This window comes from Nothobranchius furzeri, chromosome 9, assembly GCF_043380555.1.
Source record: "Nothobranchius furzeri strain GRZ-AD chromosome 9, NfurGRZ-RIMD1, whole genome shotgun sequence".
Taxonomy (NCBI): Eukaryota; Metazoa; Chordata; class Actinopteri; order Cyprinodontiformes; family Nothobranchiidae; genus Nothobranchius; species Nothobranchius furzeri.
This window is the reverse complement of record NC_091749.1, coordinates 13,007,264-13,079,352: the sequence shown is the minus strand read 5'-3', so window position 1 is coordinate 13,079,352 and position 72,089 is coordinate 13,007,264. Positions and strand designations below refer to the sequence as shown.

Here is a 72,089-nt window from a genome sequence, read left to right as displayed (position 1 = left end):
GTCTTGCCACATGTCAACACTGGGTCTGACAAAGGGCATCCAGGAGAGAGGCCCAAGCAATACGCGCCCCGAGGAGCGTCTTGCCACATGTCAACAATCGGTCTGACTGAGGGCCTCCAGGAGAGAAGCCCAAGCAAGACGCGCCCCGAGGAGCTTCTTTCCACATGTCAACAATGGGTCTTACTGAGGGCCTCCATGAGAGAAGCCCAAGCAAGACGCGCCCCGAGGAGTGTCTTGCCACATGTCAACACTGTGTCTGACTGAGCGCCTCCAGGAGAGAGGCCCAAGCAAGACGGGCCCCGAGGAGCGTCTTGCCACGTGTCAACACTGGGTCTGACGTAGCGCCTCCAGGAGAGAGGCCCAAGCAAGATGCGCCCCGAGGAGCGTCTTGCCACGTGTCACCACTGGGTCTGACTGAGCTCCTCCAGGAGAGAGGCCCAAGCAAGACGCGCCCAGAGGAGCGTCTTGCCACGTGTCACCACTGGGTCTGATTGAGCACCTCCAGGAGAGAGGCCCCAGCAAGACGCGCCCCGAGGAGCGTCTTGCCTTATGTCAGCACTCGGTCTGACTGAGCGTCTCCAGGAGAGAGACCCAAGCAAGACGCACCCCGAGGAGCGTCTTGCCACATGTCACTACTCGGTCTAACTGAGCGCCTCCAGGAGAGAGGTCCAAGCAAGACACGCCCCGAGGAGCGTCTTGCCAAATTTCACTACTCGGTCTGACTGAGCGCCTCCAGGAGGGAGGTCCAAGCAAGACGCACCCCGAGGAGCGTCTTGCCACATGTCACTGCTCGGTCTGACTGAGCGCCTCCAGAAGAGAGGCCCAAGCAAGACGTGCCCCGAGGAGCGTCTTGCCACATGTCAACAATGGGTCTGACTGAGGGCCTCCAGGAGAGAAGCCCAAGCAAGACGCGCCCAGAGGAGCGTCTTGCCACATGTCAGCACTGGGTCTGACTGAGCGCCTCCAGGAGAGAGGCCCCAGCAAGACGCGCCCCGAGGAGCGTCTTGCCTTATGTCAGCACTCGGTCTGACTGAGCACCTCCAGGAGAGAGGCCCAAGCAACACGCGCCCCGAGGAGCGTCTTGCCACATGTCAACAATGGGTCTGACTGAGGGCCTGCAGGAGAGAGGCCCAAGCAAGATGCGCCCGGAGGAGCGTCTTGCCACATGTCAACACTGGGTCTGACAGAGGGCCTCCAGGAGAGAGGCCCAAGCAAGACGCGCCCCAAGGAGCGTCTTGCCACATGCCACCTCTGGTTCTGACTGAGAGCCTCCAAGAGAGAGGCCCAAGCAAGACGTGCCCCGAGGAGCGTCTTGCCACATGTCACTACTCGGTCTAACTGAGCGCCTCCAGGAGAGAGGTCCAAGCAAGACGCGCCCCGAGGAGCGTCTTGCCAAATTTCACTACTCGTTCTGACTGAGCGCCTCCAGGAGGGAGGTCCAAGCAAGACGCGCCCCGAGGAGCGTCTTGCCACATGTCACTACTCGGTCTGACTGAGCGCCTCCAGAAGAGAGGCCCAAGCAAGACGTGCCCCGAGGAGCGTCTTGCCACATGTCAACACTGTGTCTGACTGAGCGCCTCCAGGAGAGAGGCCGAAGCAAGACGCGCCCCGAGGAGCGTCTTGCCACGTGTCAACACTGGGTCTGACGTAGCGCCTCCAGGAGAGAGGCCCAAGCAAGATGCGCCCCGAGGAGCGTCTTGCCACGTGTCACCACTGGGTCTGACTGAGCTCCTCCAGGAGAGAAGCCCAAGCAAGACGCGCCCAGAGGAGCGTCTTGCCACGTGTCACCACTGGGTCTGATTGAGCACCTCCAGGAGAGAGGCCCCAGCAAGACGCGCCCCGAGGAGCGTCTTGCCTTATGTCAGCACTCGGTCTGACTGAGCGCCTCCAGGAGAGAGGTCCAAGCAAGACGCGCCCCGAGGAGCGTCTTGCCACATGTCACTACTCGGTCTGACTGAGCGCCTCCAGAAGAGAGGCCCAAGCAAGACGTGCCCCGAGGAGCGTCTTGCCACATGTCAACAATGGGTCTGACTGAGGGCCTCCAGGAGAGAAGCCCAAGCAAGACGCGCCCAGAGGAGCGTCTTGCCACATGTCAGCACTGGGTCTGACTGAGCACCTCCAGGAGAGAGGCCCAAGCAACACGCGCCCCGAGGAGCGTCTTGCCACATGTCAACACTGGGTCTGACTGAGGGCCTCCAGGAGAGAGGCCCAAGCAAGATGCGCCCGGAGGAGCGTCTTGCCACATGTCAACACTGGGTCTGACAGAGGGCCTCCAGGAGAGAGGCCCAAGCAAGACGCGCCCCGAGGAGCGTCTTGCCACATGTCACCTCTGGTTCTGACTGAGAGCCTCCAAGAGAGAGGCCCAAGCAAGACGTGCCCCGAGGAGCGTCTTGTCACATGTCAACACTGGGTCTTTCTGAGCGCCTCCAGGAGAGAAGCCCAAGCAAGACGCGCCCAGAGGAGCGTCTTGCCACATGTCAACACTGGGTCTGACTGAGCGCCTCCAGGAGAGAGGCCAAAGCAAGACGCTCCCCGAGGAGCGTCTTGACACATGTCAACACTGGGTCTGACAGAGGGCCTCCATGAGAGAGGCCCAAGCACGACGCGCCCCGAGGAGTGTCTTGCCACATGTCAACACTGGGTCTGACAGAGGGCCTCCAGGAGAGAGGTCCAAGCAAGACGCGCCCCGAGAAGTGTCTTGCCACATGTCACCACTTGGTCTGACTGAGCGTCTCCAAGAGAGAGGCCCAAGCAACACGCGCCCCGAGGAGCGTCAGGCCACATGTCACTACTCAGTCTGACTGAGCGCCTCCAGGAGAGAGGGCCAAGCAAGACGCGCCCCGAGGAGCGTCTTGCCACGTGTCAACACCGGGTCTGATTGAGGGCCTTCTGGAGAGAGGCCCAAGCAAGACGCGCCCCGAGGAGCGTCTTGCCACATGTCACCACTTGGTCTGACTGAGCGCCTCCAGGAGAGAGGCCCAAGCAACACGCGCCCCGAGGAGCGTCAGGCAACATGTCACTACTCAGTCTGACTGAGCGCCTCCAGGAGAGAGGCCCAAGCAAGACACGCCCCGAGGAGCGTCTTGCCACGTGTCAACACTGGGTCTGATTGAGGGCCTTCTGGAGAGAGGCCCAAGCAAGACGCGCCCCAAGGAGCGTCTTGCCACATGTCAACAATGGTTCTTACTGAGGGCCTCCAGGAGAGAAGCCCAAGCAAGACGCGCCCCGAGGAGCTTCTTGCCACATGTCAGCACTCGGTCTGACTGAGCGCCTCCAGGAGAGAGGCCAAAGCAAGACACCCCCCGAGGAGCGTCTTGACACATGTCAACACTGGGTCTGACAGAGGGCCTCCATGAGAGAGGCCCAAGCAAGACGCGCCCCGAGGATTGTCTTGCCAAATGTCAACACTGGGTCTGACTGAGCGCCTCCAGGAGAGAGGCCCAAGCAACACGCGCCCCGAGGAGCGTCAGGCCACATGTCACTACTCAGTCTGACTGAGCGCCTCCAGGAGAGAGGCCCAAGTAAGACGCGCCACGAGGAGCGTCTTGCCACGTGTCAACACTGGGTCTGATTAAGGGCCTTCTGGAGAGAGGTCAAAGCAAGACGCGTCCCGAGGAGCGTCTTGCCACATGTCACTACTCGGTCTGACTGAGCGCCTCCAGGAGAGAGGCCCAAGCAAGACGTGCCCCGAGGAGCGTCTTGCCACATGTCAACAATGGGTCTGACTGAGGGCCTCCAGGAGAGAAGCCCAAGCAAGACGCGCCCCGAGGAGCGTCTTGACACATGTCAACACTGGGTCTGACTGAGCGCCTCCAGGAGAGAGGCCCAAATAAGACGCGCCCGGAGGAGCGTCTTGCAACATGACAGCACTCGGTCTGACTGAGCGCCTCCAGGAGAGAGGCCCAAGCAAGACGTGCCCCGAGGAGGGTCTTGACACATGTCTCCTCTGGGTCTGACTGAGCGCCTCCAGGAGAGAGGCCCAAGCAAGACGTGCCCCGACGAGCATCTTGCCACATGTCAACACTGGGTCTGTCTGAGTGCCTCCATGAGAGAAGCCCCAGCAAGACGCGCCCCGAGGAGCGTCTTGCCACATGTCAACACTGGGTCTGACTGAGCGCCTCCAGGAGAGAGGCCCGAGGAGCGTCTTGCCACATGTCACCTCTGGGTCTGACTGAGCGCCTCCAGGAGAGAAGCGCAAGCAAGAAACGCCCGGGGAGCGTCTTGACACATGTCAACACTGGGTTTGACTGAGCGCCTCCAGGAGAGAGGCCCAAGCAAGAAGCGCCCCGAGGAGCTTCTTGCCACATGTCAACAATGGGTCTGACTGAGGGCCTCCAGGAGAGAAACCCAAGCAAGACGCGCCCCGAGGAGTGTCTTGCCACATGTCACCACTTGGTCTGACTGAGCGACTCCAGGAGAGAGGCCCAAGCAACACGCGCCCCGAGGAGCGTCAGGCCACATGCCACTACTCAGTCTGACTGAGCGCCTCCAGGAGAGAGGCCCAAGTAAGACACGCCCCGACGAGCATCTTGCCACATGTCAACACTGGGTCTGACTGAGTGCCTCCATGAGAGAAGCCCCAGCAAGACGCGCCCCGAGGAGCGTCTTGCCACATGTCAACACTGGGTCTGACTGAGCACCTCCAGGAGAGAGGCCCAAGCAAGACGCGCCCCGAGGAGCGTCTTGCCACATGTCAACACTGGGTCTGACTGAGCGCCTCCAGGAGAGAGGCCCGAGGAGCGTCTTGCCACATGTCACCTCTGGGTTTGACTGAGCGCCTCCAGGAGAGAAGCCCAAGCAAGATGCGCCCCGAGGAGCCTCTTGCCACATGTCAACACTGGGTCTAATTGAGCGCCTCCAGGAGAGAGGCCCAAGCAAGACGCGCCCCGAGGAGCGTCTTGCCACATGTCACTACTCGGTCTGACTGAGCGCCTCCAGGAGTGAGGTCCAAGCAACACGCGCCCCGAGGAGCGACTTGCCACATGTCAACACTGGGTCTGACTGAGTGCCTCCATGAGAGAAGCCCCAGCAAGTCGCACCCAGAGGAGCGTCTTGCCACATGTCACTACTCGGTCTGACTGAGCGCCTCCAGGAGAGAGGCCCAAGCAGGACGTGCCCCGAGGAGCGTCTTGCTACATGTCAACACTGGGACTGACTGAGCGCCTCCAGGAGAGAGGCCCAAGCAAGACACGCCCCGAGGAGCGTCTTGACACATGTCAACACTGGATCTGACTGAGGGCCTCCATGAGAGAAGCCCAAGCAAGACGCGCCCCGAGGAGAGTCTTGCCACATGTCAACACTGGGTCTGACAAAGGGCATCCAGGAGAGAGGCCCAAGCAATACGCGCCCCGAGGAGCGTCTTGCCACATGTCAACAATCGGTCTGACTGAGGGCCTCCAGGAGAGAAGCCCAAGCAAGACGCGCCCCGAGGAGCTTCTTTCCACATGTCAACAATGGGTCTTACTGAGGGCCTCCATGAGAGAAGCCCAAGCAAGACGCGCCCCGAGGAGTGTCTTGCCACATGTCAACACTGTGTCTGACTGAGCGCCTCCAGGAGAGAGGCCCAAGCAAGACGGGCCCCGAGGAGCGTCTTGCCACGTGTCAACACTGGGTCTGACGTAGCGCCTCCAGGAGAGAGGCCCAAGCAAGATGCGCCCCGAGGAGCGTCTTGCCACGTGTCACCACTGGGTCTGACTGAGCTCCTCCAGGAGAGAGGCCCAAGCAAGACGCGCCCAGAGGAGCGTCTTGCCACGTGTCACCACTGGGTCTGATTGAGCACCTCCAGGAGAGAGGCCCCAGCAAGACGCGCCCCGAGGAGCGTCTTGCCTTATGTCAGCACTCGGTCTGACTGAGCGTCTCCAGGAGAGAGACCCAAGCAAGACGCACCCCGAGGAGCGTCTTGCCACATGTCACTACTCGGTCTAACTGAGCGCCTCCAGGAGAGAGGTCCAAGCAAGACGCGCCCCGAGGAGCGTCTTGCCAAATTTCACTACTCGGTCTGACTGAGCGCCTCCAGGAGGGAGGTCCAAGCAAGACGCACCCCGAGGAGCGTCTTGCCACATGTCACTGCTCGGTCTGACTGAGCGCCTCCAGAAGAGAGGCCCAAGCAAGACGTGCCCCGAGGAGCGTCTTGCCACATGTCAACAATGGGTCTGACTGAGGGCCTCCAGGAGAGAAGCCCAAGCAAGACGCGCCCAGAGGAGCGTCTTGCCACATGTCAGCACTGGGTCTGACTGAGCGCCTCCAGGAGAGAGGCCCCAGCAAGACGCGCCCCGAGGAGCGTCTTGCCTTATGTCAGCACTCGGTCTGACTGAGCACCTCCAGGAGAGAGGCCCAAGCAACACGCGCCCCGAGGAGCGTCTTGCCACATGTCAACAATGGGTCTGACTGAGGGCCTGCAGGAGAGAGGCCCAAGCAAGATGCGCCCGGAGGAGCGTCTTGCCACATGTCAACACTGGGTCTGACAGAGGGCCTCCAGGAGAGAGGCCCAAGCAAGACGCGCCCCAAGGAGCGTCTTGCCACATGCCACCTCTGGTTCTGACTGAGAGCCTCCAAGAGAGAGGCCCAAGCAAGACGTGCCCCGAGGAGCGTCTTGCCACATGTCACTACTCGGTCTAACTGAGCGCCTCCAGGAGAGAGGTCCAAGCAAGACGCGCCCCGAGGAGCGTCTTGCCAAATTTCACTACTCGTTCTGACTGAGCGCCTCCAGGAGGGAGGTCCAAGCAAGACGCGCCCCGAGGAGCGTCTTGCCACATGTCACTACTCGGTCTGACTGAGCGCCTCCAGAAGAGAGGCCCAAGCAAGACGTGCCCCGAGGAGCGTCTTGCCACATGTCAACACTGTGTCTGACTGAGCGCCTCCAGGAGAGAGGCCGAAGCAAGACGCGCCCCGAGGAGCGTCTTGCCACGTGTCAACACTGGGTCTGACGTAGCGCCTCCAGGAGAGAGGCCCAAGCAAGATGCGCCCCGAGGAGCGTCTTGCCACGTGTCACCACTGGGTCTGACTGAGCTCCTCCAGGAGAGAAGCCCAAGCAAGACGCGCCCAGAGGAGCGTCTTGCCACGTGTCACCACTGGGTCTGATTGAGCACCTCCAGGAGAGAGGCCCCAGCAAGACGCGCCCCGAGGAGCGTCTTGCCTTATGTCAGCACTCGGTCTGACTGAGCGCCTCCAGGAGAGAGGTCCAAGCAAGACGCGCCCCGAGGAGCGTCTTGCCACATGTCACTACTCGGTCTGACTGAGCGCCTCCAGAAGAGAGGCCCAAGCAAGACGTGCCCCGAGGAGCGTCTTGCCACATGTCAACAATGGGTCTGACTGAGGGCCTCCAGGAGAGAAGCCCAAGCAAGACGCGCCCAGAGGAGCGTCTTGCCACATGTCAGCACTGGGTCTGACTGAGCACCTCCAGGAGAGAGGCCCAAGCAACACGCGCCCCGAGGAGCGTCTTGCCACATGTCAACACTGGGTCTGACTGAGGGCCTCCAGGAGAGAGGCCCAAGCAAGATGCGCCCGGAGGAGCGTCTTGCCACATGTCAACACTGGGTCTGACAGAGGGCCTCCAGGAGAGAGGCCCAAGCAAGACGCGCCCCGAGGAGCGTCTTGCCACATGTCACCTCTGGTTCTGACTGAGAGCCTCCAAGAGAGAGGCCCAAGCAAGACGTGCCCCGAGGAGCGTCTTGTCACATGTCAACACTGGGTCTTTCTGAGCGCCTCCAGGAGAGAAGCCCAAGCAAGACGCGCCCCGAGGAGCGTCTTGCCACATGTCAGCACTCGGTCTGACTGAGCGCCTCCAGGAGAGAGGCCAAAGCAAGACGCTCCCCGAGGAGCGTCTTGACACATGTCAACACTGGGTCTGACAGAGGGCCTCCATGAGAGAGGCCCAAGCACGACGCGCCCCGAGGAGTGTCTTGCCACATGTCAACACTGGGTCTGACAGAGGGCCTCCAGGAGAGAGGTCCAAGCAAGACGCGCCCCGAGAAGTGTCTTGCCACATGTCACCACTTGGTCTGACTGAGCGTCTCCAAGAGAGAGGCCCAAGCAACACGCGCCCCGAGGAGCGTCAGGCCACATGTCACTACTCAGTCTGACTGAGCGCCTCCAGGAGAGAGGGCCAAGCAAGACGCGCCCCGAGGAGCGTCTTGCCACGTGTCAACACCGGGTCTGATTGAGGGCCTTCTGGAGAGAGGCCCAAGCAAGACGCGCCCCGAGGAGCGTCTTGCCACATGTCACCACTTGGTCTGACTGAGCGCCTCCAGGAGAGAGGCCCAAGCAACACGCGCCCCGAGGAGCGTCAGGCAACATGTCACTACTCAGTCTGACTGAGCGCCTCCAGGAGAGAGGCCCAAGCAAGACACGCCCCGAGGAGCGTCTTGCCACGTGTCAACACTGGGTCTGATTGAGGGCCTTCTGGAGAGAGGCCCAAGCAAGACGCGCCCCAAGGAGCGTCTTGCCACATGTCAACAATGGTTCTTACTGAGGGCCTCCAGGAGAGAAGCCCAAGCAAGACGCGCCCCGAGGAGCTTCTTGCCACATGTCAGCACTCGGTCTGACTGAGCGCCTCCAGGAGAGAGGCCAAAGCAAGACACCCCCCGAGGAGCGTCTTGACACATGTCAACACTGGGTCTGACAGAGGGCCTCCATGAGAGAGGCCCAAGCAAGACGCGCCCCGAGGATTGTCTTGCCAAATGTCAACACTGGGTCTGACTGAGCGCCTCAGGGAGAGAGGTCCAAGCAAGACGTGCCCCGAGGAGCGTCTTGACACATGTCAACACTGGGTCTGACTGAGGGCCTCCATGAGAGAAGCCCAAGCAAGACGCGCCCCGAGGAGAGTCTTGCCACATGTCAACACTCGGTCTGACAGAGGGCATCCAGGAGAGAGGCCCAAGCAATACGCGCCCCGAGGAGCGTCTTGCCACATGTCACCACTGGGTCTGACTGAGCGCCTCCAGGAGAGAGGCCCAACCAAGACGCGCCCTGAGGAGCGTCTTGCCACATGCCAACACTGGGTCTGACAGAGGGCCTCCAGGAGAGAGGCCCAAGCAAGACGCGCCCCTAGGAGTGTCTTGCCACATGTCACCACTGGGTCTGACTGAGCGCCTCCAGGAGAGAGGCCCAAGCAAGACGCGCCCCGAGGAGCGTCTTGTCACATGTCAACACTGGGTCTTTCTGAGCGCCTCCAGGAGAGAAGCCCAAGCAAGACACGCCCCGAGGAGCGTCTTGCCACATGTCAACAATGGGTCTGACTGAGGGCCTCCAGGAGAGAAGCCCAAGCAAGACGCGCCCAGAGGAGCGTCTTGCCACATGTCAGCACTGGGTCTGACTGAGCGCCTCCAGGAGAGAGGCCCCAGCAAGACGCGCCCCGAGGAGCGTCTTGCCTTATGTCAGCACTCGGTCTGACTGAGCACCTCCAGGAGAGAGGCCCAACCAACACGCGCCCCGAGGAGCGTCTTGCCACATGTCAACAATGGGTCTGACTGAGGGCCTCCAGGAGAGAAGCCCAAGCAAGACGCGCCCAGAGGAGCGTCTTGCCACATGTCAGCACTGGGTCTGACTGAGCGCCTCCAGGAGAGAGGCCCCAGCAAGACGCGCCCCGAGGAGCGTCTTGCCTTATGTCAGCACTCGGTCTGACTGAGCACCTCCAGGAGAGAGGCCCAAGGAACACGCGCCCCGAGGAGCGTCTTGCCACATGTCAACACTGGGTCTGACTGAGGGCCTCCAGGAGAGAGGCCCAAGCAAGATGCGCCCGGAGGAGCGTCTTGCCACATGTCAACACTGGGTCTGACAGAGGGCCTCCAGGAGAGAGGCCCAAGCAAGATGTGCCCCGAGGAGCGTCTTGCCACATGTCACCTCTGGTTCTGACTGAGAGCCTCCAAGAGAGAGGCCCAAGCAAGACGTGCCCCGAGGAGCGTCTTGTCACATGTCAACACTGGGTCTTTCTGAGCGCCTCCAGGAGAGAAGCCCAAGCAAGACGCGCCCCGAGGAGCGTCATGCCACATGTCAGCACTCGGTCTGACTGAGCGCCTCCAGGAGAGAGGCCCAAGCAAGACGCGCCCCGAGGAGCGTCTTGACACATGTCAACACTGGGTCTGACAGAGGGCCTCCATGAGAGAGGCCCAAGCAAGACGCGCCCCGAGGAGTGTCTTGCCACATGTCAACACTGGGTCTGACAGAGGGCCTCCAGGAGAGAGGCCCAAGCAAGACGCGCCCCGAGGAGCGTCTTGCCACGTGTCAACACTGGGTCTGATTGAGGGCCTTCTGGACAGAGGCCCAAGCAAGACGCGCCACGAGGAGCGTCTTGCCACATGTCACCACTTGGTCTGACTGAGCGCCTCCAGGAGAGAGGCCCAAGCAACACGCGCCCCGAGGAGCGTCAGGCAACATGTCACTACTCAGTCTGACTGAGCGCCTCCAGGAGAGAGGCCCAAGCAAGACGCGCCCCGAGGAGCGTCTTGCCACGTGTCAACACTGGGTCTGATTGAGGGCCTTCTGGAGAGAGGCCCAAGCAAGACGCGCCCCAAGGAGCGTCTTGCCACATGTCAACAATGGTTCTTACTGAGGGCCTCAAGGAGAGAAGCCCAAGCAAAATGCGCCCCGAGGAGCTTCTTGCCACATGTCAGCACTCGGTCTGACTGAGCGCCTCCAGGAGAGAGGCCCAAGCAAGACGCCCCCCGAGGAGCGTCTTGACACATGTCAACACTGGGTCTGACAGAGGGCCTCCATGAGAGAGGCCCAAGCAATACGCGCCCCGAGGAGTGTCTTGCCAAATGTCAACACTGGGTCTGACTGAGCGCCTCAGGGAGAGAGGTCCAAGCAAGACGTGCCCCGAGGAGCGTCTTGACACATGTCAACACTGGGTCTGACTGAGGGCCTCCATGAGAGAAGCCCAAGCAAGACGCGCCCCGAGGAGAGTCTTGCCACATGTCAACACTCGGTCTGACAGAGGGCATCCAGGAGAGAGGCCCAAGCAATACGCGCCCCGAGGAGCGTCTTGCCACATGTCACCACTGGGTCTGACTGAGCGCCTCCAGGAGAGAGGCCCAACCAAGACGCGCCCTGAGGAGCGTCTTGCCACATGCCAACACTGGGTCTGACAGAGGGCCTCCAGGAGAGAGGCCCAAGCAAGACGCGCCCCGAGGAGTGTCTTGCCACATGTCACCACTGGGTCTGACTGAGCGCCTCCAGGAGAGAGGCCCAAGCAAGACGCGCCCCGAGGAGCGTCTTGTCACATGTCAACACTGGGTCTTTCTGAGCGCCTCCAGGAGAGAAGCCCAAGCAAGACACGCCCCGAGGAGCGTCTTGCCACATGTCAACAATGGGTCTGACTGAGGGCCTCCAGGAGAGAAGCCCAAGCAAGACGCGCCCAGAGGAGCGTCTTGCCACATGTCAGCACTGGGTCTGACTGAGCGCCTCCAGGAGAGAGGCCCCAGCAAGACGCGCCCCGAGGAGCGTCTTGCCTTATGTCAGCACTCGGTCTGACTGAGCACCTCCAGGAGAGAGGCCCAAGCAACACGCGCCCCGAGGAGCGTCTTGCCACATGTCAACAATGGGTCTGACTGAGGGCCTCCAGGAGAGAAGCCCAAGCAAGACGCGCCCAGAGGAGCGTCTTGTAACATGTCAGCACTGGGTCTGACTGAGCGCCTCCAGGAGAGAGGCCCCAGCAAGACGCGCCCCGAGGAGCGTCTTGCCTTATGTCAGCACTCGGTCTGACTGAGCACCTCCAGGAGAGAGGCCCAAGGAACACGCGCCCCGAGGAGCGTCTTGCCACATGTCAACACTGGGTCTGACTGAGGGCCTCCAGGAGAGAGGCCCAAGCAAGATGCGCCCGGAGGAGCGTCTTGCCACATGTCAACACTGGGTCTGACAGAGGGCCTCCAGGAGAGAGGCCCAAGCAAGACGTGCCCCGAGGAGCGTCTTGCCACATGTCACCTCTGGTTCTGACTGAGAGCCTCCAAGAGAGAGGCCCAAGCAAGACGTGCCCCGAGGAGCGTCTTGTCACATGTCAACACTGGGTCTTTCTGAGCGCCTCCAGGAGAGAAGCCCAAGCAAGACGCGCCCCGAGGAGCGTCATGCCACATGTCAGCACTCGGTCTGACTGAGCGCCTCCAGGAGAGAGGCCCAAGCAAGACGCGCCCCGAGGAGCGTCTTGACACATGTCAACACTGGGTCTGACAGAGGGCCTCCATGAGAGAGGCCCAAGCAAGACGCGCCCCGAGGAGTGTCTTGCCACATGTCAACACTGGGTCTGACAGAGGGCCTCCAGGAGAGAGGCCCAAGCAAGACGCGCCCCGAGAAGTGTCTTGCCTCATGTCACCTCCCTGTCTGACTGAGCGTCTCCAAGAGAGAGGCCCAAGCAACACGCGCCCCGAGGAGCGTCAGGCCACATGTCACTACTCAGTCTGACTGAGCGCCTCCAGGAGAGAGGCCCAAGCAAGACGCGCCCCGAGGAGCGTCTTGCCACGTGTCAACACTGGGTCTGATTGAGGGCCTTCTGGACAGAGGCCCAAGCAAGACGCGCCCCGAGGAGCGTCTTGCCACATGTCACCACTTGGTCTGACTGAGCGCCTCCAGGAGAGAGGCCCAAGCAACACGCGCCCCGAGGAGCGTCAGGCAACATGTCACTACTCAGTCTGACTGAGCGCCTCCAGGAGAGAGGCCCAAGCAAGACGCGCCCCGAGGAGCGTCTTGCCACGTGTCAACACTGGGTCTGATTGAGGGCCTTCTGGAGAGAGGCCCAAGCAAGACGCGCCCCAAGGAGCGTCTTGCCACATGTCAACAATGGTTCTTACTGAGGGCCTCCAGGAGAGAAGCCCAAGCAAAACGCGCCCCGAGGAGCTTCTTGCCACATGTCAGCACTCGGTCTGACTGAGCGCCTCCAGGAGAGAGGCCCAAGCAAGACGCCCCCCGAGGAGCGTCTTGACACATGTCAACACTGGGTCTGACAGAGGGCCTCCATGAGAGAGGCCCAAGCAAGACGCGCCCCGAGGAGTGTCTTGCCAAATGTCAACACTGGGTCTGACTGAGCGCCTCAGGGAGAGAGGTCCAAGCAAGACGTGCCCCGAGGAGCGTCTTGACACATGTCAACACTGGGTCTGACTGAGGGCCTCCATGAGAGAAGCCCAAGCAAGACGCGCCCCGAGGAGAGTCTTGCCACATGTCAACACTCGGTCTGACAGAGGGCATCCAGGAGAGAGGCCCAAGCAATACGCGCCCCGAGGAGCGTCTTGCCACATGTCACCACTGGGTCTGACTGAGCGCCTCCAGGAGAGAGGCCCAACCAAGACGCGCCCTGAGGAGCGTCTTGCCACATGCCAACACTGGGTCTGACAGAGGGCCTCCAGGAGAGAGGCCCAAGCAAGACGCGCCCCGAGGAGTGTCTTGCCACATGTCACCACTGGGTCTGACTGAGCGCCTCCAGGAGAGAGGCCCAAGCAAGACGCACCCCGAGGAGCGTCTTGTCACATGTCAACACTGGGTCTTTCTGAGCGCCTCCAGGAGAGAAGCCCAAGCAAGACACGCCCCGAGGAGCGTCTTGCCACATGTCAACAATGGGTCTGACTGAGGGCCTCCAGGAGAGAAGCCCAAGCAAGACACGCCCAGAGGAGCGTCTTGCCACATGTCAGCACTGGGTCTGACTGAGCGCCTCCAGGAGAGAGGCCCCAGCAAGACGCGCCCCGAGGAGCGTCTTGCCTTATGTCAGCACTCGGTCTGACTGAGCACCTCCAGGAGAGAGGCCCAAGCAACACGCGCCCCGAGGAGCGTCTTGCCACATGTCAACAATGGGTCTGACTGAGGGCCTCCAGGAGAGAAGCCCAAGCAAGACGCGCCCAGAGGAGCGTCTTGCCACATGTCAGCACTGGGTCTGACTGAGCGCCTCCAGGAGAGAGGCCCCAGCAAGACGCGCCCCGAGGAGCGTCTTGCCTTATGTCAGCACTCGGTCTGACTGAGCACCTCCAGGAGAGAGGCCCAAGGAACACGCGCCCCGAGGAGCGTCTTGCCACATGTTAACACTGGGTCTGACTGAGGGCCTCCAGGAGAGAGGCCCAAGCAAGATGCGCCCGGAGGAGCGTCTTGCCACATGTCAACACTGGGTCTGACAGAGGGCCTCCAGGAGAGAGGCCCAAGCAAGACGTGCCCCGAGGAGCGTCTTGCCACATGTCACCTCTGGTTCTGACTGAGAGCCTCCAAGAGAGAGGCCCAAGCAAGACGTGCCCCGAGGAGCGTCTTGTCACATGTCAACACTGGGTCTTTCTGAGCGCCTCCAGGAGAGAAGCCCAAGCAAGACGCGCCCCGAGGAGCGTCATGCCACATGTCAGCACTCGGTCTGACTGAGCGCCTCCAGGAGAGAGGCCCAAGCAAGAAGCGCCCCGAGGAGCGTCTTGACACATGTCAACACTGGGTCTGACAGAGGGCCTCCATGAGAGAGGCCCAAGCAAGACGCGCCCCGAGGAGTGTCTTGCCACATGTCAACACTGGGTCTGACAGAGGGCCTCCAGGAGAGAGGCCCAAGCAAGACGCGCCCCGAGAAGTGTCTTGCCACATGTCACCTCCCTGTCTGACTGAGCGTCTCCAAGAGAGAGGCCCAAGCAACACGCGCCCCGAGGAGCGTCAGGCCACATGTCACTACTCAGTCTGACTGAGCGCCTCCAGGAGAGAGGCCCAAGCAAGACGCGCCCCGAGGAGCGTCTTGCCACGTGTCAACACTGGGTCTGATTGAGGGCCTTCTGGACAGAGGCCCAAGCAAGACGCGCCCCGAGGAGCGTCTTGCTACATGTCACCACTTGGTCTGACTGAGCGCCTCCAGGAGAGAGGCCCAAGCAACACGCGCCCCGAGGAGCGTCAGGCAACATGTCACTACTCAGTCTGACTGAGCGCCTCCAGGAGAGAGGCCCAAGCAAGACGCGCCCCGAGGAGCGTCTTGCCACGTGTCAACACTGGGTCTGATTGAGGGCCTTCTGGAGAGAGGCCCAAGCAAGACGCGCCCCAAGGAGCGTCATGCCACATGTCAACAATGGTTCTTACTGAGGGCCTCCAGGAGAGAAGCCCAAGCAAGACGCGCCCCGAGGAGCTTCTTGCCACATGTCAGCACTCGGTCTGACTGAGCGCCTCCAGGAGAGAGGCCCAAGCAAGACGCCCCCCGAGGAGCGTCTTGACACATGTCAACACTGGGTCTGACAGAGGGCCTCCATGAGAGAGGCCCAAGCAAGACGCGCCCCGAGGAGTGTCTTGCCAAATGTCAACACTGGGTCTGACTGAGCGCCTCAGGGAGAGAGGTCCAAGCAAGACGTGCCCCGAGGAGCGTCTTGACACATGTCAACACTGGGTCTGACTGAGGGCCTCCATGAGAGAAGCCCAAGCAAGACGCGCCCCGAGGAGAGTCTTGCCACATGTCAACACTCGGTCTGACAGAGGGCATCCAGGAGAGAGGCCCAAGCAATACGCGCCCCGAGGAGCGTCTTGCCACATGTCACCACTGGGTCTGACTGAGCGCCTCCAGGAGAGAGGCCCAACCAAGACGCGCCCTGAGGAGCGTCTTGCCACATGCCAACACTGGGTCTGACAGAGGGCCTCCAGGAGAGAGGCCCAAGCAAGACGCGCCCCGAGGAGTGTCTTGCCACATGTCACCACTGGGTCTGACTGAGCGCCTCCAGGAGAGAGGCCCAAGCAAGACGCGCCCCGAGGAGCGTCTTGTCACATGTCAACACTGGGTCTTTCTGAAGCCTCCAGGAGAGAAGCCCAAGCAAGACACGCCCCGAGGAGCGTCTTGCCACATGTCAACACTGGGTCTGATTGAGGGCCTTCTGGAGAGAGGCCCAAGCAAGACGCGCCCCGAGGAGCGTCTTGCCACAGGTCACCACTTGGTCTGACTGAGCGCCTCCAGGAGAGAGGCCCAAGCAACACGCGCCCCGAGGAGCGTCAGGCCACATGTCACTACTCAGTCTGACTGAGCGCCTCCAGGAGAGAGGCCCAAGCAAGACGCGCCCCGAGGAGCGTCTTGCCACATGTCAACACTGGGTCTGACAGAGGGCCTCCATGAGAGAGGCCCAAGCAAGACGCGCCCCGAGGAGTGTCTTGCCACATATCAACAATGGTTCTTACTGAGGGCCTCCAGGAGAGAAGCCCAAGCAAGACGCGCCCCGAGGAGCTTCTTGCCACATGTCAGCACTCGGTCTGACTGAGCGCCTCCAGGAGAGAGGCCAAAGCATGACGCCCCCCGAGGAGCGTCTTGACACATGTCAACACTGGGTCTGACAGAGGGCCTCCATGAGAGAGGCCCAAGCAAGACGCGCCCCGAGGAGTGTCTTGCCAAATGTCAACACTGGGTCTGACTGAGCGCCTCAGGGAGAGAGGTCCAAGCAAGACGCGCCCCGAGGAGCGTCTTGCCACATGTCACTACTCGGTCTGACTGAGCGCCTCAGGGAGAGAGGTCCAAGCAAGATGCGCCCCGAGGAGCGTCTTGCCACATGTCAACACTAGGTCTGACTGAGTGCCTCCAGGAGAGAGGCCCAAGCAAGACGCGCCCGGAGGAGTGTCTTGCCACATGTCACCACTTGGTCTGACTGAGCGCCTCCAGGAGAGAGCCCCAAGCAACACGCGCCCCGAGGAGCGTCAGGCCACATGTCACTACTCAGTCTGACTGAGCGCCTCCAGGAGAGAGGCCCAAGCAAGACGCGCCCCGAGGAGCGTCTTGCCACGTGTCAACACTGGGTCTGATTGAGGGCCTTCTGGAGAGAGGCCCAAGCAAGACGCGCCCCGAGGAGCGTCTTTTCACATGTCAACAATGGGTCTTACTGAGGGCCTCCAGGAGAGAGGCCAAAGCAAGACGCGCCCCGAGGAGCGTCTTGACACATGTCAACACTGGGTCTGACAGAGGGCCTCCATGAGAGAGGCCCAAGCAAGACGTGCCCCGAGGAGTGTCTTGCCACATGTCAACACTGGGTCTGACTGAGCGCCTCCAGGAGAGAGGCCAAATCAAGACGCGCCCCGAGGAGCGTCTTGCCACATGTCAACAATGGGTATGACTGAGGGCCTCCAGGAGAGAAGCCCAAGCAAGACACGCCCCGAGGAGCGTCTTGACACATGTCAACACTGGGTCTGACAGAGGGCCTCCAGGAGAGAGGCCCAAGCAAGACGCGCCCCGAGGAGTGTCTTGCCACATGTCACCACTTGGTCTGACTGAGCGCCTCCAGGAGAGAGGCCCAAGTAAGACGCGCCCCGAGGAGCGTCTTGCCACGTGTCAACACTGGGTCTGACTGAGCGCCTCCAGGAGAGAAGCCCAAGCAAGACGCGCCCCGAGGAGTGTCTTGCCACATGTCAACACTGGGTCTGACTGAGCGCCTCCAGGAGAGAGGCCCAAGCAAGACGCGCCCCGAGGAGCGTCTTGCCACGTGTCAACACTGTGTCTGACTGAGCGCCTCCAGGAGAGAGGCCCAAGCAACACGCGCCCCGAGGAGCGTCAGGCCACATGTCACTACTCAGTCTGACTGAGCGCCTCCAGGAGAGAGGCCCAAGCAAGACGCGCCCCGAGGAGCGTCTTGCCACGTGTCAACACTTGGTCTGACTGAGCGCCTCCAGGAGAGAGGCCCAAGCAACACGCGCCCCGAGGTGCGTCAGGCCACATGTCACTACTCAGTCTGACTGAGCGCCTCCAGGAGAGAGGCCAAAGCAAGACGCGCCCCGAGGAGCGTCTTGCCACATGTCAACACTGGGTCTGACAGAGGGCCTCCATGAGAGAGGCCCAAGCAAGACGCGCCCCGAGGAGTGTCTTGCTACATATCAACAATGGTTCTTACTGAGGGCCTCCAGGAGAGAAGCCCAAGCAAGAAGCGCCCCGAGGAGCTTCTTGCCACATGTCAGCACTCGGTCTGACTGAGCGCCTCCAGGAGAGAGGCCAAAGCATGACGCCCCCCGAGGAGCGTCTTGACACATGTCAACACTGGGTCTGACAGAGGGCCTCCATGAGAGAGGCCCAAGCAAGACGCGCCCCGAGGAGTGTCTTGCCAAATGTCAACACTGGGTCTGACTGAGCGCCTCAGGGAGAGAGGTCCAAGCAAGACGCGCCCCGAGGAGCGTCTTGCCACATGTCACTACTCGGTCTGACTGAGCGCCTCAGGGAGAGAGGTCCAAGCAAGACGCGCCCCGAGGAGCGTCTTGCCACATGTCAACACTAGGTCTGACTGAGGGCCTCCAGGAGAGAGGCCCAAGCAAGACGCGCCCCGAGGAGTGTCTTGCCACATGTCACCACTTGGTCTGACTGAGCGCCTCCAGGAGAGAGCCCCAAGCAACACGCGCCCCGAGGAGCGTCAGGCCACATGTCACTACTCAGTCTGACTGAGCGCCTCCAGGAGAGAGGCCCAAGCAAGACGCGCCCCGAGGAGCGTCTTGCCACGTGTCAACACTGGGTCTGATTGAGGGCCTTCTGGAGAGAGGCCCAAGCAAGACGCGCCCCGAGGAGCGTCTTCTCACATGTCAACAATGGGTCTTACTGAGGGCCTCCAGGAGAGAAGCCCAAGCAAGACGCGCCCCGAGGAGCTTCTTGCCACATGTCAGCACTCGGTCTGACTGAGCGCCTCCAGGAGAGAGGCCAAAGCAAGACGCGCCCCGAGGAGCGTCTTGACACATGTCAACACTGGGTCTGACAGAGGGCCTCCATGAGAGAGGCCCAAGCAAGACGCGCCCCGAGGAGTGTCTTGCCACATGTCAACAAAGGGTATGACTGAGGGCCTCCATGAGAGAGGCCCAAGCAAGACGCGCCCCGAGGAGTGTCTTGCCACATGTCAACACTGGGTCTGACTGAGCGCCTCCAGGAGAGAGGCCCAAGCAAGATGCGCCCCGAGGAGGGTCTTGCCACGTGTCACCACTGGGTCTGACTAAGAGCCTCCAGGAGAGAGGCCCAAGCAAGACGCGCCCCGAGGAGCGTCTTGCCACGTGTCACCACTGGGTCTGATTGAGCGCCTCCAGGAGAGAGGCCCCAGCAAGACCGGTCAGGCCTGCAGTGTACACATCAGAGACATGATGTTCTTTCACAGAACTGAGGTTGTTCATTACTAAATGACTTTTACAGGAATATTGTTATTATACTATTCAACAGGTTGATCATAATAATGTGTATTAAACCCACAACCTAGCACTGAGGACAGAGGGACTTTATTTAAATTAGTACTTAATGGAAACGATACATAATGATACATAAGAGCCATGTCATACATTCAGCCTAGGAATAGTAGCATTGTGCACTATTAAAAATATTCACATCAATTGCTCGAATCCCATTGTTGCAAAGTAAAACTCTAATAAAACTCTAGTCTGACATCAACAGAGAAGACTTAGTGTATGCACTACAAATACAGCATTAGGATTTCGAGTGGACCGTGCACCTTGTGAACCATCAGAGGCTTATGACGCAACATATCTTCCAGTTGCTATTAGACAAGTTATAATTCTCGACCATTTTTCGGAACTGGTTTCTTGGGTCCGTGAGTAAATGCCAAATGAGATGATAGTCCTTAAGTAAGTTCCTGGCGATCCCATGTCACGCTCTTGCCCATCAGCCGGTGAACGCTGAGACGGAACTCGATGAGAGCGATGTATTTTTTAAGTGCTCCGAATGTACTTCTAACAAGCGTGCGATTCACTTCGCGAGTAAACCGCAGCTGCAGCTGATTCAAACAGTCGAGCCAACTTTCTACATCACAATATTTGTTTTGTAGTTAGTCGAGTTACCTTTTGTGTGGCGCATGCACGGGTCGTTAGCATCCAGCTCCCAGCTTAGAGAGTCCTGTATTGACACAGACGTCAATACATCTCGATGTCATGCAACACACAAAGTCTGTCGCATACAGGTGGGTTAACACATGTACGATACCTTTTGTGTGGCGCATGCACGGGTCGTTAGCGTCCAGCTCCCGGCTTATAGAGAGTCCTGTATTGACACAGACGTCAATACATCTCGATGTCATGCAACACACAAAGTCTGTCGCATACAGGTGGGTTAACACACATGTACGATGTGTGCGATGGCGCGCCCGTTTACAATGGGACACGACGATGATCATTGTTAACCAAACTCTTGTTTCTCACGACAGGTGGTAGCGTTGTCTCCTGCACCTGGTCTTCGTGCACAGAGGGTGTTGTAATGTGCTCGTCATAGTCGCGATCGTTGTCACTCGAATCCGTTGTTCTCACGACAGGTGGTAGCGTTGTCTCCTGCATGTTGTCTTTGCGTGCGGCAAGCGTTGTGCTGTGCTCGTCATAATGGTTGTCTTCGTACAAAGGGGGTGTTGAATACTCCTTCGCGAGTAGTCTAGGAGGTGGTGTGATGGGACGTATCTCAGAGGCGTTATGTGAGCGTACCACCATGGCCTGAGCAACTGCGACTACTGAGAGTACACCCAGTACAGACAGCGAGATCATTTTTTACTTGGGTGTTGTACGTGTGGGTACAGCCGCTTTAATGGCAGTGAGAGCAAGTGGTCACATGTATTTATAGGTCACTAGCAGAAAGTAAGGCACGTGGTCAGAGTGTAATCGTAACCACCGTAGCTCTTGTAATAATTTAATATACATAGAAATCAGAAACGGGCATGTCAGGATAGACATCGCGAGTGATAATGCGGCCAGTATCTGTGTGCGCTTGAGAGCACCTTGTTGTTCTACTGTGGTGCCCATGCCGCCGGGTCTGTAAATGTCATCGACCTTCTTTATATACGCATACGATAAAGACCGTATATTCTCTATGGATTTGAACACGTCCTTTGTTTTGCGTAACACTTGAGCTGTCTCGAGCGTGATGTTGTGAGTGTACGCCAGTGTTTCGCATGCACCGAGGTCCGAAAGGGCGTGCGCTACAACTATTAACCTTGGTTTGGGAGTGTGGCGAAACGCTCGCTCCGCTGTAATGGGCAGATGCAATGTTATCACCTGGTACGTTTCGTTAGTCGGGTCGTAACACAACGGTCCGTGACACGGACCGTCACATTGTATGGGGCACAGTAAGGACAACACGCCGCCGACCGTGACTTCGCACTCGACCACGGTGGTGTTGTCGATTTGCAAAGGATCACATACGCCTCTCCAGTCGCAATGAGGCACATTGTAGTCGACACGACCGTCGGTCACCATAGCTTTCGTCAGCCAACACACTCGATTGCCCTTCGAAACATCGGCGATCAACGTGAGCGTAGAGGTCGCTGTCGCTTTACTGTACGCCAGGATATCCGTGTGTGAGTGCACGCTTGACGTCGATTGACAACCGGTCATGTCAGACCTGATCAGACCTTCCGAACACATGACCATTAGTTGTTGTGCGGCCGAGAGTATCGCGATCATACCGTTGAGATGTGTAGAAAGCGCGTACACGCCAGCCTTCCACGTTTCCAAAGTTTCCAGCAGTCTAGAGGGACTTGTCTTAGCGCGCACAGCTGTGCTGAATTTGCGTTGGGTAGACACAACGGCTTCGACCTCGCTTAGGATCTTGTGGGCTCATGTACTCGTGGTAGGCCAAGATGTGTATAGTCGAGCGCGGTGACGCCCCGACCACTTGACCCGGTTTTGTTGTGGCGATATGCGTGTCCAGTAACGCGGCAAAGTCTACGTGTCTAGCGTGTATTGATTTTACAGCTCGCTCATACCCCAACAGTACGGTCCGTAGAAGTTCGTTCACTTGTTTCCATGCGCTCGTGGAACACAGGACATCGCAACCTCTGTGATACTCAAATAAAGCGTCACACACCAGCTGCTTGCACGTTGGAAATACAATCGGTAGTAACTTCTTACTCCACTCTATGTTGAACTCGTATAGTATGTATATGGGCGGTTGAGGCGGTTTGCGCATTTTCTATCTACCCTCCGCTAATATAACTCTGTGGTCTGTCTCCTGAGATGGTGCGGTTGGAACTTGCGAGAGTGCACTATGGACGTTCGGCGTTTCCATTTCATCAACTGTGCCATTTTCAGCCACTGGCAAACGGCCGTCGACGGTCGATGCGAGACACCAACATAACGTTAGACCGCGACCCTCATGCCAGTTTTCTGTAGTACTGGTTGTAGTTTCTGGTGCACACTTGATACGCCATTACGATCACAATTACGTTGATTAATAAATCCAGTGTTGTAGCGACTGCAGCCAGCGCCGTCGCGCAACTCATGTCGGTGTTATCCCTCGATACTTTCGTTGGTATTCAAGCGTATGCAGAATCTACGGATCTGGTGAAGTTGCTTGTCACTAGCTTGCGCACGTTTGATATGGCACTTTGCGCGAGACTCACACAACCTGCAGTGGCGACCGTCGCGTCAGTGCAAAGTTTTTCCGATATATCGCTCGCAACATCGTTTGTCATTTGCTGTACACTGCGCACACTGGCCGCGAGGTCGCGGAGAGGGTCTTCGTTACGAGCTTCTCTGGTAGCGCCTTGGTTGATGAGGACGATCATCTTTAGCAATAGTTCATCTCGAAGCGCAACGATGGTGAGGGCGACGGGTTGGCCGGTTCCGCCTTATGGCCACTCGGTTGCCGCTAGATTGCCCAATGCCACACACGCAGACGAACCCTGTACACACTCAATGACCCGTGTACAATCGTTGATTTCTGCTAGTACGTTTGCTAGGTCTACGTGCTTCCACGGATCGGGCGTGGGCACGCGCTTGTTTTTAGAGGCGTTTTCGCGCAGCCTCTACCCTGCACGACCGCTCGTGGCCGCACTAGCTATATTTATCTTTATTTGTTTCACACACACACACACACACACACACACACACACACACACACACACACACACACACACACACACACACACATTCTGGTTTTTGCCCCTTATGAGGCCCACCGGTTTTTCTATGCTTTATGGGATCCACCCTTTCCAGTGGTCCTACATCGCTTTTAAAAACAAGGTTAGATGTAAAAAAAAATCTAAATCATTAATATCACTTCAATTTAACACATTTCTAAAGTTTTGACCAAAAAGGTATTTGGCCACTTGTGGGGACCGTTTCTAGCATTGCATACTTGTGAGGTCCATTCACATACACACGTACATATCAAGTTTTTATATGTTAATGGGGCCCACGGTCACTATCTGCAGCTGCTGATACCAGTCTTTATTATTACTCCCAGTTTCCTCATGTTGGACTAAAATATTTTTTTGTAATAAGTGATTATGTATATGTGTGAACATTTCTATCTGCGATGACAGATTACAAGACATTCAGCTTCAAAGACAGTTTAATAACAAAATTGAAATGACCAATTTAATTACATTTTATGCCATATGCTTGTGATTTTTTTAATTATTAAATCATTAATCTAATCTCCACTGAATGTTTTAACAATATCAGTTTGAAGTTCTATGCAAACCCAACATTTTTTGTTACATTGGCATTGAAATTATGCGTTTCATTGGACTGCATTCAAAATGCCTTGTTATTACAGGTGTAAAAAATATACAAAAAAAAAACTGTGAAATGTTTTTATTTGTACACAACGGAACAGCCATAAAACCTAAGCAAACCCTTACAAAAACAACAAAAAGTAACAACAAACACAACAAAGGACAAAACATTTTGACATCCAATGTTTTGCTTTTACCTCCGTTCAATTAGGTGCTTTCATACTACTTTTCTTCTCAGGGCTGTAATGCGATTTTTAACATAATATTTACCAGCTTTCCAGTCTCTGTTTCTGAGAGCTTCAGGTGCAGCAGTAATACAGCGCTGACACTCTTCTTTACCAGGAACTTGACTCCTCACGATAAATCTCCTCAAATGTTTGTCCACTGCAGCACACTCTTCTGGGGTCCAGCTTCTCTTGACAGCTGTTTGTTTTTCTGTGTGGACAAAAACAAAACAATGTAGGTTTTCTATTATAAAGAAGTTTTAATCTTGATTAACACTGTAAGACCCACTGTTTTAGAATTACAACAATTTTGGTTATTGTCCAAAATTATTCCACAAATTCAGTCTCATAAATCCCCAAGGCCCTCTGATGGTGGTCAGCACAAAACTTACTGCATGTAAACAAATCAGGTAACAGAATTCCATTTGTACCATTTCCATGTACTTGAAGAGAGGTCCAGAGTCTGGGGGCTACAGCAGCAGATGATCTGTCACCTTTGGTCTTTTGCCTTGAGCTGGACTAACAGTAGGCTTTGGTCACTGGACCTCAGGGACCTGCTGGGGTGTAGGGTCTGAGAAGAGCACCAAAGTATGGTGGTGCTTGTCCATGTAAGGCCCTATAAACCAGAACCATGATCTTGAAATGAACCCTGAAGTTGACTGGCAGCCACTGAAACTGGAGGAGAAGCGGGGTGATGTGGGTGTGTTTGGAGGTCCTGGTTAGAAGCTGAGCTGACAGGCATTCTGAACCACCTGTAGACGGTTCAGGGAGGTTCTGCTCAGACACGTGAAAAGAGTTGCAGTAGTCCAAGCGTGAGAAGATGAAGGTGTGGAGAACTGTCTCAAGTTCAGAGCAGGACAAAATGGGACTCAGCTTTGCAATGTTCCTGAGATGAAAGAAGGAAGAGCGAACAAGAGAACGGACTTGAGAATCCAGGGTGAGAGCCGGGTCAAAGGTCACACTAAGACTCCTGACGGAGGGTTTGGTGTGAGAAGCAAGCTGACCAAGATCTCTGACTTTGGGAACCAGCTTGTCTGGGGCACAGATGAGGATCTCAGTCTTATCTTCATTCAGCTGAAGAAAGCTCCCAGCCATCCAGGTTTTGATAGAGTCTAAGCAGGTGTGTAACAGCTGCAGCTTAGACATCTCATGGGGCTTAAAGGAGATGTACAGCTGGGATGTCATCTGCATAAAGATGGTAGGAGATTCCTCTGAAAGAGCTCAGGATGTGCTGAAGAGGAATCAGATAGAGGAAGATGAGTAGAGGCCCCAGTGCAGAACCTTGTGGGACACCATGGGTGAGGGAGGTGGTGGAGGACCTTGGAGATGGCCACAGCGTTTTTAAAGTAAGCAGGGACCTGACCATAAACCAGAGAAGCATTAATTGTGGAGAGCACGCTGGGATCGATGGACTGAGAAGCACTTTTAAACAAAGATGAGGGTAAGATGTAGAGGGGGCATGCAGAGGTCTTCATAGAGTTGGCTAGTTTGGTTAACTCAGGCAAAGAAACAGGAGCAAAGCTATGTAGGATGATGGGCCTGGTTGGAGTCAGGAGAGGCAGAGATAAGGCTGAGGGAGAGATGCTAGATTTGACCTTATTGACTTTGTCCACAAAGAAAGACAGAAAGTTCTCACAGTCTACAACAGAGTGAATGGAGGCTGTAGGAGAGGCAGGGGAGAAGATGCTTCTGATGGTGTTAAACAGCACCTTGGGATTCTCTTTGCTCTGGGACACCAGGTTGGAGAAATAGTCAACCTTTGCATCTCTGACTGCAGAGTTAAAGGAAGTCAGAAGATTCTTTAGATGCAGCAGATGGACATGGAGACGGGTTTTCTTCCACAAGCGCTTGTAACAACAACAAGCTACTGACCATCAACCTCTGTGACGGGTCAAACTGACCCGACATGTGCCTCTGCTTTTACCTGGAGCCGAGATGGCTGCTGAGACACACTCTCCTTCTGCAAGGACGGCAGAGGCTGGGTTCTGATAACCAGTCGTCAAGGACGCAGTGTGGGGAAGGAGGACAGCTGAACTGTTCATCTTATGATTTTAATAAAGAATGAGATCTGTTGATGAATTAATTAATATGATCAACTGCTGAATCAATTTGTGATCAAACTTGTAAATGATGTTTAATGGAGATGATGTGATAACGAATAATACACCACATATTGTTAAACACACAGCAGGCAAGAGCAGAGCTTCTCAAGGGCAAAGACGTCACGATCTGGGAATGCCCCGGGAAGGGGGGGTCGTTCTACAAAACTACTGACAAGCGAGCTGAGAGTCAGTTCGTTGAGACTTCACAGGGCCCGTGAATTCCTCTTCGACAACATCAGAACTTTGGCACGCTGCCAGGTTCTGGACACTTGCAAGCAAGCTGAAAACACCAACTGAGTTCCACCATCAAACGTGGAACGGTTTGCTTAAACTTGAGCCAATCAGAGACTGATTTTGACCAGTGGACTTTAACCTCAAAGCCTCACGGATTGGGAGACCAGCTGGGAGCGACCGTGTTCCTCCATCGACCGGGGTCCGTCCAAGACACCCCCCAGGTGATTTAGGGCACTCATGATCACTTCTTGTTCCAAAGCGACACAGTAGACTAACCCAAAACATCATTTCTGTTTCAGACAGATGAACTAAGCCCTCAGCTAAGCTCTGCTCTCATGCACATTTTAGCTCATTAAACATCAGGGAATTGTTAACTGTGTGAGATTTTAAATTGTGATTTATAAATTAAATTCTTTTAAAATTGTTGAAGGTTGATCTTTATTCAAGCGAGTCTAAATACCTGAGAATAAAAAGTTCTTTAGGTCTTCTGAGAAAAATAAGCGTTGTCCGAATTAATATTCAATCAATATTAATCATTTCCAAAGGTTGTTAAAATAACATTCCTTATTTCACGTAAAGGGAGCATTCTCCACTTTAACACGCTCAATTTTTCTGCATTGGTGCTTTAGGCTGCAAAGGCTGTCATTAAATGATAATGATAAATGACCCGCGCTTGTATAGCACCTCTCAGAGTAAGGACTCCAATGCGCTTTACACTACAGTGTATCATTCATCCATTCACACACACATTCACACACTGATGGTGATGAGCTATGATGTAGCCACAGCTGCCCTGGGGCGCACTGACAGAGGCGAGGCTGCCGAGCACAGGCGCCACCGGTCCCTCTGACCTCCACCAGCAGGCAAGGTGGGTTAAGTGTCTTGCCCAAGGACACAACAGCAGCATTCTCTGTCAGGAGCCGGGATCGAACCTGCAACCTTCCGATTACTGGACAACCCGCTCAACCTGTTGAGCTACTGCTGCCCCCAGGAAGTAGGGTTCACTGCAGGAACTGATCTGGTTCTGACAGGACAGATGTTGTCCAGAATGGAAATGCAGTGCTTGTTAAACTGAGAAGTTAAGGAATCTGGGTCGTTATCAGAAGAACAGGGTGGATCAATAGCAGCAGAAAATTTGCTAGCTGTGCTCTCATTAAGAAAACGAGAACTAACCAGAAGGTGAGCAGGAGGTGGGGAAACTGACAAGTTAAAGATAACGCAATGGGGATCTGAAATATGAACATCCTCAGGACAAACACTACCAGCATGTAGACCCAAAGTAAAAACAAGGTCTAGAGTGTGTCCCTTGGTGTGTGTGGGGCCAGCAACATGCTGGGTAAAGCTGAAGGAGTCAGGAGGCTGGACAAGGTAATGAGAAAGTGGTCTGAGGCATCATCGTAGATGTAGGTCTGGGCAATAAATCGAAAATGTATCACTATCGAAATTTCTGCCTCTTATCGAGATAATTTTTCCCATGTCAATAAATTTGATTAAAAAAAAGGTGTGTAAGTTGGCAATGTTCATGTCCCTTTAAGAAGCTGTACCACCTTGAGTCACATAAAAATGTGATTCAACGTAATACATGTGACAGCCCCATCTAGTGAACAACTTTTGTTTCTGCACATACCTGTAGTTATCGTCCATTTATCGTTATTGAGGTTCAAATCCTCAATATATCGTGATATTGATTTTAGGCCATATTGCCCAGCCCTACGTGGATGTTAACATCACCAACAATAACCAGTCTGGACAGCTTCAAGGTGGAGGATAGAAAGACACTAAACTCCTTAAGAAAAGAACTGTTTGGACCAGGAGGACGATAAACCATGGCACAGTAAAACGGGTCCTTATGCCCCAGAGTGCAAGAGAGTGCAAGCCCTTACCTCTCTTTTTTGCAGAGACAGTCTGGTTTTGGACTTGTGGCGTGGAGGTACATTCTTGCAGGGATGACATGCTGACCTCATGTTCTGACCCCTCTTCTGGCATACTGACATCTGGATCAAGAAATAACTTTATTAAAGTATACAATACACAAAATATGTAATAGCCGTCAGTATAGTGGTTGTTATTTTATAAAATAAGTATATGGAATTTGTGTCTCTTAAAGGGAGAGACGGAATTTCATTCTGTCTCCTATTCTAAATCATTTTCAAGTGACTAGTGAAGTAAAAATATTAATTGTCATGTTAGCCCAGGGATGGCCAACTTCACTCTTTAGGGACCCACATCCTACAGGTCTGAGATGTTTCCCTGCTTCAACACGCCTGATTCAAGTTAAATAGATTAAACAGCTTGTTGCCAAGCTCTGCACAATGAATCAGGTGTGTTGCAGCAGGGAAACATCTAAGACTTGCAGGATTGTGGTCCTCAAGCAATACATTTCCTCATATAGTGTACAGACGAAAGACTGTCCTACGCAGCCCACTAGTGCTGAAGTAGCTGTACGCCTCAAAGATTGGATGTTGGACAACATAAAATGAACTGATTTCTTAGGTGTGTTCTTACTGTGTCGTGGTTCTAATTCCATGCTTTCGTTCTTTTTTAAACACAGAAACAGTTTTGTTTACCTGTTTTGTAGCTACAGTTTCACCGACGGCAGCCGTCGGCGAAACTGTAGCTACAAAACAGGTAAACAAAACTGTTTCTGTGTTTAAAAAAGAACGAAAGCATGGAATATGAACTGATTTCACCAGACAGCGACCGTTGTTACTGACATTACAAGTAGCGTTATAGTTAAGGTTAGTGTGCACTTACCTACTGTTTATAGGTTGCTCCAATCTCAGGGCACAGACTTCATGGAGAGATTGCATGGCTATTAAGACATTTTTTCTCCTCAATTCTGCACGAGTACACAGTTACAGCGAGTGGAGAACAAGTACATAGTTGAAGAGGAAAAATGTCAAGATGAAGCTGAGCGAGTTTAGTTCATGTCATCTAACCCGATGGCATACAGTATGCGTTTAAGCCAGTGATGAGGAGGAGGGGCGCAGCGGCTACGGACAAAGATGACAGTGAGGAGAGGGTTGGCAACCCTTTGTAGTGCAAATGCGGTCACTGCTCAGCCGTGGAGCAACAACCGTGGAGTCCGTTTGCTGCCATGAAGGAGACTTGGATAATGATAGGTATTTTTAAAATGCTCCTCTTTTTAAGTAATAAAATAATAAACTTGTGGATTAAAGGGTTTTTTCTTATCCTCAGTTGTTTTCAGTTAAAGGGCCTTTTTGTCCTCTTCACTTGGTCTTACAGGATGGTTACATTGGAGGTTGCAAGAGTGAGTGGTAACTCGTAGCTTTGGAAACTGAATTCCTGGCTGTCAGTCATAAATTAAGTAGCCAGCAGGTTTTGGCTTTCAACAAAAACTCTGTGACTTGAGAAATCCCCGCCTTAGACATGCGGTGGTTGGCCAAACCTCCTGACAGAGATTTACGGGTCTTTGTTTGGAAGACTGTGGGTGGAATAAAACCATTTGGAGTGCAGAGGACTGACCGAGAGCTGAGGTGTCGAGAGGCCTGGAACAGGCTTCTGGCGTGTTGGCTCTCCGCTGCTTGTTCTGACAGTGTAAAACCATCTTTTCCTTCTATTATTAATGTTTGTCACGTGTGTCTTAATGTACTGTACGTGCATATAAATATATGTGAGTCCTTTCTTGTAATAAAATCCTTCTTTGAATCTATTTTTGTCCGTCTCTCTCACCCATGTATGAGGTAAACGTGATTTAAATTGTTCTAAATAAAACTAATCTTTTAATCTCCCCCTTGTGCAATCACAATTATTCAGCAGATAAATGTGCTCAGGGAATTGTCCTGCGTCACTTTATCGTGGACCTACCAGATGTTCTATAATGAGAGAGGTGTTTTGTAGCTATGCTATCCCTGCGTGAAGTCCACGCAGAGAGATTGAAGCAACCTATAAGCAGCAGGTGGATGCACGCTAACCTAAAAGTTAAAGCTGCTTGTAATGTAAGGCAGTACTAACCCAATGTTCAGTTTTAAAACTGGGGTTGTGTTTGACTGTGTTGATTGTGCAGCCTCTGCATCAGACAGGTCTCCTGACAGAGTTGCAGGAGGAGGAGGTGGTTGGGACAAAGGAGGGAGATGGGGTTGTTGATGCTAATTTTTGTCATGCACTGTGTGAAAATGCACCAAAGGTAAGAACTGCATTGAAGCTCACCTGTTGCAGACACTCTTTGGTTTTGACTTTCTGATATGGAGGTACATTCTTGCCTGGATGACATGCTGACCTCATCGTCTGACCCCTTGTCACCTAGCACACAGACATCTGGACGTAAATAATTACTTGTAAGAATAAAATACACAAAACAGGTAAAACAGATAATTTAGCATCAATTTAAGAACATTGCATACACATACCTTCAATGTCCTCTGCTAAAGGTCCCTCCATGTGAATGGTCTAAAAAGATAGTTGAACAAATATTGGAAAGCTGAACTTGTGGGCAATCTGCAAAAGTATACAACTATAGAATTATTCTCTTATCCGGTCATCATTACTCTTAGGGCAGGAATTTAACTTTTTCATCCACCAGATTCAAAATTTTACTGGCCACTCAATGTTCTTAATGCCGCCTTTACAAGAAAGGATAACCACAGGTTGACTTGCAATAGTGGATATTTCATCAAGGGAAGGAAAAAGCATTTGGGCACAAAATCCTCGATAACTTTAAGTAAATGACGTGTTTTCACCAGCTCCAGACTAGTGAATTTCAACGCAGCAGCAGCGGTGATGTTCGCACATCCTTTCCTAATAATACCGCCTATCATGTTAACGTCATTAGCTTTATATATACACCCCCACACTAGCAGGCTCCAGCGACTAAAGTCTACGCTGTGGTGAGATTTTTTCCCACTCTGTTGAAGAACAAGAAGAAAATATCATTTCTATAGCGCCTCTCAAGATAAAAATCATGAGGCGCTTCACAAAAACAAAAACAAAAAATATAAAAAATTGTAAAAATATAAAAAAGCACTTAGAAAATGTTTTAAAATATATTTAAAATAAGCAAGAATAGGCAATTGCGACTTAAAAGAAAAAATGTTAAGAAAGAGAGAGTGTGACTAGGAAAGAGGGAAATCAGTGGATCCTGAGGAAGGTGGAATAGGTGGGGAGAGCCGAATAAAGAGAGAGTGGTGAAGAAGGTCATACAAAAGCCAGCTTGAACAAGTGAGTCTTCAACTGCTTTTTGAAGGAGACCACTGAGTCCACTGATCTCAGGCTCAGGGGGAGAGAGTTCCAGAGTCTGGGGGCCACAGCAGCAAATGATCTGTCAAAGCTACAGCAATACTGCACCGAACAAGAAGATGGCTCTGCCTTCACAGGAAGCATAAAGGAGAATAGTTTGGAAAGATTTTTCCAACCAATACAGGTACAACTACTTATTTATCATAGATACACCGACAGTTATGATGCAGGAAGCCATGTGCTATTAGTTGTTTGCCACCACGCGTCCAGTGAAGAGCACAGCGAAGAAGACGTGCTGCTGCCTAGACTCTCCCGGTGTGAAAAGGACCGCTTTGAAGTTTGCGAGTAAACCGTTTCGCTGTCGTTTTGTGCCACTGATGCTTCCAGTGTGAAACTGGGGACAAGTTTTCTGGCGGCAGCATAGGCGTATCACTGCCCCAAATGATCAGTTGCATAACACATTTGAATGCGCTGTACTGCCAACATTACCTGCCAGGTGTGTGGCTTGATGATTGTGACCCCCCAATAAGCCATTTCGGTACTGCGTTGTGCGCAATGCATTCTGGTGTTTTGGACCCTAAACTGACAGAAGCGAACATACATATAGATAGGGAAAGCGGCAAAATTTATGATTTGAACAGTGGAAAGTTGTTGAACTGAAAACATATTCGCCTTAGAGGGCTGCCTGTGAAAGAACTAAGTGCACTAGCGTATGCAGCTACAGTGCAGAAACTACTAATTGTTTTGACGAAATAAGTGGCGTAGTTAAGGCTGATTATACCAGCTTTTGACATTTCATGGAGTGACAATCCCAGACCCACAAACGCTATTAGAAAGACTGGGAAGGAAAAATGTTGGCATGTAGAAGCGACCTCAGCTACTTTTCATCCCAGAGCTCATGCATTCAAGATGTGCTGTATCATAATATCGCAGGTATTTTCTTGCTTGTGAAATGTCTGTGTTATGGGTAGCAGTTAGCACCTAGCCTATGAGCTTTTGCCATGCTTTTAAATTCTTACAATTTGTATTCATGTATGGGTTTTTTACTTCTTAAAACCTGTAAGAGCCCGGATAAGGCTGTGATGCCCTGGCCGCCCACTGAATGGGACAAGCATGTATGCCCCCATCCTAACGGGAATGCATCCGTGAAAACAGAAACATGTGACATTGTACGACCAAGAGAGACTCCAAGCATCAAGATGTCGGGGTTCCCCCAGTGCTCCAGATCTCATTTTACTGAGAGGAATGGGCAGCATATGTTGTTTGTGATGCAGCAGGTTTATCTTGAGATATCTGAACCAGCATTGGATGCGTGTCATATGTTGCAAACCAAGAGGAACTGCTATATGGCCTGCAGCCATCAAGCCAAGCAGCTTCATCACTGTAAGAGCTGTCACAGTGTGGCGAGGTTGCATGTGGCTGATTACGTGTGTTGAGACTGGGAGAGGTAGGCTCTCATGATGCTGGAGTTCAGCTTTATGCCCAAAATGGTGATCAGCTGTGATGGGATCACAGAACTTTTCTCCCAATTTATGGAGAAACCGAACATCCTAACGTGATTAGATGTTCTGTTAGTGTTCTCATCTGTGATTCCACGTCGGACTCTGAGGGAGCCAGAAGGAGCAGATAATCCAGATAAAAAGAACCATCAAGCCCACCGTGCGTAATGGCTGAAGCGATGTCTCTAGACAACTCTAGAAGGTGCAGGGAGAGAGGGAGTAACTGAACAGGAGTCTGTTGTACTGATATTGGACTCTGTTGAAGGACAAACACAGGAATTTCCTGTGTTTCGGGACCACTGGAATATGGAAATATGTGTCCCTCAGGTCGATAGAAGTTAACCAGTTGCCTGGACGAACGTAACTCTAAAACTGTCTCATGGTGATCATGCGGAAGCGCTTTTCCGCTATGAAGCGGTAAAGTTGAACAGGAACAGATCGTGGATGAGTCTGACACTTCTGGCCTTTTTTTGTAACAAGGAAATTGCGGGAATAGAACCCCAAATTCACCTCATCTTTTGGACCCCTCGAGATGGCTTCCTTTGACAGGAGCTCCTTCAATTCTGACTGGAGGGTGAAGAAGTGGTCTGATGAAGTCAGTCTCATTTCCACAATCCTTGAGAATGGAGGGGGATGGGACCGAAATTGAATGGTAAATGGCCTGTATATGATATTGTGTCTTCTAGAGTCCTGGAACCCCACAAGATGCTTCACAACACAATCAATCATTCTCACACACATTCACACCCTGGTGGTGATGAGCTACATTGTAGCCACAGCTGCCCAGGGGCACACTGACAGAAGCGAGTCTGCCATACATATGCGCTACCGGTCCCTCCAACGACCACCAGCAGGCATACCATACCATACCATGTTTATTTGTAAAGCACATTTAAAAACAGCATGACAGCTGTCCAAAGTGCTGTACTGTAGTAAAAAAGAAGGAAACGTAGGGTTACATTATATAAACCCCGGTTCTTTGATAACAGAGTGAGGTGTTTCACTATGGGAATCGCCCTGGCGTGACCAACTACGGAAGATCCAATGACATCACGTCTGTCCCTGACAGACTGGTTGCGCAGTGCCCAGGCTCCGCTCACCCAGTATATACATGGCCAACCAACCCCTCTTACTCATTCGGATGATTTCTTACCGTTAATGCAAGAAGGGAATTGTTGGTGAAACACCTCACTGTTATCAAAGAACCGGGGTTTACATAACGTAACCCTATGTTCTTTTTCTAAATTCGTTCGGTGTTTCACTATGGGAGATATGGCCCACTCCTGGATTGCATATCCATCCCGAAGCGAGCTGCAGCAAAAACTCTGCTTAACCACTAAGCAGATGTTGTGCATCCTGCCTCCAGCACTGAATACGCCAGTGAAGGTTGAGACACATCCAGCCTGTAAAACCGCACAAAAGTCAGCGGCGTGGCCCAGCTAGCTACTGCACAAATATCCTGGACTGACACCCCACGAAACAGGGCCCAAGATGTAGCCATGCTCCTTGTAGAATGAGCCCTCACCCCCCAGAGGGGGTTCAGCACCCTTACACCTATATGAAAGGCTGATCGCTTCTACAATCCAGTGTGCCAGTCTCTCGCAAGACACAGGTTTGCCTTTATGGGCCATGGCCCAAGAAACAAACAACTGGTCTGATTTTCTGAGACCAGCAGTCCTGTCCATATAAGCCCCTAAAGCTCGAACAGGGCAGAGACAATGAAGTAAGTAAGTAAGTAAGTAAGTAAAGTTTATTTGTAGAGCGCCTTTCACAGATATAAATCACAAAGCGCTGTACAACATGAGTAAAATCAGGGCAAATACCTCTAACCAATAAAAACATCATAAAAACAATAGCAGTGACAATAGTAACCAAAATCAGGAGTAAAAACAAAGTCAAGGTGTGAACAAGAACAAAGCCATCTTTTAGAATATTTAGCGGGGAAAAGCCTGGATGAAAAGGTGAGTTTTAAGATGTTTTTTGAAGACCTCTACAGATTTCAAGAGACAGAGATTTGAAGGCAGACTGTTCCAAAGTCTGGGGGCAATAGACTGAAAGGCCCTGTCCCCTTTGGTTTTTAGTCTGGTTCGAGGAACAGCCAGGAGGTTTTCAGATGTGGATCGGAGGTTCCGTGAAGTGGTGTGTGGGGATAAAAGCTCAGATAGGTAGCTTGGAGCCTGGTTGTTAAGAGCTCTATAGGTCAGCACTAAAACTTTAAACTGTATTCTATATTATACCGGGAGCCAGTGGAGGGACTGTAAAACTGGGGTGATCTGAGCTTGTCTGCTGGATTTGGTTAGGAGTCTGGCTGCTGCATTTTGGATGGCTTGAAGGCGTGAGAGGGAGGTTTTGCTGAGACCAGTAAAAAGAGCGTTACAGTAGTCTAAGCGTGATGACACAAAGGCATGGATGATTTTTTTCCAGATCTGCAGTAGAAACCAGTTTACGGACTTTTGAAATGTTTCTCAGTTGGAAGAAACAAGAGCGGGAGATGGTTTTGACGTGTGAGTCTAAACTTAAAACCGGATCAAAAATAACTCCCAGGTTTCTAATGTTGGCCTTGGCTGATGGGCAAAAGGAGGCAATTTCCTGCTCGATTTTTGGTTGAAGTTCGGGGGGTGCAGAGATCAGGGTCTCTGTCTTGTTGGCATTTAGAACAAGAAAGTTGCTGGACAGCCAGTTACTGATCTGGGTCAGGCAGAGTACAAGGGTGGCCAGCCTGTCCAACTGGTGTGGCATGAAGGACATATAGAGCTGTATATCGTCAGCGTAGATGTGGTAGGAGATGTCTGGGAAAGACTGAATGATGCCAGCTAGGGGAAGAATATAGAATGCGTATAGTAGAGGCCCTAGAACTGAACCTTGTGGAACCCCGCATGTTAGAGAGGCAGTATCTGAAGAGAAGGTTTCCGACTTCACTGTGAATGTTCTGTTTGTGAGATAGGAAGAGAGCCAGTCTAGAGCAGAACCTGAAATCCCAGCCAGGGCATTTAACCTGTTTAGTAGTACGTTGTGGTCTACAGTGTCAAAAGCTGCACTGAGGTCAAGCAGGACCATGACAGAACATTTCCCAGCATCAGCAGCCATCAGGAGGTCATTATGCACCCTTACTAGAGCAGTCTCGGTTGAGTTCTGCTTCAGTAAGCCAGATTGGAAGGGGTCAGAGATCTTTGACTTGGAAAACCAGGATCTGAGTTGGGTTTCCACAAGCTTCTCAAGTACTTTACTGATGAAAGGTAGCTTAGAAATGGGCCTAAAGTTACTGGTGGAGCTGGCGTCAAGGTTGGGTTTCTTTAAGAGAGGAGTCACTACTGCATTTTTAAAGTAAGATGGAACACAGCTTTGGCTCAGTGAGCTGTTGATCATAGACTATGTTTACATGCAGCCAATATCCGGGTTATGATCAGGTTAAGGTCGGTATTCGGGTTTCTGAGTTGATCAGAATAACCCGTTTAGAACCATAAATAGAAAGAGTTACCTCTAACTTGCATAACCCCATTTAAATGCGGACGTTGGGGTAGCGTCAGGACGTATGGACTACGTCCAGACGCAATATGCGTCATTTCCGGTTCTTCTTGTTCTGGTATCCGTGAAAACAACATGTTTCCCAGTTCGGAAGAGATAGTGACCGCATTTGTTTGCACTTTAGTTTCCTCGTCACTCAAAGTGTGGTGCTGTGCCGAAACTCGCCATGTTGCTCCCAACTTGTTGTTTACTTCCGGTGTTCTGGCGCATACAAGACGTCTCGCTACTCAAAAGACCAAGATTCCTTGCGAACAGAGCATGCGCAGAACACACGCATTGATGGGCATATCCCGATATGCGTTTACATGACCAAACATTCGGGTTAGAGAAGGGTTACCCCAGGTGTAGTAACCGGGTTTTTAAAAACCCGGTTATGAGCATATCCGGGTTTTTGGCGGTGTTTACATGGCCGTGCGGAACCGGGTTATTGTGAATATTTGGGTTTTAAAAGGGTTACTGGCTGCATGTAAACGCACTCATAGTCAACAGAGATGGACTGATAGAGGCAAGGGACCCGACTAAGACAGAGAGAGGTAAGATGTCTGATGAGCATGATGAGAGCTTCATCTGACTGATTATTGAGGCTAAGTCATTTAGTGTAATTGGGGAGAAGGAGGTGAAAGACTCGGAGCACTGGGGGGCCTCCCCTCCTGAGGGTGGGGGGGTGGGGAGCTGGTGGAATGCTGGATCTCAGATTCAGCACCTTGTTGGCAAAAAAGTGGAGAAAGGTGTTACAGTCATCAGCTGAAGAAAGTTGAGCCTGCTGCAGAGGAGAAGACACGATGCTGGAGATGGTATCAAACAAAACATTAGGATTATTCTTATTTTGACATATGAGGTTGCTGAAGAAAGAAGACCTGGAATTTTCTACACCTTTGTTGTATGACTCGAGAAGTTCTTTAAAATATTCGCGATGAACAACCACACCTGTCCTCTTTCACCGTTGTTCCGCTTTTCTACAGGAGCGTCTAAGATCAAGAATCTGGTTGTTCAGCCAGGGAGAACTGGAGGCACTGGAACTGCGGCTGGTTTTGTAAGGGGCGACCTGATCCAGAATTTTGAGGCAGTGATCATTAAATGAGTTTGTAAGGAGCTCTACGTCATCAGAGGAAGGAGGTACAAAGTCAAAGAGGGAGGAGAAATTTAAAATGGTAGAACTGTTGATAATACGTCGTTGCTTGGCAGAGTCTGGTAAAAGAGATTCAGAATTTAGGTTAATATTTAAAGAAACTGACTTATGGTCACTGAACACAACATCATGTATCTGCAGTTTATCAACAAGAAGTCCGTAGGAAAAGACCAGATCCAGGGTGTGGCCTGCTCTGTGAGTGGGACCAGACACGTGTTGAGAGAAATTAAAAGAGTTCATCATGTTTAGGAACTCCCTAGTGGAGCAGTTAGATAGATCCTCAGCATGGATGTTGAAATCTCCAGCAATGATTATCCTGTCTAGTTTAATAGTTGAAGATAGGAGATCCTGAAAGTCAGACAGGAAGGATGAAGTAGATCCAGGTGGGCGATAGACCAGAATTCCATAAACTGGTAGAGCTCGACCAATTTTAATCATGATCATCTCGAATGAGCTGTAGGAGTTTGAGGATATTATTTGGCACGAAAAGTGTTTCTTAAAGATAACAGCTGTTCCTCCACCGCGGCCTGTGGTCCGTGGAGCAGAGAAGAAAGAGCAGTCTTGGGGACAGAGCTCACGGAGATGAGTGACGTCATTTTCACGCTGCCACGACTCAGAAATCCACAAAAAGTTTTATTTTTCAGTGCAGAACAGATCGTTTAGGAAGTGAGACTTGTTAGCGATGGAGCGCGCGTTAATTAACGTCGTTTTCGCAGAGAAATCTGGCGATGTGTGTACCGCAGGCTCCATAATGGCGGTCGGCTGGCGGGCTAAGCTACGTAGCGACTCCAGGCTACACCCGCGGAGGTTCTTTACCTTTAGGTAGCGTCCTGCATCACGGGCACCATTGAGCAGCGAGATCAGCCCAACTCCGCTGAGTTTCTGTGGGATCCGCCACAACGCAGCCACGGAGCAGCGATCGGGAAGAGCTTCACCTCTCGGGATCTTTCGGAGCTGAACGAAGAAGCCAGCTCTCTTCCCCCGTTTCCTCTTCCATGGTCTCCGGGGCAGGCCCACAGGTAACAAAGGGCCGACACCTGGGTTAACGCCAGGTTCCAGAGGGGGTGGAAAAGCGGGTCCGGTATCGGAGTTCTGGAGGTTGATCATCGCGGACCTAATCGACAATAGTAAGTCTCGACCATATGTTAGCAGGGAATCCGCACCAGATAGAGAAAAAACAATAAAAAACAACAACTAACCAAAACAGATCAGGAGCCTAGCAGACGCACAGACACTCATGGGCGCCAATTAAGCTTCTGCTCTTCTGCTGAGGAAAAAGGAGGTGGGTGAAAAGCCAGCAGCTCCACAGGGGAGCAACTATAAGACAACTCCATTACTTTAGGCACAAAAGCTGGATTGGGCCGCAGACACACTTTAGTGTAGCCAGGGGCCCACCGTAAACACGAGGGACTGACTGACCATGCCTGAATGTCACTCACTCTCTTTGCTGTAGTTAAAGCTAAGAGCAGCGCAGTTTTTAAAGAGAGAAATTTCAATCCAGCCCCATCTATAGGTTCAAAAGGATGATGACAGAGGGCCTCCAGAACTAGAGAGAAGTCACACAGTGGTACCAGTGGCCTAAAGACTGGTAGCTTACGGCGAGCACCCATCATGAAGCGACTCACTAATGGGTGTTGCCCCACCGGTTTGTCACCAAACCCCACATGGTATGCATAAATTGCAGCCAGATACACCTTAATAGTGGAGAAAGCTTTACCTTTGTCCATCAGACTCTACAAAAAACAGAGTACATCCACCACCGAACACTGAAATGGGATGACACGTTTCTCTTCACACCACACCTCAAAAACCCTCCATTTACAGCTGTAAAGAGAGCAAGTTGAGGGGGCCCTAGCGTTTTGAATGGTGTCAATGACACTTGGGGGCAGGCCTGCCACGCTCAGGTTCCACCTCTCACGGGCCAGGCCCACAGAGACAAGCGGTCTGGGTGAGGGTGATAAATCTCTCCCCTGGCTTGGGACAGGAGATTACTGCGGACAGGCAGGGGCCAGGGTTCGTCCCAAAGCATCTGGATTATTTAAGCCACCCATGGCTTGGATGGCCACAACTGAGCCACCAAGATCAAAGACAGGCCCTGTTCCCTCACTCTTATTAGAATGGAGGAAATCAGACTGAGAGGAGTAAACGCGTACAGCAGCACTCTTGGCCACTGGTGAGCCAATGCGTCAACTCACAGAGGCGCGTCCGCGTCTGTCAGGGAGAAGAAGAGTGGGCAGTGGGCGCTTTCCCACGAGGTGAAGAGATCTACGGTAACCTGACCGAATCTCAGCCATATTTGGTGCACCACCTTGGGGTGGAGTTTCCATTCTCCGTACAGAGGATTTCCTCTGGACAGAAGGTCTGCCCCTCTGTTCAAGCTGCCCGCCACATGTGTTGCGCGGACTGAGAGGAGTCTGGAGCTGCACCACACAATTATTTCCTTGGCCAGTGAGTGCAGCTGTAGGGTGAGTGTCCCGCCCTGACGGTTGATATAAGCTACCACTGTGGTGTTGTCTGTCTTCACTAAGACATGACGGTCCCTTAAGTAGGGCAGGAAGTGCTTTAAGGCCAGAAACACTGCTAGGAGTTCCAGCACATTTATGTGAACCTGTTTCAAACTGCGTGACCAAACGCTGTTCACTGCTCTCCCCATCAAGGTGGCCCCCCAACCTGTAAGAGACGCGTCCGTCGTCATGGTAACTCTGGACACCACCTCCCCCAGCGGAACCCCAGTTGTGAGAACTGTTCAGTCTCTCCAAGGCTGGAGAGCTGACATGCACGCCGGAGTTATCTTCACTCTGCGGTGGAGATGACGGCGGGAGCATAGTCTTAACAACCTCACCCACCACTGAACATCTCTCATCATAAGAAGCCCCAGTCGCACCACAGAAATCATTGACGCCATGAGGCCGAGAAGGCGCTGGCAAAGTCTGTACGACGCACGGTATCCTAACTGAAAACGTGCGACACACTGTGTGAAGGACGCAATCCTCTTCTGACAGCGAAACGCGATAAGAGAGAGAGTTTATCTGAAGACCCAGATATTCTGTGCATTGTCTGGGGAATAAACTGCTCTTTGTCCAGTTTATTTTCAATCCCAGGTCGGTCAGATGGCTCAACACCACCAGCGCGTCGCTGGCTGCTTGCTCCCGGGAGGGAGCGCAAATCAGATTATCGTCTATGTGAGAGAAAATTCTGATCTCGCGAGTCCTCAGTGAGGACAGCGCTGCCTCCACACACTTGGTGAAAACCCTCGATGCTAATGACAGCCCGAACGGGATGGTTTGAAACTCGTAGGCTGTGCCCCGATAGGCAAACCTGAGAAACTTCATGTGTAGAGGATAAATAGAGATGTGAAAATAGGCATCTGCGAGGTCAATCGTGACAAACCAATCTCCTGGGCAGATGGAACGGCAGAGTGTTTTGTGAGTCAACATTCTGAAAGTGTACTTGCATAAGTGTTTGTTTAACACATGCAGGTCGAGTATGGGACGGAGAGATTTCCCATCCTTCTGTGGAACAAGGAAGTAGAGCGAATAAAAACCCTGGTGGGCCTCGTCGCTCGGCACCATCCTGATCGCTTTTTTTGTTCAACAGTGAAGCAATTTCGTTTTCCAGGATATGCGCCGAATCCTCTCTTGCCACTGACGTTATTATCCCGTTGAAACAGGGAGGTTTTGAGGCAAACTGAAGCCTGGAACCCCAACAAACTGTCATCAGAACCCACGAGGGAACTGCGCATGCGCGCCACCTCTTGGCCCGCACCGAAAGCAAGCCGCTGTTGGGTGACGTCATCTCCGTCACCTGAGCAGCCTCGACTCGTCCCGTGGGAAGAGTGAGAGGGCCCTCTGCTGGGCGCAGAGGGACCTGATGGGGTTTGTTTATTATTTTTTGTGGGGAGCTGTCTGCCCTTGACTGAACGCCTGGCTGCAGAAAAGCCGTCTTTATTTTTAAATGACCCCCCTGAACATTTCTGCACACATCTGGGAACAAAGTGCTTGGTGACACTAACTGCATGCTCATGAAAAGTGTTTGGTGACACTGCGTTTTCTGCTCCACACACTCGCCACTCCTGCTGGACCGGGAACCACAGGAGTGTCTGAACCCTGAACACAGAGGTCTGTTTGTACCTCTGAAAACCTCCTCTTTTTCTGGAGAGGAGAAGCAAGAGCAGCTAGGATGACTTCTTCCTCTTGCCCTCGCTGGGGTGAGACGGGCGGTTCCTCGCGGCTGCTGCTGCAAAAGAGTGCTTCCCCCATGGGCGAGGGTTCTCCGCCTTGTTTGGCTGACCACCTGCCGATCGCTGTGGTCTAGCCCCACCCTGTTGACCCTTTGCCGCTGGGGCAGCTGCTGCAAACCCAGGCTTGGGTGCCTGAGGTGGCTGAGGGTTATGTTTACGAGGCAAGCAGAGATTGAGGGCCTCACCTTCCTGCTTCCTGCGGGTGCTTGTCTCAGTCATCTTCTCCAGGGCGGGCCAAAGAGACCTTTGACAGGGTCAAATGCTGCATCCATGACATCAGCTTTCTGGCTGTCACCTAGGCCTGACAAGTTTAGCCACAAGGCTCTCTCACCCGAAACCCATCACACGTCCACAGCCCTGGACTGCTCCTCTAGAAGAGTGCAGGATGAGATCATTCACCACACAGATTTCATCCCATAAAGCCGGGTTAGGCGCCCAAGAGTCCAGCTGACGACCCATTTCCTCCAGGATTTCTCCTTGATAAGCTGACATTAGAGTAACTGCATTGAGGGAACACACAGATTGGCCAGCATATGTGTGCATCCTCTGAAAAATGGATGCCGTGAGACGATCCGTTTTAGATGGGAGAGAGATGCTGGATGACGCTGACACGGATCTGCGGTTGGGGTGAAGGTGGTATGCCACTGAAGGCTCCACAGTTGGGGGTTCGGCCAGCCCCAATTCCCCCATCCCATGCACCTCCAGTTTGGAGTATCCCTTGGTGGGGAGTTTGCTTTTAAATGAGCTAGACCAGTAACACTTGGGTGGAGCGGAGGACAGTGGAAGCCTCATACAGGTCTCGTCCCACACCTTCTGTCCCTTGGGCTGCCGGCCACTGAATGTTGAGCTTTGCAGCTGCTCGCCTGCAAACCTCGTACACGTCGGTGTCCCCCTGTGATGCCACCCCAGTGCCGCTAGGTGGCCTAGAGTGTTGAGCCGGGAAGGTGGAATCCTCTTCCTCCTCGTCCATGTCCAAATAGAGGAGGTAATCACCCGCATCGAGCAGCCCACTGTCAACCAGTCCCTCGAACAGAAGTGGTAGCGGGGGCTCCTCCTCCATCATATCTGCCCAACTTGTGGAGGCTCGCGGCTGATGGTCGTCACCTGCATCACAGGTGTGGCCAAGCCGAGGCCTGGGTTCCGGCTGTTAGCCACTGCCACTCTAAGCCTCCTTTTTCTCTGGCATGGAGGAGCAGTGAGGGCATGTCTGCGGGTTAGCCAGCGATGCCTGGGCGTGAGCAGCACCCATGCACACTATGACAATAGGATGAGGGTCCCTGCCTGAAATAGAAGCCCCACATGACGCCGGGCACAGGCGGGATGCAGCCTCTTTAGCCTTTGGTTCCGACCCTTCCGTCTGGGTAGGGGTGGAAGCCATAGCTGAAAAACCGACTGGTCGTGACAGATTAGCCTGAAAAAGCGTTAGCAAGCTAGTTAGCAGGTGTAAGTCTGCAACTATAGCTATATTTTATATGTAGGACAACTCGTCGTGACACGTTAGCTGCAACAAAATAGCTCATTAGCGAGTAAATGCTAAATAAGAACAGGACAAGCTCGCAACAACGCGTTAGCTTGAGCCACACTCGCTAATACTACTCCGTCAATGACAACCGAGTAGCCGCGGGAGCAGTTCGCCGTGACGCGGTAATGGTTCCTAGCAAAGTGTGCCAAGTGACTTAGAAACACTTACTCAGCTCTAATCCAGACTGCATTGGGACTGCATTCGGCGACGGATCCTGATGGTACGCCTGGGAACAGTTAAGCAGCTGACCAAAGATAGCCTGAAAATCGCTGAGGGAGCAAAGTGTAGTTTCTCACGGGAAGAAAGCAAGAAAGCGAGAATGAGTAGGAGGGGTTGGTTGGCCGTGTATATACTGGGTGGGCGGAGCCTGGGCACGGCGCTACCAGTCTGTCAGGGACAGACGTGATGTCAATGGAGCTTCCGTAGTTGGTCACGCCAGGGCGATTCCCCGTAGTGAAACACCGAACAAAGATAGAAAAAGAACCCCGAAATAACAAACAAGATTGAAAAAAATTATAAAGGATAAAAGGGATAATAAATTAAAAGAATTAAAAGATTAAAAAAAAATAACGAGTAAAAACAAGGTCATGACTAAAAATATTTTAAAAAAACATACTAAAAGGTAAGCACATGTCAACAGGGAAGACACCACAGACTAAAACACTAACAGCCTGATCATTGATCAAAGTTAATGATAAAAATAGGCCTTCGGCACTGACTTGAACCGACACAGTGACGGGGCCTGTCGAACACTGAGGTGAAGAGCATTCCAAAGTTTGAGGGCAGCAAACACGTAGGCCCGCTCCCCACTGGATTTATATTTCATCTTTGGGTGCAAAAGAGCAGGTGATCTGCCGATCTTAGGCTTCTGGATGGTACATATGGCTTGAGCAGTTCTGACAGGGAAGCGGGAGCTGGACCATTTAGGGCATTGTAAACAATAGTTAAGACCTTAAACTGGATGCGGTATTCACAGTGGATGAATCAAAATATTGGTTTAAAAATGTAACAGCTCAGACGGTATACAATTATGAATGTTAAAATCACAGCTGAGGTCATGTCTGGTGTTACCATAGTGCACTAAAAACATCTACAAGAAGAACTGGACGGAAGGGCCCCACTTGGGTCAGACTAGACATACGAGTGTGTAAAGGAGAGACTCCAGATAGAAATGTGTTTGGAAGATGGAAGGACCCCATAAGAACATGACTGGAAACATGACGGTGTGTGTGGCATTATCTGGCCTTCCCCACCCAATAGGTTCACCTGACTACCATACAGCCACATGAGCATTGGTCCAGTTTAGTAGTAGAACAACACCACATACATGTCAGCACAGAAGGAGGTGTTTGAATGTACTCTTACCTGTGTGTAGGTCTCATCTGGGATTGGTCCATCATTAAGCATCTGAGGAACAGGGCTGGCCTCATTCTCTTCTGCTGCAGCAGGAGTCTGAAGGCCTTTCATCTGAAATATAGATAACAGACAAAAGACTCAGAACTATATGAAGAGACTTTCGAAGGCAAAAAAAGATCATCTAACTGTGAAACAGCAGCACAGAACGACAACTGAGAACATGGCGTGGCCTTCTGGACTACTGGTAATGAGCAGCTCTCATGACGATTCCAGGAGTTCACAGTGGATGAATCAAAAAATTAGTTTAAAACATGTAAAAGCTCAGACGGTATACAATTATGAATGTTAAAATCACAGCTGAGGTCATGTCTGGTGTTACCATAGTGCACTAAAAACATCTACAAGAAGAACTGGACGGAAGGGCCCCACTTGGGTCAGACTAGACACATACAAGTGTGTAAAGGAGAGACTCCAGATAGAAATGTGTTTGGAAGATGGAAGGACCCCATAAGAACATGACTGGAAACATGACGGTGTGTGTGGCATTACCTGGCCTTCCCCACCCAATAGGTTCACCTGACTACCATACAGCCACATGAGCATTGGTCCAGTTTAGTAGTAGAACAACACCACATACATGTCAGCACAGAAGAAGGTGTTTGAATGTACTCTTACCTGTGTGTAGGTCTCATCTGGGATTGGTCCATCATTAAGCATCTGAGGAACAGGGCTGGCCTCATTCTCTTCTGCTGCAGCAGGAGTCTGAAGGCCTTTCATCTGAAATATAGATAACAGACAAAAGACTCAGAACTATATGAAGAGACTTTCGAAGGCAAAAAAGATCATCTAACTGTGAAACAGCAGCACAGAACGACAACTGAGAACATGGCGTGGCCTTCTGGACTACTGGTAATGAGCAGCTCTCATGACAATTCCAGGAGTTCACAGTGGATGAATCAAAAAATTAGTTTAAAACATGTAAAAGCTCAGACGGTATACAATTATGAATGTTAAAATCACAGCAGAGGTCATGTCTGGTGTTACCATAGTGCACTAAAAACATCTACAAGAAGAACTGGACGGAAGGGCCCCACTTGGGTCAGACTAGACACATACGAGTGTGTAAAGGAGAGACTCCAGATAGAAATGTGTTTGGAAGATGGAAGGACCCCATAAGAACATGACTGGAAACATGACGGTGTGTGTGGCATTACCTGGCCTTCCCCACCCAATAGGTTCACCTGACTACCATACAGCCACATGAGCATTGGTCCATTTTAGTAGTAGAACAACACCACATACATGTCAGCACAGAAGAAGGTGTTTGAATGTACTCTTACCTGTGTGTAGGTCTCATCTGGGATTGGTCCATCATTAAGCATCTGAGGAACAGGGCTGGCCTCATTCTCTTCTGCTGCAGCAGGAGTCTGAAGGCCTTTCATCTGAAATATAGATAACAGATAAAAGACTCAGAACTATATGAAGAGACTTCCAAAGGCAAAAAAGATCATCTAACTGTGAAACAGCAGCACAGAACAACAACTGAGAACATGGCATGGCCTTCTGGACTACTGGTAATGAGCAGCTCTCATGACGATTCCAGGAGTTCACAGTGGATGAATCAAAAAATTAGTTTAAAACATGTAACAGCTCAGACGGTATACAATTATGAATGTTAAAATCACAGCAGAGGTCATGTCTGGTGTTACCATAGTGCACTAAAAACATCTACAAGAAGAACTGGACGGAAGGGCCCCACTTGGGTCAGACTAGACACATACGAGTGTGTAAAGGAGAGACTCCAGATAGAAATGTGTTTGGAAGATGGAAGGACCCCATAAGAACATGACTGGAAACATGACGGTGTGTGTGGCATTACCTGGCCTTCCCCACCCAATAGGTTCACCTGACTACCATACAGCCACATGAGCATTGGTCCAGTTTAGTAGTAGAACAACACCACATACATGTCAGCACAGAAGAAGGTGTTTGAATGTACTCTTACCTGTGTGTAGGTCTCATCTGGGATTGGTCCATCATTAAGCATCTGAGGAACAGGGCTGGCCTCATTCTCTTCTGCTGCAGCAGGAGTCTGAAGGCCTTTCATCTGAAATATAGATAACAGATAAAAGACTCAGAACTATATGAAGAGACTTCCAAAGGCAAAAAAGATCATCTAACTGTGAAACAGCAGCACAGAACAACAACTGAGAACATGGCATGGCCTTCTGGACTACTGGTAATGAGCAGCTCTCATGACGATTCCAGGAGTTCACAGTGGATGAATCAAAAAATTAGTTTAAAACATGTAAAAGCTCAGACGGTATACAATTATGAATGTTAAAATCACAGCAGAGGTCATGTCTGGTGTTACCATAGTGCACTAAAAACATCTACAAGAAGACCTGGACGGAAGGGCCCCACTTGGGTCAGACTAGACACATACGAGTGTGTAAAGGAGAGACTCCAGATAGAAATGTGTTTGGAAGATGGAAGGACCCCATAAGAACATGACTGGAAACATGACGGTGTGTGTGGCATTACCTGGCCTTCCCCACCCAATAGGTTCACCTGACTACCATACAGCCACATGAGCATTGGTCCAGTTTAGTAGTAGAACAACACCACATACATGTCAGCACAGAAGAAGGTGTTTGAATGTACTCTTACCTGTGTGTAGGTCTCATCTGGGATTGGTCCATCATTAAGCATCTGAGGAACAGGGCTGGCCTCATTCTCTTCTGCTGCAGCAGGAGTCTGAAGGCCTTTCATCTGAAATATAGATAACAGACAAAAGACTCAGAACTATATGAAGAGACTTTCGAAGGCAAAAAAGATCATCTAACTGTGAAACAGCAGCACAGAACGACAACTGAGAACATGGCGTGGCCTTCTGGACTACTGGTAATGAGCAGCTCTCATGACAATTCCAGGAGTTCACAGTGGATGAATCAAAAAATTAGTTTAAAACATGTAAAAGCTCAGACGGTATACAATTATGAATGTTAAAATCACAGCAGAGGTCATGTCTGGTGTTACCATAGTGCACTAAAAACATCTACAAGAAGAACTGGACGGAAGGGCCCCACTTGGGTCAGACTAGACATACGAGTGTGTAAAGGAGAGACTCCAGATAGAAATGTGTTTGGAAGATGGAAGGACCCCATAAGAACATGACTGGAAACATGACGGTGTGTGTGGCATTACCTGGCCTTCCCCACCCAATAGGTTCTCTTTTGCTGCTGCAGGAGCCTTGTTTTTTCCCACCTGGATTGTAGATGAATAAAACATATCACAGATCAAAGATGAAATGCATTTCCATAGACAACCAAGAGTAATATTGGAAGCATGGTTAATATTGGAGAAATAGCAACCAACTCACCTTACTGCGCCAAGGCCATTTTGAATCACCATAGTTGTAATAAATTTCAGCTCCTATTTCTATTTTCTTCAGAGAAAAAAGGCACAAATGTGGTTTGTTGTCAACTATGATTTTTTTCATAACGCAATTAGGATTTTTGTGGTTGTCATTGACCAATCTTCCGAGAGAGCCATCTTCTTCAGATGCATCCAGGCTGAAAAGTATTAAAAAAAATTGTAATAGTTTTACATTTTTTAACAGTTTTATTGAAATAATTGTTTTCAAAAGATTTTAATATTTGTGCTTTAATTAGTTTATCAAGTATTAAACCCTTGTTCCAGGGATAACTCGGAATTTCTCTAATCAATAAAAATCATCCATTTTTCCATGTTTACCATAAGCAATGGTTCTGCCACTTAAAGCCAAAGAGAAATTTGCTTTCAGTCTCTGAGTATCGTCTTGACTCGCATTCTTCCTTTGTGAGGAGTTTACCCCTGTACTCCAAGACGAAGTCCCCTGGTTCATTGGGGGGTGTGGCAAACACTCCTCTTCCTATAAAATATATAATAATTAAACATTTCATTCTGGGACTCAAAAGAGATACTACAGTATTTTAAAGTGAGGCTGAGGTTCTTGCGTCTAGTCGGTATATAACCTGCAGACAATGCTCAACATTCTCCTTGCAGGTAAACAGATTTTTGATCAGGCTTTCTGTGGCCAAAACATGTTTTTGATGCCAACCCATCCATATGAATGTATCACTGAGGTCCTGTCTATGCTCTGTTACTTTCCCTTAATCTGAGAGTGCTGTGTACCATTTGGTCCACGTAACACACCAGTGAAGTGTAACAACACAGATGCACCCTAACCCATGCAACTCAGACTTGACATAAACCGACAAACAGATGTAGATGGATCCCAGACTGGAAAATTACAGTGGGGCCACAGCAAGGCATGGAACTATATATTAAATAGCAATACAAAAAAGTATTCCTATTTGCAATATATGAGACAGAAAAGCAATATAACAAATGTATATACAACAAATAGATTGACTAGTTCAATAATGTATGGTGCAAATGAGCTTTAAGTTGCAGTAAACTAAAAATGCATTTAAATCTATTTTCACAAGTGCAATGACATTATGATTTACAAGTTTGTAATAATTGAGATTTGACACCCAGAGATTGTGAGGAAAAAATGTATGCAGAGGAAGAAATAGAGAAGAAAGTGCTATTTCAAGGTTCCTGCATCTTTTTTAAAAATCTAAATAAATGCTTTTTAAATACCTTAGGAGCTCAGTAAATGACACATAAGTCCTAACAGGCCAAGAGAAACAAGAAAAGAACTGAAATTCATTCATGTGAATTCTGACATCTACTTTTAATGTTTAATAATGCAATCCCTACTAACTTCACCCTTTCCTTGTCATTTTTGGATCAATACAGATGAAATTTGCCTTAAAGAGCAAACTGCAGCTTAGAGACAAACCAGAGGGAGAAATCATCAGCCAAAGCAGAGAGATTTATCTGTGGTGTCAGGAGGTTCTGTGGAGGAGCAGGTGTCTCTGTGAGTGAACGATGCTAGCTAGCTTGCTACAACTCGTGCGCTAACAAAATGCTACTGTCATGTAGAGCAGTGGTTCCCAAACTTATTTAGCCGCGCACCCCCTTCTATGTCCCGACCATGTTGACACACCCCCCAGCCCCACATCAGGGCATGGCTATATATATATATATATATATATATATATGTATATATATATATATATATATACACATATCAGACGTCACGCTAAACCAGGGGTCGGCAACCTGTTCCCATCAAAGAGCCATTATTACCCGTTTCCCACAGTAAAGAAAACACTGCAGCAGCTGCGGCGTTGTGGGCGGGGCCTACCCTCAGACAGCAGAGCGCTGCTAACAACAGGTGACAGCAGCCGGTACCGGTCGCTCGTGTACGTCAAAGTTATCTTTCATAAGAAGGTAATCAATAAAACAATTTATATAAAGTGGATCCAGAAGTTGTAGCCCGTCTCTGCCTACAATATTTTGATATTTTTCACCCTGTTGGTGGTTTTACTGAGCAGGTGCCACTTTTGTCATACGTTTCTTTTTAAAACATGTTTAGACTGTTCAGAATACAAATCCAGGCTCTGTCACGTTTGATTGTTGTAATTAAACTTTGTAGGTGGGGAAGTTCAGAAAAGGATCCGATCATTTTGTTTCTCCCTCATTTACAGTGACCGAGACAACGGCGCAGTGCGCCTGGCTCTGGTGTTAATCAAGTTAAATTTGTAACAATTTTCACAAGAAAACAGAACAGTTAAAAGCAGGGCTTGTGATGTGTTAACCGGACAGTTCCCGTATTTGACCGTTTATTTTTGATGGAGAAAGAATAGAAAGAATTACCCCGACGCATGCAGACGAACTGACACTTTATTCTAAGCAAATCGCAGATGTAGCTAAATCACTCAAGAAAAGATTTCCTTCTGAACATCTGAGCTGGACACCGCTCAGTCAGCGCATACATAAGGTGCACAGCGAGCTGAAGGTGTGGAGAGGGGCTTGGAGCACGTCGCAGAAACAGAGCGCATGTGGGAAGATTCCTTCCACTGAAGCGAGAGTTTTCAAAACCCGGTCTCTCAGAGAGACTTGTCACTTAGAAAATGTTCCCTGATGATGAAACTTTGGCTGAATTGTGCTTGTTCCTGTCTCCAATGTGGCGTCTGAGGAGAGTCCCAGAATCTCACATCGTCTTCAGCTCAGAAAGCGCCTATGTTTACGCACATGCGTGACGCGTCAACCCGGTCTCACAGTAAGACCGGGTTGGACCTGTTCAGGTTTACGCAGACAATCTTTACATTTAGAATTAGCTTACAGATGTAAAATTAATTCAGTAAAATACAAAGCATTTTATTTAAATATCCATTCATTATTTTACAAGCACAGAGAGCCGCATGGAAGAGCCGCATGCGGCTCCAGAGCCGCGGATTGCCGACCCCTGAGCTAGGGCATGTGCGGAGGACACACACACACACACACACACACAAGCAAAATATACTTGTTTTCAATTACGTTCATTGGGCCCACTTACTTTTTCTTAGGCCCACCCACAAATGAGTTTCTGGCTACGCTAATGGTGACTTTTGACAGACTTCTCTGAGCTCCGCAGCCATTACACTTTTCACCTCGCGCACCCCCTAGCGGCACCACACTTTGGGAATCCCTGGTGTAGACAATTAAAATATTATTGGTCAGTTAATATAATATTGATTCTTGGCAATGAGCATTTGTCAGCTGTTTAATACTTGCTAATATCCATTCACGTAATGTAGCTTAGCGCTTTAGAGAGAGGGAGAGACGCATGTCATCTTATCCAGAGCACAACCCAGAAACCAGCTTCCCTAGCCCGCTAGCATCTTTTAAAAGCTTTGCATCCTCTTCTTGAGGTTAGGAGCACAAGTTCCTAGCCAGTTCTGACCTAGAAACCAGCATCCCCGCCTCGCTAGGAATTTTTGAAAGCTCTATCCTCTTCTAGAGCTCCAATGCTGATCTGGGTAGGAGCCATCAAATATTTTTCAAAACTCCACCAAGTGGCTCTGGAGGATAAGAGGCATGTTGAACTCCCGTCACATCACTGGGATTGTAATCCTCTGGTCTGGTGTGGAGCAGAAACGACCGTGTTTTCAGCTGCACAAAATGCACCAGAAAAGGAAGAAGGTGCTGTTCATCTACAGACTACTGGAGTCTGTAGATCCTCCACACAATAGTTTACCATTTTTTTTCGAAAAATCAATGGTTCCACTTATATTACATTATCTATGTGAACTCTCCAAGATTATTTAGAGCTGAGAGGCGCAGAGCTCTGATCGTTGATGCACTCCAGACAGATGCATCCTGAGCACAGCCACAGCTACATTCTCAAAGTGTCGCCATCTCAAAAACAAATTTAACACATAATCGTTCATGTCGGCTCATATCCCTTCATGTTTTCTGTCTTTTATTTGTGCCTGATGCATTTTGCTGCTGTGGAGCAGAGCGCATCACCTGTTTCATTCTGCTGTGACTTCACCTCACTGATGCGGTCTGTGCGTAGCACACACTCCTCTATATTTGCGGTCGGTAGATCTTTTAGAACTGCAGTTCAAAGGTAACTCATAAGGTGAATATATATGAAGCCAGATAGCAGTTTTTCTTTAGGATTGAGATGAGATGAAGGAAGATGATAAACAGACAGGACAGAAAAATAGTCAAATAAAAATAAGTTCCTTTTTGTACCTGCTGGTAGCAACAAACAGACACCATTTAAGGTAATCAGAAGTCAGCAACAGAAAATTAAATCATTCTTTCAATGTTTAGAGCAGCATGAACTCTGAGAGGCTGCAGGCGCATCAGTGAGTTTGCAGTAAAGATGAAAAAACTACCGTTGTTAAAAGAAATGTGTTTAACTTTGAAAATGTGGGCGCAATTTTAATTACTTGTCAACTTGTCAACTGCTTTGCTTTTGAAAAACACAAGTTGTGTCAAGAAATTTTCGCAAATTACCTTTGTAACCGTCAATGTATCTCGACATAAACCCAACCTTGTCAGTACAGGACAGGATGTGTGTCTTTGCATCATCTATAGGCTTTTTCCTCCTCTTTCTTGTGGACATAATGGCTCTGTGAAAATAATCGTAATTAGTACTTAGTCAAGGCAAATCTCACAGAAAGGTTTTTGAAAAATAGCAAGAGAAAAATAAAATCTAGAACATTCATACAAACACACATACAGCAGCTGTGCATTGAGCTTTGCTATTGCATGATGCACATTGTTTAACATCAAACACAGGATAATGAAATATACAAATTCTGAAATGTGTACACTGAGAGCTGACCGAGCCTGTTGAAGCCAAGAAGTTAGTTTGTTATATAATAACCAAGCTGTGCTGCAAAGCCACTCAGTCACTAATCTAAACTAGGGCTGTCAAACTTCTGGTACAACAACATCACTGACACATGCAGCATTTTCAACCTGGACCTTATTTTTTTTTAGCCTGGCCAGCCAGACTCACTCTGTTCAATTCTGCACAGAGCGAGTCTGGCTGGCCAGGCTAACTTTTTTAACAAATATTACGTTAATTTACTCACCCAGACAAGTGTGGACCTACTTGGCGTAGTTCAGGAGGAGTTTTAATCAGGTTGCTATCACTGTATATCCATATAATGGGAGCCTATCAGGGCAGGATATTATAAGATTATCTGCCCCAAAACTCCTTCATTTAACAATGTTTTGTTGAGAATAGTTAAAAAAAATTCCTCTGTGAGTTCAGCACGTCTCAAAGGTGCTAACATATTAGCTTCTGGAGTTTTACAGGCTTTTAATGCAACCGATTCCAACTGAGATTTCAATAACGTTGCAGCCCTCCGCCATTACGGCTGTAGTCCGCGTAGGTTGCTGAAAGAGTCTGTAGAAGCTGAATTTAGTCCAATTGGTCATTCGATTATTGCAATTTGGAAACACGCAAACCCGAACTACACTGATGTCAACAGCAGCAAGTTCTGTCAAACCGACCGTTGCAGAGCACAGAGTTAAAGTGCTGGCCGGACTACAACCAAGATGGCGACTGGCCGTGACGCTGTTTTAATCGCACAATATTGTTGTATTTTTGCCTTGAAATCACCCCAAACCGAACAAATAAACACTTACGAGATTTTCTGAACTCCGATGGGAGTAGTGTTAACGTTTAATAAGAACACTTGGTTAAATGAAGGAGTTTGAGGGCAGATAATGCAGCAACAACTCCTGCAGTTTTGCTCCCATTGGCATTATATGGATATAAGCTGATGGCGACTCGATAAAAAAACTCCTTCTGAGCGGCTCCAAATAACTCCAAACTTGTCTGGGTGAGTAAACAACGAACTATTTATAATATTATGTTGCTAAAGTTAGCCACATGGCAGCCAGCTTAAATACATCCCAACAGAACGCCAAAATATAAACTCTTCTGAACCATGCCTAGCTTACCTGCTGCATGCAGAGGTCGGTAAATGTAAAAATATTCAAAATAATCCAATCACTCCGTCGTCTTTTTGTCTTCAATCCGTGTTGTTTTCTTCTTGTTGTGTACTTCCGGTAGTTTTCCTCAGTGCAGCAATGTCATTGGCCAAAGGTTTCAGACTCCCGCGGTGTGTATAAGATTTTGCGGGAAGTGTATATCCTGACTTCCGGTTACGGTCGGCTGCAGGATACACACCTTTACACACTTGCCCACTTTTTGCTACCTTAGGGGACAATTTTTTGACATGAAAAAAAAAGCAATGGTAGCATCAGGGGAGGCTGCTGAGCTCATTTTAATTGAAATCGGAGTGGGGTCCACCATTTTGGGCCCCACTTGGATTTTGGACCTCCTTAGGTGGGTGTGCTCCCACCCATGGGAACCCACACCGAGAGAAATGTTAGGACACACACACACACACACACACACACACACACACACACACACACACACACACACACACACACACACAGGCCCTTGCGTGCAAACCCCGGTCAGGCCTGCAGTGTACACATTGGAGACATGATGTTCTTTCAAACCCCGGTCAGGCCTGCAGTGTACACATCAGAGACATGATGTTCTTTAACAGAACTGAGGTTGTTCATCACTAAATGACTTTTACAGGAATATTGTTATTATACTATTCAACAGGTTGATCATAATAATGTGTATTAAACCCACAACCTAGCACTGAGGACAGAGGGACTTTATTTAAATTAGTACTTAATGGAAACGATACATAATGATACATAAGAGCCATGTCATACATTCAGCCTAGGAATAGTAGCATTGTGCACTATTAAAAATATACACATAAATTGCTCGAATCCCATTGTTGCAAAGTAAAACTCTAATAAAACTCTAGTCTGACATCAACAGAGAAGACATAGTGTATGTACTACAAATACAGCATTAGGATTTCGAGTGGACCGTGCACCTTGTGAACCATCAGAGGCTTATGACGCAACATATCTTCCAGTTGCTATTAGACAAGTTATAATTCTCGACCATTTTTCGGAACTGGTTTCTTGGGTCCGTGAGTAAATGCCAAATGAGATGATAGTCCTTAAGTAAGTTCCTGGCGATCCCATGTCACGCTCTTGCCCATCAGCCGGTGAACGCTGAGACGGAACTCGATGAGAGCGATGTATTTTTTAAGTGCTCCGAATGTACTTCTAACAAGCGTGCGATTCACTTCGTGAGTAAACCGCAGCTGCAGCTGATTCAAACAGTCGAGCCAACTTTCTACATCACAATATGCGTTTTGTAGTTAGTCGAGTTACCTTTTGTGTGGCGCATGCACGGGTCGTTAGCATCCAGCTCCCAGCTTAGAGAGTCCTGTATTGACACAGACGTCAATACATCTCGATGTCATGCAACACACAAAGTCTGTCGCATACAGGTGGGTTAACACATGTACGATACCTTTTTTTTTGGCGCATGCACGGGTCGTTAGCGTCCAGCTCCCGGCTTATAGAGAGTCCTGTATTGACGCAGACGTAAATACATCTCGTTGTCATGCAACACACAAATTCTGTCGCATACAGGTGGGTTAACACACATGTACGAAGTGTGCGATGGCGCGCCCGTTTACAATGGGGCACGACGATGATCATTGTTAACCAAACTCTTGTTTCTCACGACAGGTGGTAGCGTTGTCTCCTGCACCTGGTCTTCGTGCACAGAGGGTGTTGTAATGTGCTCGTCATAGTCGCGATCGTTGTCACTCGAATCCGTTGTTCTCACGACAGGTGGTAGCGTTGTCTCCTGCATGTTGTCTTCGCTTGCGGCAAGCGTTGTGCTGTGCTCGTTATAATGGTTGTCTTCGTACAAAGGGGGTGTTGAATACTCCTTCGCGAGTAGTCTAGGAGGTGGTGTGATGGGACGTATCTCAGAGGCGTTATGTGAGCGTACCACCATGGCCTGAGCAACTGCGACTACTGAGAGTACACCCAGTACAGACAGCGAGATCATTTTTTTTCTTGGGTGTGTACGTGTGGGTACAGCCGCTTTAATGGCAATGAGAGCAAGTGGTCAAATGTATTTATAGGTCACTAGCAGAAACTAAGGCACGTGGTCAGAGTCATAACCACCGTAGCTCTTGTCATAATTTAATATACATAGAAATCAGAAACGGGCATGTCAGGATAGACTTCGCGAGTGATAATGCGGCCAGTATCTGTGTGCGCTTGAGAGCACCTTGTTGTTCTACTGTGGTGCCCACGCCGCCGGGTCTGTAAATGTCATCGACCTTCTTTATATACGCATATGCTAAAGACCGTATATTCTCTATGGATTTGAACACGTCCTTTGTTTCGCGTAACGCTTGAGCTGTCTCGAGTGTGATGTTGTGAGTGTACGCCAGTGTTTCGCGTGCACCGAGGTCCGAAAGGGCGTGCGCTACAACTATTAACCTTGGTTTGGGAGTGTGGCGAAACGCTCGCTCCGCTGTAATGGGCAGATGCAATGTTATCACCTGGTACGTTTCGTTAGTCGGGTCGTAACACACCGGTCCGTCACACGGACCGTCACATTGTATGGGGCACAGTAAGGACAACACGCCGCCGACCGTGACTTCGCACTCGACCGCGGTGGTGTTGTCGATTTGCAAAGGATCACATACGCCTCTCCAGTCGCAATGAGGCACATTGTAGTCGACACGACCGTCGGTCACCATAGCTTTCGTCAGCCAACACACTCGATTGCCCTTCGAAACATCGGCGATCAACGTGAGCGTAGAGGTCGTTGTCGCTTTACTGTACGCCAGGATATCCGTGTGTGAGTGCACGCTTGACGTCGATTGACAACCGGTCATGTCAGACCTGATCAGACCTTCCGAACACATGACCATTAGTTGTTGTGCGGCCGAGAGTATCGCGATCATACCGTTGAGATGTGTAGAAAGCGCGTACACGCCAGCCTTCCACGTTTCCAAAGTTTCCAGCAGTCTAGAGGGACTTGTCTTAGCGCGCACAGCTGTGCTGAATTTGCGTTGGGTAGACACAACAGCTTCGACCTCGCTTAGGATCTTGTGGGCTCATGTACTCGTGGTAGGCCAAGACGTGTATAGTCGAGCGCGGTGATGCCCCGACCACTTGACCCGGTTTTGTTGTGGCGATATGCGTGTCCAGTAACGCGGCAAAGTCTACGTGTCTAGCGTGTATTGATTTTACAGCTCGCTCATACCCCAACAGTACGGTCCGTAGAAGTTCGTTCACTTGTTTCCATGCGCTCGTGGAACACAGGACATCGCAACCTCTGTGATACTCAAGTAAAGCGTCACACACCAGCTGCTTGCACGTTGGAAATACAATCGGTAGTAACTTCTTACTCCACTCTATGTTGAACTCGTATAGTATGTATATGGGCGGTTGAGGCGGTTTGCGCATTTTCTATCTACCCTCCGCTAATATGACTCTGTGGTCTGTCTCCTGAGATGGTGCGGTTGGAACTTGCGAGAGTGCACTATGGACGGTCGGCGTTTCCATTTCATCAACTGTGCCATTTTCAGCCACTGGCAAACGGCCGTCGACGGTCGATGCGAGACACCAACATAACGTTAGACCGCGACCCTCATGCCAGTTTTCTGTAGTACTGGTTGTAGTTTCTGGTGCACACTCGATACGCCATTACGATCACAATTACGTTGATTAATAAATCCAGTGTTGTAGCGACTGCAGCCAGCGCCGTCGCGCAACTCGTGTCGGTGTTATCCCTCGATACTTTCGTTGGTATTCAAGCGTATGCAGAATCGACGGATCTGGTGAAGTTGCTTGTCACTAGCTTGCGCACGTTTGATATGGCACTTTGCGCGAGACTCACACAACCTGCAGTGGCGACCGTCGCGTCAGTGCAAAGTTTTTCCGATATATCGCTCGCAACATCGTTTGTCATTTGCTGTACACTGCGCACACTGGCCGCGAGGTCGCGGAGAGGGTCTTCGTTATGAGCTACTCTGGTAGCGCCTTGGTTGATGAGGACGATCATCTTTAGCAATAGTTCATCTCAAAGCGCAACGATGGTGAGGGCGACGGGTTGGCCGGTTCCGCCTTCAGGCCACTCGGTTGCCGCTAGATTGCCCAATGCCACACACGCAGACGAACCCTGTACACACTCAATGACCCGTGTACGATCGTTGATTTCTGGTAGTACGTTTGCTAGGTCTACGTGCTTCCACGGATCGGGCGTGGGCACGCGCTTGTTTTTAGAGGCGTTTTCGCGCAGCCTCTACCCTGCACGACCGCTCGTGGCCGCACTAGCTATATTTATCTTTATTTGTCACACACACACACACACACACACACACACACACACACACACACACACACACACACACAGGCCCTTGCGTGCAAACCCCGGTCAGGCCTGCAGTGTACACATCAGAGACATGATGTTCTTTCAAACCCCGGTCAGGCCTGCAGTGTACACATCAGAGACATGATGTTCTTTCACAGAACTGAGGTTGTTCATCACTAAATGACTTTTACAGGAATTTTGTTATTATACTATTCAACAGGTTGATCATAATAATGTGTATTAAACCCACAACCTACCACTGAGGACAGAGGGACTTTATTTAAATTAGTACTTAATGGAAACGATACATAATGATACATAAGAGCCATGTCATACATTCAGCCTAGGAATAGTAGCATTGTGCACTATTAAAAATATACACATAAATTGCTCGAATCCCATTGTTGCAAAGTAAAACTCTAATAAAACTCTAGTCTGACATCAACAGAGAAGACATAGTGTATGTACTACAAATACAGCATTAGGATTTCGAGTGGACCGTGCACCTTGTGAACCATCAGAGGCTTATGACGCAACATATCTTCCAGTTGCTATTAGACAAGTTATAATTCTCGACCATTTTTCGGAACTGGTTTCTTGGGTCCGTGAGTGAATGCCAAATGAGATGATAGTCCTTAAGTAAGTTCCTGGCTATCCCATGTCACGCTCTTGCCCATCAGCCGGTGAACGCTGAGACGGAACTCGATGAGAGCGATGTATTTTTTAAGTGCTCCGAATGTACTTCTAACAAGCGTGCGATTCACTTCGTGAGTAAACCGCAGCTGCAGCTGATTCAAACAGTCGAGCCAACTTTCTACATCACAATATGCGTTTTGTAGTTAGTCGAGTTACCTTTTGTGTGGCGCATGCACGGGTCGTTAGCGTCCAGCTCCCAGCTTAGAGAGTCCTGCATTGACACAGACGTCAATACATCTCGATGTCATGCAACACACAAAGTCTGTCGCATACAGGTGGGTTAACACATGTACGATACCTTTTTTTTTGGCACATGCACGGGTCGTTAGCGTCCAGCTCCCGGCTTATAGAGAGTCCTGTATTGACGCAGACGTCAATACATCTCGATGTCATGCAACACACAAATTCTGTCGCATACAGGTGGGTTAACACACATGTACGATGTGTGCGATGGCGCGCCCGTTTACAATGGGACACGACGATGATCATTATTAACCAAATTCTTGTTTCTCACGACAGGTGGTAGCGTTGTCTCCTGCACCTGGTCTTCGTGCACAGAGGGTGTTGTAATGTGCTCGTCATAGTCGCGATCGTTGTCACTCGAATCCGTTGTTCTCACGACAGGTGGTAGCGTTGTCTCCTGCATGTTGTCTTCGCTTGCGGCAAGCGTTGTGCTGTGCTCGTTATAATGGTTGTCTTCGTACAAAGGGGGTGTTGAATACTCCTTCGCGAGTAGTCTAGGAGGTGGTGTGATGGGACGTATCTCAGAGGCGTTATGTGAGCGTACCACCATGGCCTGAGCAACTGCGACTACTGAGAGTACGCCCAGTACAGACAGCGAGATCATTTTTTTTCTTGGGTGTGTACGTGTGGGTACATCCGCTTTAATGGCAGTGAGAGCAAGTGGTCAAATGTATTTATAGGTCACTAGCAGAAACTAAGGCACGTGGTCAGAGTCATAACCACCGTAGCTCTTGTCATAATTTAATATACATAGAAATCAGAAACGGGCATGTCAGGATAGACTTCGCGAGTGATAATGCGGCCAGTATCTGTGTGCGCTTGAGAGCACCTTGTTGTTCTACTGTGGTGCCCACGCCGCCGGGTCTGTAAATGTCATCGACCTTCTTTATATACGCATATGCTAAAGACCGTATATTCTCTATGGATTTGAACACGTCCTTTGTTTCGCGTAACGCTTGAGCTGTCTCGAGTGTGATGTTGTGAGTGTACGCCAGTGTTTCGCGTGCACCGAGGTCCGAAAGGGCGTGCGCTACAACTATTAACCTTGGTTTGGGAGTGTGGCGAAACGCTCGCTCCGCTGTAATGGGCAGATGCAATGTTATCACCTGGTACGTTTCGTTAGTCGGGTCGTAACACACCGGTCCGTCACACGGACCGTCACATTGTATGGGGCACAGTAAGGACAACACGCCGCCGACCGTGACTTCGCACTCGACCGCGGTGGTGTTGTCGATTTGCAAAGGATCACATACGCCTCTCCAGTCGCAATGAGGCACATTGTAGTCGACACGACCGTCGGTCACCATAGCTTTCGTCAGCCAACACACTCGATTGCCCTTCGAAACATCGGCGATCAACGTGAGCGTAGAGGTCGTTGTCGCTTTACTGTACGCCAGGATATCCGTGTGTGAGTGCACGCTTGACGTCGATTGACAACCGGTCATGTCAGACCTGATCAGACCTTCCGAACACATGACCATTAGTTGTTGTGCGGCCGAGAGTATCGCGATCATACCGTTGAGATGTGTAGAAAGCGCGTACACGCCAGCCTTCCACGTTTCCAAAGTTTCCAGCAGTCTAGAGGGACTTGTCTTAGCGCGCACAGCTGTGCTGAATTTGCGTTGGGTAGACACAACAGCTTCGACCTCGCTTAGGATCTTGTGGGCTCATGTACTCGTGGTAGGCCAAGACGTGTATAGTCGAGCGCGGTGATGCCCCGACCACTTGACCCGGTTTTGTTGTGGCGATATGCGTGTCCAGTAACGCGGCAAAGTCTACGTGTCTAGCGTGTATTGATTTTACAGCTCGCTCATACCCCAACAGTACGGTCCGTAGAAGTTCGTTCACTTGTTTCCATGCGCTCGTGGAACACAGGACATCGCAACCTCTGTGATACTCAAGTAAAGCGTCACACACCAGCTGCTTGCACGTTGGAAATACAATCGGTAGTAACTTCTTACTCCACTCTATGTTGAACTCGTATAGTATGTATATGGGCGGTTGAGGCGGTTTGCGCATTTTCTATCTACCCTCCGCTAATATGACTCTGTGGTCTGTCTCCTGAGATGGTGCGGTTGGAACTTGCGAGAGTGCACTATGGACGGTCGGCGTTTCCATTTCATCAACTGTGCCATTTTCAGCCACTGGCAAACGGCCGTCGACGGTCGATGCGAGACACCAACATAACGTTAGACCGCGACCCTCATGCCAGTTTTCTGTAGTACTGGTTGTAGTTTCTGGTGCACACTCGATACGCCATTACGATCACAATTACGTTGATTAATAAATCCAGTGTTGTAGCGACTGCAGCCAGCGCCGTCGCGCAACTCGTGTCGGTGTTATCCCTCGATACTTTCGTTGGTATTCAAGCGTATGCAGAATCGACGGATCTGGTGAAGTTGCTTGTCACTAGCTTGCGCACGTTTGATATGGCACTTTGCGCGAGACTCACACAACCTGCAGTGGCGACCGTCGCGTCAGTGCAAAGTTTTTCCGATATATCGCTCGCAACATCGTTTGTCATTTGCTGTACACTGCGCACACTGGCCGCGAGGTCGCGGAGAGGGTCTTCGTTATGAGCTACTCTGGTAGCGCCTTGGTTGATGAGGACGATCATCTTTAGCAATAGTTCATCTCAAAGCGCAACGATGGTGAGGGCGACGGGTTGGCCGGTTCCGCCTTCAGGCCACTCGGTTGCCGCTAGATTGCCCAATGCCACACACGCAGACGAACCCTGTACACACTCAATGACCCGTGTACGATCGTTGATTTCTGGTAGTACGTTTGCTAGGTCTACGTGCTTCCACGGATCGGGCGTGGGCACGCGCTTGTTTTTAGAGGCGTTTTCGCGCAGCCTCTACCCTGCACGACCGCTCGTGGCCGCACTAGCTATATTTATCTTTATTTGTCACACACACACACACACACACACACACACACACACACACACACACACACACACACACACACAGGCCCTTGCGTGCAAACCCCGGTCAGGCCTGCAGTGTACACATCAGAGACATGATGTTCTTTCAAACCCCGGTCAGGCCTGCAGTGTACACATCAGAGACATGATGTTCTTTCACAGAACTGAGGTTGTTCATCACTAAATGACTTTTACAGGAATTTTGTTATTATACTATTCAACAGGTTGATCATAATAATGTGTATTAAACCCACAACCTACCACTGAGGACAGAGGGACTTTATTTAAATTAGTACTTAATGGAAACGATACATAATGATACATAAGAGCCATGTCATACATTCAGCCTAGGAATAGTAGCATTGTGCACTATTAAAAATATACACATAAATTGCTCGAATCCCATTGTTGCAAAGTAAAACTCTAATAAAACTCTAGTCTGACATCAACAGAGAAGACATAGTGTATGTACTACAAATACAGCATTAGGATTTCGAGTGGACCGTGCACCTTGTGAACCATCAGAGGCTTATGACGCAACATATCTTCCAGTTGCTATTAGACAAGTTATAATTCTCGACCATTTTTCGGAACTGGTTTCTTGGGTCCGTGAGTGAATGCCAAATGAGATGATAGTCCTTAAGTAAGTTCCTGGCTATCCCATGTCACGCTCTTGCCCATCAGCCGGTGAACGCTGAGACGGAACTCGATGAGAGCGATGTATTTTTTAAGTGCTCCGAATGTACTTCTAACAAGCGTGCGATTCACTTCGTGAGTAAACCGCAGCTGCAGCTGATTCAAACAGTCGAGCCAACTTTCTACATCACAATATGCGTTTTGTAGTTAGTCGAGTTACCTTTTGTGTGGCGCATGCACGGGTCGTTAGCGTCCAGCTCCCAGCTTAGAGAGTCCTGCATTGACACAGACGTCAATACATCTCGATGTCATGCAACACACAAAGTCTGTCGCATACAGGTGGGTTAACACATGTACGATACCTTTTTTTTTGGCACATGCACGGGTCGTTAGCGTCCAGCTCCCGGCTTATAGAGAGTCCTGTATTGACGCAGACGTCAATACATCTCGATGTCATGCAACACACAAATTCTGTCGCATACAGGTGGGTTAACACACATGTACGATGTGTGCGATGGCGCGCCCGTTTACAATGGGACACGACGATGATCATTATTAACCAAATTCTTGTTTCTCACGACAGGTGGTAGCGTTGTCTCCTGCACCTGGTCTTCGTGCACAGAGGGTGTTGTAATGTGCTCGTCATAGTCGCGATCGTTGTCACTCGAATCCGTTGTTCTCACGACAGGTGGTAGCGTTGTCTCCTGCATGTTGTCTTCGCTTGCGGCAAGCGTTGTGCTGTGCTCGTTATAATGGTTGTCTTCGTACAAAGGGGGTGTTGAATACTCCTTCGCGAGTAGTCTAGGAGGTGGTGTGATGGGACGTATCTCAGAGGCGTTATGTGAGCGTACCACCATGGCCTGAGCAACTGCGACTACTGAGAGTACGCCCAGTACAGACAGCGAGATCATTTTTTTCTTGGGTGTGTACGTGTGGGTACATCCGCTTTAATGGCAGTGAGAGCAAGTGGTCAAATGTATTTATAGGTCACTAGCAGAAACTAAGGCACGTGGTCAGAGTCATAACCACCGTAGCTCTTGTCATAATTTAATATACATAGAAATCAGAAACGGGCATGTCAGGATAGACATCGCGAGTGATAATACGGCCAGTATCTGTGTGCGCTTGAGAGCACCTTGATGTTCTACTGTGGTGCCCACGCCGCCGGGTCTGTAAATGTCATCGACCTTCTTTATATACGCATACGCTAAAGACCGTATATTCTCTATGGATTTGAACACGTCCTTTGTTTCGCGTAACGCTTGAGCTGTCTCGAGCGTGATGTTGTGAGTGTACGCCAGTGTTTCGTGTGCACCGAGGTCCGAAAGGGCGTGCGCTACAACTATTAACCTTGGTTTGGGAGTGTGGCGAAACGCTCGCTCCGCTGTAATGGGCAGATGCAATGTTATCACCTGGTACGTTTCGTTAGTCGGGTCGTAACACACCGGTCCGTCACACGGACCGTCACATTGTATGGGGCACAGTAAGGACAACACGCCGCCGACCGTGACTTCGCACTCGACCGCGGTGGTGTTGTCGATTTGCAAAGGATCACATATGCCTCTCCAGTCGCAATGAGGCACATTGTAGTCGATGCGACCGTCGGTCACCATAGCTTTCGTCAGCCAACACACTCGATTGCCCTTCGAAACATCGGCGATCAACGTGAGCGTAGAGGTCGCTGTCGCTTTACTGTACACCAGGATATCCGTGTGTGAGTGCACGCTCGACGTCGATTGACAACGGGTCATGTCAGACCTGATCAGACCTTCCGAACACATGACCATTAGTTGTTGTGCGGCCGAGAGTATCGCGATCATACCGTTGAGATGTGTAGAAAGCGCGTACACACCAGCCTTCCACGTTTCCAAAGTTTCCAGCAGTCTAGAGGGACTTGTCTTAGCGCGCACGGCTGTGCTGAATATGCGTTGGGTAGACACAACGGCTTCGACCTCGCTTAGGATCTTGTGGGCTCATGTACTCGTGGTAGGCCAAGACGTGTATAGTCGAGCGCGGTGACGCCCCGAACACTTGACCCGGTTTTGTTGTGGCGATAAGCGTGTCCAGTAACGCGGCAAAGTCCGCGTGTCTAGCGTGTATTGATTTTACAGCTCGCTCACACCCCAACAGTACGGTCCGTAGAAGTTCGTTCACTTGTTTCCATGCGCTCGTGGAACACAGGACATCGCAACCTCTGTGATACTCAAGTAAAGCGTCACACACCAGCTGCTTGCACGTTGGAAATACAATCGGTAGTAACTTCTTACTCCACTCTATGTTGAACTCGTATAGTATGTATATGGGCGGTTGCGGCGGTTTGCGCATTTTCTATCTACCCTCCGCTAATATGACTCTGTGGTCTGTCTCCTGAGATGGTGCGGTTGGAACTTGCGAGAGTGCACTATCGACGGTCGGCATTTCCATTTCGTCAACTGTGCCATTTTCAGCAACTGGCAAACGGCCGTCGACGGTCGATGCGAGACACCAACATAACGTTAGACCGCGACCCTCATGCCAGTTTTCTGTAGTACTGGTTGTAGTTTCTGGTGCACACTCGATACGCCATTACGATCACAATTACGTTGATTAATAAATCCAGTGTTGTAGCGACTGCAGCCAGCGCCGTCGCGCAACTTTTGTCAGTGTTATCTCTCGATACTTTCATTCGTATCCAAGCGTATGCAGAATCTACGGATCTGGTGAAGTTGCTTGTCACTAGCTTGCGCATGTTTGATATGGCACGTTGCGCAAGACTCACACAACCTGCAGTGGCGACCGTCGCGTCAGTGCAAAGTTTTTCCGATATATCGCTCGCAACATCGTTTGTCATTTGCTGTACACTGCGCACACTGGCCGCGAGGTCGCGGAGAGGGTCTTCGTTACGATATACTCTGGTAGCGCCGTGGTTGATGAGGACGATCATCTTTAGCAATAGTTCATCTCGAAGCGCAACGATGGTGAGGGCGACTGGTTGGCCGGTTCCGCCTTCAGGCCACTCGGTTGCCGCTAGATTGCCCAATGCCACACACGCAGACAAACCCTGTACACACTCAATGACCCGTGTGCGATCGTTCATTTCTGCTAGTACGTTTGCTAGGTCTACGTGCTTCCACGGATCGGGCGTGGGCACGCGCTTGTTTTTAGAGGCGTTTTCGCGCAGCCTCTACCCTGCACGACCGCTCGTGGCCGCACTCGCTATATTTATCTTTATTTGTTTCACACACACACACACACACACACACACACACACACACACACACACACACACACACACACACACACACACACACACACACACACACACACACACACACACACACACACAGGCCCTTGCGTGCAAACCCAGGTCAGGCCTGCAGTGTACACATCAGAGACATGATGTTCTTTCACAGAACTGAGGTTGTTCATTACTAAATGACTTTTACAGGAATATTGTTATTATACTATTCAACAGATTGATCATAATAATGTGTATTAAACCCACAACCTAGCACTGAGGACAGAGGGACTTTATTTAAATTAGTACTTAATGGAAACGATACATAATGATACATAAGAGCCATGTCATACATTCAGCCTAGGAATAGTAGCATTGTGCACTATTAAAAATATACACATCAATTGCTCGAATCCCATTGTTGCAAAGTAAAACTCTGATAAAACTCTAGTCTGACATCAACAGAGAAGACTTAGTGTATGTACTACAAATACAGCATTAGGATTTCGAGTGGACCGTGCACCTTGTGAACCATCAGAGGCTTATGACGCAACATATCTTCCAGTTGCTATTAGACAAGTTATAATTCTCGACCATTTTTCGGAACTGGTTTCTTGGGTCCGTGAGTAAATGCCAAATGAGATGATAGTCCTTAAGTAAGTTCCTGGTGATCCCATGTCACGCTCTTGCCCATCAGCCGGTGAACGCTGAGACGGAACTCGATGAGAGCGATGTATTTTTTAAGTGCTCCGAATGTACTTCTAACAAGCGTGCGATTCACTTCGTGAGTAAACCGCAGCTGCAGCTGATTCAAACAATCGAGACAACTTTCTACATCACAATATGCGTTTTGTAGTTAGTCGAGTTACCTTTTGTGTGGCGCATGCACGGGTCGTTAGCGTCCAGTTCCCAGCTTAGAGAGTCCTGTATTGACACAGACGTCAATACATCTCGATGTCATGCAACACACAAAGTCTGTCGCATACAGGTGGGTTAACACATGTACGATACCTTTTGTGTGGCGCATGCACGGGTCGTTAGCGTCCAGCTCCCGGCTTATAGAGAGTCCTGTATTGACACAGACGTCAATAAATCTCGATGTCATGCAACACACAAAGTCTGTCGCATACAGGTGGGTTAACACACATGTACGATGTGTGCGATGGCGCGCCCGTTTACAATGGGACACGACGATGATCATTGTTAACCAAACTCTTGTTTCTCACGACAGGTGGTAGCGTTGTCTCCTGCACCTGGTCTTTGTGCACAGAGGGTGTTGTAATGTGCTCGTCATAGTCGCGATCGTTGTCACTCGAATCCGTTGTTCTCACGAAAGGTGGCTGGACGCTAACGACCCGTGCATGCGCTACACAAAAGGTATCGTACATGTGTTAACCCACCTGTATGCGACAGACTTTGTGTGTTGCATGACATCGAGATGTATTGACGTCTGTGTCAATACAGGACTCTATAAGCTGGGAGCTGGACGCTAACGACCCGTGCATGCGCCACACAAAAGGTAACTCGACTAACTACAATATGCATAATGTGATGTAGAAAGTTGGCTCGACTGTTTGAATCAGCTGCAGCTGCGGTTTACTCACGAAGTGAATCGCACGCTTTTTAGAAGTACATTCGGAGCACTTAAAAAATACATCGCTCTCATCGAGTTCCGTCTCAGCAATCACCGGCTGATGGGCAAGAGCGTGACATGGGATTGCCAGGAACTTACTTAAGGACTATCATCTCATTTGGCATAGGTTGTGGGTTTAATACACATTATTATGATCAACCTGTTGAATAGTATAATAACAATATTCCTGTAAAAGTCATTTAGTGATGAACAACCTCAGTTCTGTGAAAGAACTTCATGTCTCTGATGTGTACACTGCAGGCCTGACCGGGGTTTGAAAGAACATCATATCTCTGATGTGTACACTGCAGGCCTGACCGGGGTTTGCACGCAAGGGCCTGTGTGTGTGTGTGTGTGTGTGTGTGTGTGTGTGTGTGTGTGTGTGTGTGTGTGTGTGTGTGTGTGTGTGTGTGTGTGTGTGTGTGTGTGTGTGTGTGTGTGTGTGTGTGTGTGTGTGTGAAACAAATAAAGATAAATATAGCTGGTGCGGCCACGAGCGGTCGTGCAGGGTAGAGGCTGCGCGAAAACGCCTCTAAAACAAGCGCGTGCCCACGCCCGATCCGTGGAAGCACGTAGAACTAGCAAACGTACTAGCAGAAATCAACGATCGCACACGGGTCATTGAGTTTGTACAGGTTTCGTCTGCGTGTGTGGCACTGGGCAATCTAGCGGCAACCGAGTGGCCTGAAGGCGGAACCGGCCAACCCGTCGCCCTCACCATCGTTGCGCTTCGAGATGAACTATTGCTAAAGATGATCGTCCTCGTCAACCACGGCGCTACCAGAGTTACCACGACATGCGCCTTAAAAGCGTTCTCGTTTGGGACAGCGCCACCAGAATTGAATCGGCAAGTCAGCGGATATTACACAACTCGTAACGAAGACCCTATCCGCGACCTCGCGGCCAGTGTGCGCAGTGTACAGCAAATGACAAACGATGTTGGGAGCGATATATCGGAAAAACTTTGCACTGACGCGACGGTCGCCACTGCAGGTTGTGTGAGTCTCGCGCAAAGTGCCATATCAAATGTGCGCAAGCTAGTGACAAGCAACTTCACCAGATCCGTAGATTCTGCATACGCTCGGATACGAATGAAAGTAGCGAGAGATAACACCGACACGAGTTGCGCGACGGCGCTGGCTGCAGTCGCTACAACACTGGATTTATTAATCAACGTAATTGTGATCGTAATGGCGTATCGAGTGTGCACCAGAAACTACAACCAGTACTACAGAAAACTGGCATGAGGGTCGCGGTCTTACGTTATGTTGGCGTCTCGCATCGACCGTCGACGGCCTTTTGCCAGCGGCTGAAAATGGCACAGTTGACGAAATGGAAACGCCGACCGTCGATAGTGCACTATCGCAAGTTCCAACCGCACCATCTCAGGAGACAGACCACAGAGTCATATTAGCGGAGGGTAGATAGAAGATGCGCAAACCGCCGCTACTGCCCATATGAATACTATACGAGTTCAACATAGAGTGGAGTAAGAAGTTACTACCGATTGTATTTCCAACGTGCACGCAGCTGGCATGTGATGCTTTACTTGAGTATCACAGAGGTTGCGATGTCCTGTGTTCCACGAGCGCATGGAAACAAGTGAACGAACTTCTACGGACCGTACTGTTGGGTTATGAGCGAGCTGTAAAATCAATACACGCTAGTCACGCGGACTTTGCCGCGTTACTGGACACGCATGTCACCACAACAAAACCGGGTCAAGTGTTCGGGGCCTCACCGCGCTCGACTATACACGTCTTGGCCTACCACGAGTACATGAGCCCAGAGATCCTAAGCGAGGTCGAAGCCGTTGTGTCTACCCAACGCAAATTCAGCACAGCCGTGCATGCTAAGACAAGTCCCTCTAGACTGCTGGAAACTTTGGAAACGTGGAAGGCTGGCATGTACGCACTTTCTACACATCTCAACGGTATGATCGTGATACTCTCGGCCGCACAACAACTAATGGTCATGTGTTCGGAAGGTCTGATCAGGTCTGACATGACCGGTTGTCAATCGACGTCGAGCGTGCACTCACACACGGATATTCTGGCGTACAGAAAAGCGACGGCGACCTCTACGCTCACGTTGATCGCTGATGTTTCGAAGGGCAATCGAGTGTGTTGGCTGACAAAAGCTATGGCGACCGACAGTCGCGTTGACTACAGTGTGCCTCATTGTGACTGGAGAGGCGTATGTGATCTTTGCAAATCGACAACACCACCGCGGTCGAGTGCGAAGTCACGGTCGGCGGCGTGTTGTCCTTACTGTGCCCCATACAATGTGACGGTCCGACTAACGAAACGTAGCAGGTGATAACATTGCATCCGCCCATTACAGCGGAGCGAGCGTTTCGCCACACTCCCAAACCAAGGTTAATAGTTGTAGCGCATGCCCTTTCGGACCTCGGTGCACGCGAAACACTGGCGTACGCTCACAACATCACGCTCGAGACAGCTCAAGCGTTACGCGAAACAAAGGACGTGTTCAAATCCATATAGAATATACGGTCTTTAGCGTTTGCGTATATAAAGAAGGTCGATGACATTTACAGACCCGGCGGCGTGGGCACCACAGTAGAACAACAAGGTGCTCTCAAGCGCACACAGATACTGAACGCATTGTCACTCGTGATGTCTATCCTGACATGCCCGTTTCTAATTTCTATGTATATTAAATTATGACAAGAGCTACTTTAGGTGGTGACGATTACACTCTGACCATGCTCATTAGTTTCTGCTAGTGCCCTTTAAATACATTTGCCCACTTGCTCTAACTGCCATTAAACCCACACGTACAACATCCAAGAAAAAAAATGATCTCGCTGTCTGTACTGGGTGTACTCTCAGTAGTTGCAGTTGCTCAGACCATGGTGGTACGCTCACATAACGCCTCTGAGATACGTCCCATCACACCACCTCCTACACCACTCGCGAAGGAGTATTCAACACCCCCTTTGTACGAAGACAACCATTATAACGAGCACAGCACAACGCTTGCCGCACGCGAAGACAACATGCAGGAGACAACGCTACCACCTGTTATGAGAACAACGGATTCGAGTGACAACGATCGCGACTATGACGAGCACATTACAGCACCCTCTGTGAACGAAGACCAGGTGCAGGAGACAACGCTACCACCTGTCGTGAGAAACAAGAGTTTGGTTAACAACGATCATCGTCGTGTCCCATTGAAAACGGGCGCGCCATCGCACACATCGTACATGTGTGTTAACCCACCTGTATGCGACAGACTTTGTGTGTTGCATGACATCGAGATGTATTGACGTCTGTGTCAATACAGGACTCTATAAGCTGGGAGCTGGACGCTAACGACCCGTGCATGCGCCACACAAAAGGTAACTCGACTAACTACAAAACGCATATTGTGATGTAGAAAGTTGGCTCGACTGTTTGAATCAGCTGCAGCTGCGGTTTACTCACGAAGTGAATCGCACGCTTGTTAGAAGTACATTCGGAGCACTTAAAAAATACATCGCTCTCATCGAGTTCCGTCTCAGCAATCACCGGCTGATGGGCAAGAGCGTGACATGGGATCGCCAGGAACTTACTTAAGGACTATCATCTCATTTGGCATTTACTCACGGACCCAAGAAATCAGTTCCGAAAAATGGTCGAGAAGTATAACTTGTCTAATAGCAACTGGAAGATATGTTGCGTCATAAGCCTCTGATGGTTCACAAGGTGCACGGTCCACTCGAAATCCTAATTCTGTATTTGTAGTACATACACTAATTACAGGAATATTGTTATTATACTATTCAACAGGTTGATCATAATAATGTGTATTAAACCCACAACCTAGCACTGAGGACAGAGGGACTTTATTTAAATTAGTACTTAATGGAAACGATACATAATGATACATAAGAGCCATGTCATACATTCAGCCTAGGAATAGTAGCATTGTGCACTATTAAAAATATACACATCAATTGCTCGAATCCCATTGTTGCAAAGTAAAACTCTAATAAAACTCTAGTCTGACATCAACAGAGAAGACTTAGTGTATGTACTACAAATACAGCATTAGGATTTCGAGTGGACCGTGCACCTTGTGAACCATCAGAGGCTTATGACGCAACATATCTTCCAGTTGCTATTAGACAAGTTATAATTCTCGACCATTTTTCGGAACTGGTTTCTTGGGTCCGTGAGTAAATGCCAAATGAGATGATAGTCCTTAAGTAAGTTCCTGGCGATCCCATGTCACGCTCTTGCCCATCAGCCGGTGAACGCTGAGACGGAACTCGATGAGAGCGATGTATTTTTTAAGTGCTCCGAATGTACTTCTAACAAGCGTGCGATTCACTTCGTGAGTAAACCGCAGCTGCAGCTGATTCAAACAGTCGAGCCAACTTTCTACATCACAATATGCGTTTTGTAGTTAGTCGAGTTACCTTTTGTGTGGCGCATGCACGGGTCGTTAGCGTCCAGCTCCCGGCTTATAGAGAGTCCTGTATTGACACAGACGTCAATACATCTCGATGTCATGCAACACACAAAGTCTGTTGCATACAGGTGGGTTAACACACATGTACGATGTGTGCGATGGCGCGCCCGTTTACAATGGGACACGACGATGATCATTGTTAACCAAACTCTTGTTTCTCA

At 50.2% G+C, this 72,089-nt stretch overlaps 1 protein-coding gene across 4 annotated transcripts; it reads right to left on the bottom strand.

The window, feature by feature from the left end:
* Positions 1-23,439: 23,439 nt before the first annotated feature.
* LOC129163436 (uncharacterized) lies at positions 23,440-53,906 on the bottom strand. 4 transcript variants are annotated; one of them, XM_070554698.1, is made up of 14 exons: positions 53,772-53,906; positions 52,311-52,426; positions 48,159-48,315; positions 47,785-47,977; positions 47,610-47,669; positions 47,073-47,174; positions 46,408-46,509; positions 45,743-45,844; positions 45,078-45,179; positions 44,412-44,513; positions 30,306-30,345; positions 30,106-30,213; positions 27,819-27,929; positions 23,440-23,810 (listed from the first exon to the last, which is right to left on the bottom strand). In XM_070554698.1, exons 2-14 carry the CDS (start codon positions 52,417-52,419, stop codon positions 23,593-23,595), a joined length of 1,506 nt encoding a protein of 501 aa, XP_070410799.1. In that variant the 5' UTR covers positions 52,420-52,426; positions 53,772-53,906; the 3' UTR covers positions 23,440-23,592. The 4 variants fall into 4 exon arrangements, with proteins under 4 accessions (XP_070410799.1, XP_070410803.1, XP_070410802.1 ...); XM_070554702.1 differs by having other exon boundaries at positions 30,106-30,198; XM_070554701.1 differs by lacking the exon at positions 53,772-53,906 and adding an exon at positions 52,895-53,008.
* Positions 53,907-72,089: the final 18,183 nt, after the last annotated feature.

Bases quoted from the DNA above. Each gene is read 5' to 3' on its own strand.
- LOC129163436 (XM_070554698.1), bottom strand. From the start codon at position 52,419: ATGTCCACAAGAAAGAGGAGGAAAAAGCCTATAGATGATGCAAAGACA. The intron at 47,978-48,158 runs GTAAACATGGAA...AATACTTTTCAG, and splicing joins TGGCAGAACCATTGCTTATG to CCTGGATGCATCTGAAGAAG. The intron at 27,930-30,105 runs GTGAGCTTCAAT...TTCTTGATCCAG, and splicing joins CCAAAGAGTGTCTGCAACAG to ATGTCAGTATGCCAGAAGAG.